This window comes from Chelonia mydas, chromosome 1 (genome assembly GCF_015237465.2).
Source record: "Chelonia mydas isolate rCheMyd1 chromosome 1, rCheMyd1.pri.v2, whole genome shotgun sequence".
Taxonomy (NCBI): Eukaryota; Metazoa; Chordata; order Testudines; family Cheloniidae; genus Chelonia; species Chelonia mydas.
In genome coordinates, this window is record NC_057849.1 from 74,189,741 (window position 1) to 74,261,829 (window position 72,089).

At 40.6% G+C, this 72,089-nt stretch overlaps 1 long non-coding RNA gene across 8 annotated transcripts; it reads left to right on the forward strand.

Annotated features, from left to right (window-relative positions):
* The first annotated feature begins 6,474 nt into the window (after positions 1 to 6,474).
* On the forward strand, positions 6,475 to 53,606 carry LOC122462045. 8 transcript variants are annotated; one of them, XR_006284378.1, is made up of 5 exons: positions 6,752 to 6,763; positions 12,067 to 12,069; positions 15,319 to 15,324; positions 23,948 to 24,096; positions 41,852 to 41,894. It is a non-coding gene; the product is annotated as an uncharacterized LOC122462045 (long non-coding RNA). The 8 variants fall into 8 exon arrangements; XR_006284376.1 differs by lacking the exons at positions 6,752 to 6,763; positions 12,067 to 12,069; positions 15,319 to 15,324; positions 41,852 to 41,894 and adding exons at positions 6,475 to 6,485; positions 37,291 to 37,298; positions 44,700 to 44,711; XR_006284374.1 differs by lacking the exons at positions 6,752 to 6,763; positions 12,067 to 12,069; positions 15,319 to 15,324; positions 41,852 to 41,894 and adding exons at positions 6,475 to 6,485; positions 53,549 to 53,606.
* Positions 53,607 to 72,089: the final 18,483 nt, after the last annotated feature.

Here is a 72,089-nt window from a genome sequence, read left to right on the forward strand (position 1 = left end):
TTTTTAGTTGATTAGGTATCCTAGGTCTGGTTATTTTTAATAGTTAACACTAGTTCACATCTTTATATCTGCAAAAACAGTACCACTTTGTTTTAAAAAAGTAATTATGCCACCACTAATCCTCAGGAAACCAGTCCTGACAAGAGATGACCCTGAAAACTGCCATTTAATTTCAAAAACTATTGTTATTACCAAGTGTTATTGAAAAGTGATTGTCACTCAGCCATAGTTTACTTGGAAACACACAGGCATAATTTATATAATCAATTTCAGCCTGGCTTCCATCCAGTTCACAGCACTGAGACGTCTTCTGTACAAGTTTGCAGTGACCTCATGTTGTCTGCTGACAGGGGTGACTTTCTGATTTCCCCATGCTGGACTAGTCTACGGAATTTGATGATCCTGACTGTGAAGTCTTATTATTTTGCCTATGTCATTGAATTTGGTTTATCACTCACTGTCCTTGTTCATTTTAAAATTTACTCCTAGGCACATTCATTGAAGTATGATTCATACTCATTACCTGATGTTTGATTGTCTACTGACATACAGACTGCAATGTCTTAAAATTACCAGGAGCTGAATATCAAAGATTTGTATGCCATTTCTGAAAGCTTCCATTTACCGATGTTGCTGAGTCATAAATCTGGGAACCAGACCTTTTTCCCCATAGTTCAAAGGCAAAAGTTTGTAACAAGAGGACACTCACCTCACGAGTGCCTCCTAGCAGCTGGTGTGGCACTGCAATCTTTTCCCCCACTCCTGATGCCCCATGAGGGCTTTCAATAATCGCTAGGTGGGTCTTCAGTGGCCAAGTCACACAGTCAAAGTGAACTTCTTCCACGATAGCAAATTGTTAAAGAAACTCTCTGCCCTTACCAGAGTCTACAGCCACTTCTCTGAGCCCTTTAAATTCAGACCTTTGCCTGGGCTTCTAAAAGAGCCTGGTCCCCTCCTTAGGGGCTGAGAGCACTTTGCCAGTAGAGGAACCTGGCCCCACTCACTACTCTGGGTTCCAACCCAGGGACCCCCAAAGCAGTAGCCACATACAGCTTCCTTTAATTACCTGCTGCTGAATTCCCAGGGCCTCTTCCCCCCGGTCTCTTTATCTTCACCCCATTACCTTAGGGTTAAAATTCTCAGGTCCTCTCCCTCCTGGGTCTAGTAAATGTAGCCAGACGTGCTCCTTTGAGAAAAACATCCTTCTTCAGCTCTCTGACCTGCTAAGGCTTTTATCTAAGCCTGCTGGGCTCTGTGGCTGCTTTTAGGAGGCCTTTCTAGGCAGGCCTGGAGGACCCACCTTCACTGCTCCTTCCTGGGGTAGGGTATAGTAGCACTGCAGGAACTCCAGGTAATCCCATCACATACTTCCCCCCTGAAAGGATTTGGGATGGTAGTTTAATCTGTGGGTAACATTCCCTCCTATCCAATCTTTGCCCTTCTTCTTCAGGGTCTACTCTACCAGGCATCTCTGCCTGGAGAGCTTGTCACACTCTTTACTCTCCTTAGTCAGGGTTCTCTCTATCCCAAGGGTACACCCTTCTTAAATGTCCCGTCTGGCCACAACCATAACATCTTTTTGGCCAGTTTCAGGTCTCCAACCTACTGGATCCCTCTCCAAAACAAGCAAGTATTCCAACTCCTTTCATCTATCATTTAGGCTGGACATTCTTTCCCCAGATCTAAAAATTTATCCACTGGCTTAAATAATTTACAGTTTGTCATTACTATGGGCTAAATCAGCACTGCTACAATCAATGCAGCAGGAATTGATTTAGTCAGTCTGGTGAAGATGTGATAAGTCGATGGGAGAGCACTCTCCTGCCGACTTTAGAACTCCACCTCCCAGAGATGTGGAAGCTATATCGACGGGAGAGCAACTCCCATCAACAGAGTGCAGTGTAGACACTGCTGTAAGTCAATCTAAAATAGTCTGTAAATATCTTACATAACTTAACTAGTGGAACTTAGATTAATTTACCTAATTAGTGTAGACCAGACCTTACTTTCCAAAAAGACTGGTTGTCTTGGGCTGCTCCTTGAGCTTACTTGCCTTTCTGTCAGATCCTTGTGTGTCTGACCAATATTTTCTTCACCAGGTAGACTTGTTTTAATTTTATTGGCCAACTTTGTACATTCAGCCTTCTTTGCACTCTTGGTTTGCACTCTTGGTTTGTTCCAGCTATTTGATCAGCTTCTTCATAACTTGGAAACACCTCTATACTATTCCCTGGATCTGGGTCTCATAAGCCTTCATCCTATTATCTGGTTCCTGCCAGAGACCCATTATCTGATTCTGTGGTTTGTAGGGGTGCTTGGTGCTCATCCAAGGGTTCTGATTATCAGCATTTCCATGAGATTCCAGATCGTGCAAAACAGATCCCCCCCTTTCTCTAACAGTTCCAGTCAGGGAACTGCACTGTCCCCAGAACATATCATTGAGCTGTTCTCCAGTGGAGTCATTTCAGCCCCCTAGCTCTGACTTACAGTTCCTGTAAAAATATATGCATATTCCCAAGTTCTCTTCCTGGGGTTGACACTAGATGCTGGGTCTTGCCCTCAGAAAAAGGGGCGTTTAAAACTCCTGACTGACCTTCCACTTTTAACTTAAGGTCCTCAGTCCTCTTTCCTTGGCAAATCCAAGCCTGCCAGTTCCTGTGAAGCCTGGGTTCATGATAGTAACAATCTTGTTTTCCAGAGCTTGAGGTTTTTTTTTCCCCAGGGCAACCCCTTTGTATGTGTCACATTTCTCCACAACCCAAACAGATTCTGCCAAATGGGGTCCCCACCATCCTCTGTTCTGCTTTCACAATAGCGTGGCCCCACTAATTTCTCTGGTGCTCATTGTAACCAGGCCAGCCTTACAATCAGGATTTGTATAAGGGCAAGCCCATCCTTCATGCCCCATTTGTCCATAGTACCTGCATCCCCAGGGTGGGCCTGTCTGATCCCATTTCCTTTTGGTGTTTGTGATAGCTAGGCTTATTTGGATGCTGTCGTGGATGCCGGGTGTGATGGGTTAGATCACAGAAATCCCCTGGGAGCTGCCGCCTGATGTGCCAAGACTACTTCTGCTCCTGCTTTCTGCCCTGTCAGCTTAAGACATCAGTGCCCTGCCTGGTTTGAGCCAGACCCACTAGCTTGCTGCAAACCCAGACCCAGGTCTGAACCATGTCCCCTAACAGCTGCAGGCTTAATTGAAAGCAACTTACTGAAGTGTTCCTGACTTTAACACTCAGATGCCCAACTCCCAATGGGGTTCAACCCCTAAATAAATCCGTTTTACCCTTTATAAAGCTTATACAGGGTAAAATCATAAATTGTTCGCCCTCTATAAAACTGATAGAGAGATATGCACAGCTGTTCCCCCCAAGTATTAATTAATTACTGGGTTAATTAATAAGTGGTTCAGACCTGGGTCTGGGTTTGCAGCAGGCTAGCGGGTCTGGATCAAACCAGGCAGGCCACTAAAGGAGGAGCAGAAGAAGTCTTGGCACATCAGGTGGCAGCTCCCAGGGGGTTTCTGTGATCCAACCCATCGCACCGGGCTCCCTGCAAAGCCTGAGACAGGTGCTCCTGGAGTCACTGCTGTTGCTATAGCTGAATCACCTCCAGCAATGCAGCCTGCTGTTTTTCGGTGGCTAACCAGGCCTCTTGCTACCCTTCAGTTGGTACATGCTGAGTTTCAGCAGAGCTGTGCTGCTGCTGGGCTAAAAGTTTTATCAATTATTCTAATGTCCCCTTGTTTCAGGGGCCAGTCCAAGAAACCCCTCTTCTTGAACTAAATTGTAATATGGGAGATGGAGACACTAACCTCTTGAGAGCCTCCTAGCAGCTGGGTGTGGCACTGCAATCTTTTCCCTCTCCTGGAACCCTCTGTAGTTTGCTGATCTCATTAGGTGGTTCAGCCCTCTAGCCTGTCACTCAGTCAAAATGGACCCCTTCCAGGATAGCACGGAGTTCAACAAAATGCCAAGGTCTTCAGCTCCATCTCTGGGACTTTTAAATCCCCCCTTCACCTGGCTTTTAAAAGAGCCTTGTCCACTTCTCAGGGGTTAGACCACATTACCACTGGGGGAACCCAGCCTTAGTCACTACTCCAGTTTCCAATCCTGGGACCCTATAAACAGCAGGCATGTACCACTACTTTAATTAGTTGCTGCTACATTCCTGGGCCTTTCTGTTCCTGGTCCTTTAGCTTTGAGTTAAAGTTCTCAGGTCCTCTCTCCTCCAGGCTAAGCAAACTCAGCTAGTCAAAGGCCTGTGGCCAAGCAGTGCCCTGCTCAGGCCTTGCAGCTTCCTTTATCTGAGCTTGCTGGGCTGTGCAGCTGATTACTATGCAGCTTCTCAAAGCCTGCCTGGAGAACTCACCTTCACTGCTTCTTTTTGGGGCAATGTATGGTAGGACCACAGGACCTCCAGCAGGGGGCCACAAAGGACCAAGTACACGCTGTCACAAAGACGTTTAGATCAAATCTGGAATTTTGGTTGGGGCCCTATTGGTAAAACTAATATTATATCTTCAAAACATGATACAGTTTAGAAGTAATTTGAGGAAGCACAGTACAATTTCTAGACTGGTTGCTTCGTATCTTAATACTTAATACATACATTCATCATCTTCCTCTGGCATTACAGAAGCCAGAAAATCAGCAACTTTGTTGATCTTCCTGCTGCATCCTCGGAATATTTTCAGCTTATTCTAATTTTCATAACTAGTTAATTACTACTATCAAGTATGATTGACTATATTGTTTCTATATTGAGAGAGCTCCATTAACTTTCAGTGAGACAACTGATCAATTTTAGGAGCCTGCTGCTTACATTCAGAGCCTTTCCTGCTGTGACCCAATTTATTTGCAGGACATTTTTTGTTATTGTACTCACCAGGATGTATTTTATGTTCCAGTTCCTCTTTATTTTTTATATATATTTAATGTTATTACAAAAGTAGTCTGACCTCCAGGATAACACAGGACATTGAATTTCCCCCAAAGGAGAAGCCACCACAACCTTAAGTAAATTGTTCCAGTGGCTAATTATCATCACTGTCACAAATTTATGCCTTATTTTCAGCTATTGGATCATTTTATACCTTTCCCTGCTAGATTGAAGAGCCCACTATTCAATATTTTTTCCCCATGCAGATGCTTATAGACTGGGGTTGGCAACCTTCAGCATGCGGCCCTCCAGGGTTATCCACAGGTGGGCCGTGAGACATTTTGTTTATGTTGACCGTTCGCAGGCACGGCCCCCTGCAGCTTCCAGTGGCTGCGGTTTGCTGTTCCTGGCCAATGGGAGTGCGGGAAGCAGCGGCCAGCACGTCCCTGTGGCCCGCAGCTTCCCGCAGGTCCAATTGGTCAGGAACAGAGAACCGCAGCCACTGGGAGCTGCGAGCAGCCATACCTGCGGATGCTCAGGTAAACAAAATGTCTCACGGCTTGCCCTGAACAAGCTGTGAACCAAGTTTGGGAACCCCTGTTATAGACTGTGATCAAGTCACCCCTTAACCTTCTCCTTCTTAAGCTAAATAGATTAAGCTCTTTGAGCCTATTGCAAAAAGGCAAAAGGTGAAAGCTGAAAATCAAAACACAGCTATCCAAGTCCATCTTTTACTTTTAGGCTTGTCAGATACACCAAAATTGATGGTAAAGGGCATGAAAAAAGCAACAAAGAAATAGCTGGAAATATTCACTGACGTACACAAAACTGTTCAGAGTTAAAAATAAAATTCTGAAGTGAACGTGAAGGATAAAGGCTATAAAACTATTGGAACAATTGCACTTACATGTATTCAAGATGTTTATTATCATTGTTACTGCTTTTAGCTGATATAGTCACATGATCTTTACATAGTGGTTACAAAAGATGCAGCACATTAAGTGGGGAAATATATTGAGTTGTAAAAGGATATAAATCACAGTTTTTTTAGTTTTTATAGAAAATTGTTTCCTTGGGTTAAACAAGCTAACCGTAGTAGTAAATCTGAATCAATTTTTCAACCCACAGCACGATATTTTCCTTCGTACTCTCTGGCCTCCGATTTTGCAAGCTGCTCCACACTGGAGCATGTTTGTAATCCCTTACCTTTAAAGAAATACCAAGTTTACTTATGTGTTCAGGTGGAGGAGAGGAGGCACTGAAATAAAAACATTTACATTTCCAATTTGACAATATCCTTCATAATATGACTCATATAAAACATGATTCTGTTAATTGGCCTTGATTTTCTTGAAAACATCCATTATTGCTATTAATAATTTGTTTTGCCATAGTGCCAAGAAGCCCTAGTGAGGACCCGATTTTGCTAGGTGTACAAATACAGAACAAATAGGCCCCTGCCCCAAACAGCTTACAATCTAAGTATAAGACAAAAGACATCAAATGAGTACAGACAAATGGGAGAAGACAAGAAAACAATGAGACAATATTACTCAGCACGATAGACAGTGGTATCAGCACAGCAGTGACCTAAATATTTTCAAGTATATTGTAGGCATCACGACAAAGGAGAGTTTTAAGGAAGATTTTGAAGGAGGATAAAGAGGGAACTTTGCAGATGTTTATGGGGAACTCCCATACATGAGGGACAGTATGGGAGAAAGCATAAAGGGGCTTGTTTGAAAATTTAACAAGTATAAAATGGAGGCTGACATCATGGGAAGATCAGAGCTGGAAGTCAATATCAATAGAGGATTTAAGAGTACATGCAGTGTGGAGATAAGCCACAAAAGGCCTTGAAAATGAAGACAAATCAGCTTATGTTTAATATACTAGAGAAAAGAGAGCCAATGGAGAAGAGAGTATAACATGGTTGGAGTGATGGCTTAGGAAAATTACGTTTGCAGCAGTATTCTGAATGGATATGAATGGAGCAAGATTGCATTTGTCAAGATCAGAGAACAGAACTTCGCAATAATCAAGACAGGAGACGATGAAAGTTTGGATTGCATGAGTTTAGCTCTGTGGATGGATAGGAAAGGTAACATCTTCGAGAGGTTATGAAGGAAGAATCATTGTAAGATTTAGCTCTAGACTGGATGTGAGCACTTAGAGGTCTGAGTCAAAGATGAGCCCAGTTCTTGAGTTACAGCATTTCAGTTGTTCACTGTGGCAAAGTACTTTGCTATATTTGAATGGTTTATAGGGATGATCCAAAGTCCATTGTGGTCAAAGGTAATTTAACTTCAGTGGACTTTGGGTCAGTCCCATAGAAATAAATTATAAAACACTTTATAATAATATAATACATGAGTTTATACAAATTTGATAACTGTGGCATGAAAGTTCCTCTTAAATAGGTGTAATTTCTGTTGACATACATAGACAAGTAGTTCTTTTTAAAATAATTTTGTTTTTGCTTTCCTTATCTAGAACTATGGTGCTAGAAATCAAATTACTGTCTTTGAGTTTCTGAGTTTGTTAAAAATAATGTAAACTAAACTGAATAATGAATGTAAGTCCCATATTCACTAAAAAGGCATTATCAGATTACTGCTTTCCCAATCCCACAGGCAATACATAATGTAAAGAAGTATACTGTGCTGGAACACTACAATCTTTATGAGAAATTCTTTAAATCTTCCCAAGGTTTGCAATGTTTTGTACAGATTTTTTTTTCCTTTGGTTTATTGAATGTTCAGATATGCTTCTTATAAAAACTATTTGTAAATTTCCAAATAGAAACTGATTGCTTGAGTACTGTCCAAGTATTGTGCTGATTCTATTTTACTGTGGATGAAGATTCCCTAAGAGCTTACATCTGATACTATTATTTGATTATATATTCTTAAAATGACTTTATATTGATAGTTAAATGAGATTACTGGTAACAAGTAACTGCTCATTTCTGCACTTGCAAGGAAACATTTACAGATACATTATGAAATGAAGTCTTGATAGATTTTTTCTGATAAATTTAAAACAAACTGAATTGTCTCTGGAAAAGGGGACAGAACATAAACTGAATAATTTTTAATATTTTTTTTTCATTTAGTAAACTGTGTTGATATAATTGCACTACTAGGGGGACCCTAAAGAGCACAGCATTTGATGTATTTGTTTTTCTGCCAGATCTTCATTAATTAATTGATTTACTTGTCACTTAATTTGTTATCCGTGCTTTTAAATTAAGCAATCTGTATGACATTCTTTGTATAACAATGAGTTTCATTAGTCTAACTCAGCGGTTCTCAAACTGTGGGTTGGGACCCCAAAGTGGGACATGACCCTATTTTAATGGGGTCGCCAGAGCTGGCTTAGACTTGCTGGGGCTCGGGGCTGAAGCCTGAGCCCCACTGCCCAGGGCCAAAGCTGAAGCCCGAGAGATTCAGCCCGGGGCAGCAGGGTTCAGGTTACAGGCCCCCTGGCTGGGGTTGAAGCCCTTCTACTTTGGCTTTATCCCCTACTCTGACCAGGGCAGTAGGCCTCAGGCTTTAACTCCCCCACTAGGGGCAGTGGGAATCAGGCTTCGGTCCCCTCTCCTCGGGCCATGTAGTGATTTTTGTTGTCAGAGGAGGTCGCAATATAATGAAGTTTGAGAACCCCTGGACTAACTACTACACTTGTAACTTTTGACTGATGTCCAAATGGCTACACAAGTTATGGAAAGGCACTTCTGCAATCAGAAATTGAAATACGTGCATACATAAACTGGAATGTTTTTAAAATTTAAAATGAGGGAAATCACAACTTTATTCATGTCTGCTAAACTCCTGTGTTTCATATTATTTCATTAAACATCCATCAGCTGTTGTGACAAAATTTCCAGATTTCATCTATACTTGGTCATGATTCTGCTCCCAAATAAATCAACAAGGCAAAGTTTTGCCATTTGGTGTCATCAGGAGTAAGATTCAAAAGCTTCTGCTTATAGTGATTACTCAAATGGGGTTAAAGGATTTAAAGGTACAAAACACAAAATGGCAGCTCACTGGTTAAATGTAACTGCTTTAAATTTGGAACCAAAAAGTCAACAAATCCTGTGTGTCACATAAATTAGGTTTTCATTCTGTCCTCTTCAAATTAGAGCCATTAACAGCAATAGACTGTCTGTCTGCTGTCAGTGCCAATATTATGAAACATGTTTACCTTATAATGTTTCTAGAGTGTTGGCCCAAAATAAAGTATGCTTTCATTTCTCTGAGTGCTTTTTGTGCTTTCAGTCTATTAATCTCTGGAGACTTTTTAGAAATGGTAAAGGGATGCTAACATTTAAATATTTATACTATTTAAATATAACTGCTTTCCTCAGCTCTACAGCTGCCTGAGCTGTTTGTCAGATCTACTTTCCATACCCTCTCTCATTTTCTTCAAAGATATACCCTTTTTTCTTAGCAATAGTAATTTTCTAACATTGGCCAACATTCATTATCAAAGGGAAACAATTAGAATTATGATCAATAGCCATTCATCACTATCTGCTCTTGGTGATTCAAAATCACACACTAATGGCCTGTCTACAGTTAGGTAGAAAAAATAACTTTTCTACCAATCAATTTATTACATAGGTAGAGTAAAAAAAAATGCTGCGCTGAAATAAATCTTTTTTTGTGTGTGTGGTTGAGCATGATGTTTAAGATCGGAAAGGGTATCTCAGATACAAATAAATGAAAAATGACTGGTGTCATTAAGCAACCGGGTAATATACCAAGAATTTCTATAATGAGCGTCCTCTCAATCAGAATTACTAGTGAAAAAAAAATCAGTAATCAAACTAGAAATAAACTTGCACACAGTAGATGAAAAATGATCTAAAAAGTTTTCTGTTTCCTCAGAGCAAATGTATTATGTGCAGACCCTATATTTATGTAGGCCCCAATTCAGCAAAGCATGGAAGTATATACTTAAAGTTAAGCACATTAATAGCCCCAATGAATTCACTCCTTTGTGAAAATGTGCATTGATTGTTCACAAGCTTAAAGTTAAACACACACCAAAGTGCTTTATTGTATCAAAGACTATATCTTGTAATGTGATGGTACATGCAATAAAATCATGACTATAGTAATGAATACACATGATGTTTAATGCTATTGTGAGATATATTATAAATAGTGTAGTATATTATTCGGAACAGAAATTTGTGGTGAGTATAATCAGTTTCTTCCTTACGACATGAATTAATTAGGGTCACATAAAATAAAACCTTCTGCTGTAATGTTTTGAAGGCTATGTTCCTTCAATGAAACTACTTTTGTGAGTAAGGATTACTTGCACAAGTCAGAGTTTTGAGCCACAGATGTGAGCAAGTGATAATATAGCAAACTCCCTTTAAATTCTTCTTGAAGATTGAGAAATTAATTGTCTGGCTCTCACTTCAGATGTTCTTTTGAAAAGTAATGGTCCTTCACCTAATAAAATTATGGTGTTTATTTTGCAGCTTTACCTCAAATGTACAGCTTGCATCTTTTTAAAATATAATCTTAAACAACTGAATAAATGTGATTGCAGGGGTGAAAAGGGTAGACAATAAAATACACATTGTATACTGAAAATAAGGAGGAAATTGATGTGTCAGATGTCAGACATAATCTTTGGGGAGGTGAGAAAAATGAAATAGGGTGTTAAAAGAAAACAAATGAACATAAAATACAAGATCCTCTACAAAAACAACCCCAGAGTACATAAACTCATCCGGTCAACTTCATAAATGGTACAAGAGACACAGCAGCAATTATATAAATAAGTAACTTTTAAAGTATACATGCATTTCAATCTTCATCTGGCTACACCAAAGGAAGGACAGGTGACACTTGCTATGGTTTTATTCAGGCCACAACTTTATTATTAGATGTCCGGGACTACCCGGCAGATAAAAGTGTACAATGCAGGTAACTTCATATTCATTCCTTAACTACCCAGGGGACTTCTGCCGGCCACCCCATTTTTTCCATCCAGATCATGCAGCCAACCCATTGCTGGGATGTTACCAGCCCCTTCCCCCCTGCACCGACCCCGAACAAGGGTTAAGGTGAGCTATAATAAAGGGGGATTGGTGCTTCCCCATTCCACCTCTTTTTAACCAACACCTTCTCTTTATTTCTTTTACCAAGCCATTTATCTGGTCACTCTATGCCTTCCCTGTGGAGTACCTCCACAGGCCATCTGCCCCACAATGACACAATGACCTCGTAGCCTAACACCCTTCCCTACTCATCATAACAAAGCCCTCCCTGAACCTACTGTGGTGAAGGCAAAAATAAAAAGCTACAACCACTCCCTGTAGGCCAATCTGGTGGTGAGGAAAAAATTACTTCCCAGTCCTCCTAAAAAGGAGTGGCTAGTGCAGAATGCACAGAAGGTCCAAACCAAATCTTGCATAATGACAGGTTTCAGAGTAGCAGCCGTGTTAGTCTGTATCCGGAAAAAGAAAAGGAGGACTTGTGGCACCTTAGAGATTAACACATTTATTTGAGCATAAGCTTTCTCAAATTAATTTGTTAGTCTCTGAGGTTCCACAAGTACTCCTTTTCTAACCAAATCTGGTATTTTGCCACCTCAGTGGGAGAGAGGGCGGATGCTGCCTCACTCTGCTACGTGGAAAAAGAGCTTCACATGCCCAGACTTGCCCCTTTTTAACTCCTCTTCCCTTCCAGTCCCAGGGTGTGTCTCAGTGTCACCATGCTGACCCACGCCCCCTTTTGCAGTAACTTCTGACCTCCGCCCCAACCTGCAAAGCACTGTTCCCTCTCCCAGACAATAGCCCGCCTGCTTACAGGTGTGGTGCAGCTATTTTTCTGAAGAAATTCCTGAGAATTTTATTGTCAAACATTAACATTGAAAGAAAATAGGATTTTGAAAGTCAAGGGGACTATTCACAAAGCATATTTGCTGAAGTCTTTGCAGGATTGGGGCTTTCGATTCTAAATTCTTAGGCTTATATCTATGTTTTCCTAAATGCAAACTTCTAGCTCCCTGCAGATACATTTTTATAGTGTTGTGGCTAACCTTCAAACAAATGTTTATAGTTATTTTATTTGTATGTATCTATTTATAACAAAGCACGTAGCCTGGACTCCAGGTATCTTGGCCAAAAAAATAAAAATAGTTCAAAAATAAAGCCAGTAAGTGCTCCTCACCCTTAAGCCAGAGAAAGAGATGTATCCTAATAAAATCAAGTCCAAGCTATGTCTGTGTTTACCACAGACATCAGCTTGGAGTGTGAACCTTCCTCTTCAAAAGCCAAGGTAAAGAAATGGGCCTTATAGCATATCCTGAAGGCCTTTAAATTCAGATTATTTCAGACAGAGTATGTTCCAAAATTGAGGGTCACTCACAAAGATGATCTTTAATCCTTGCAGGGACTCCAGTTCTATATCCCCGTGACTCAGGATGCTGATGCAGTTTTACACATGAAGGGGGAGGGATACCTCAGTGGTTTGAGCGTTGGCCTGCTAAACCCAGGGTTGTCAGTTCAATCCTTGAGGGACCAAAATTGGGGATTGGTCCTGCTTTGAGCAGGGGGTTGGACTAGATGACCTCCTGAGGTCCCTATATACTAAGAGGCAGGACTCAGATCATTTAGGCTTTAAAATAGGTCAGGATCTTAAACTTCACCAGGAAACCAATAAGCAGCCCTTGAGATTACATTTTTCTCCTAAGATACACTGCACAAGAAGGGGGGGGGGGGGGGGGATGATGCATCAGCTTGAGTTTTAAGGTTAATTTAAGGAAATGTTCCATGTAGTAAGTTTCAGAGTAGTAGCCGAGTTAGTCTGTATCAGCAAAAACCACAAGGAGTCCTTGTGGCACCTTAGAGACTAACAAATTTTGGCCTTATGCCCAAATAAATGTGTTAGTCTCTAAGGTGCCACAAGGACTCCATGTTGTAAGTGTTTCTGCAGTGTAATTGCCAGGAGACAAAAGCAGGATCATAGTAACAAAGTTCATATCCAATCTTATCTGGATTAAGCTTCAGCCAGTTACTTCTCATCCATGCTGCAGCATCCGCCAAACGTTGCAGCAGATGTTTGACAGGAATGGTCAAGTGATATGGAAATACACAGCTGCGTGTCACCAGCATATTTGAAACCAGGGCCTCCTCATTAACCCTCCCAATGGCTCCATGTAAACAATGAACAGGAGGGAAGATAAGATGGAGCCCTAGACTGCTATCTGTTAAGACCATTAGAGGTGAATAGAACAACTTAGAATGCTCAGAATGCTCACGGCAGCCCTATACTGGATAACTAAAGTTTACAGAGGAGTAAACAGCACCTCATAATCTGTGGAATTGAAGACAGATGACATCTAAAATATCAGCATATTTTTTTTTGTCCTACTAGTTATCCACCACACAGAAATTCATCATATTTTTATGATGCAGTCAGTTAACTCTAAACAGATCCTTTTTTAAAAATATATTTCATTAAGATGGCTCAGATCTACAGGTGTGCTAACCATCTTCTCTCTTTCTCTCTCATCACCCGTTGCAGTATATCTATAGACACCTGCATATCATCCATTGCTACTGGAGTTTCTGTCCTGTACCCAGAATGTCATGGTAAAAGGAAATCTGAGGCATCTAGATCGGGGTGGGCAAACTTTTTGTCCCGAGGGCCACATCAGGGTTCCAAAACTGTATGGAGGGCCGAATAGAGAAGGCTATGGCTCACCAAACAGCCTGGCCCACACCCCCTATCCGCCCCCTTCCACCTTCTGCCCCCGACTGCCCCTCTCAGAAAACACGACCCATCCAACCCCCCCCTGCTTCTTGTCCCCTGACTGCCCCCTGCGAAAATCCCCACCCCTAACCGCCCCCTGGGACTCCACCCCATATTCTCCCTGTCTTCCTGTCCTGTGACTGCCCTGACCCCTGTCCACACCCCTGCCCCCTGACAGGCCCCCTTGGACTCCCACTCCTATCCAACACCTCCTGTTCCCCATCCGCTGACCACCCTCCCCCCAGAACCTCTGCCCTATCTAACCACCCCCTGCTCCCTGTCCCCTGACTGTCCCCCAGAACCCCCTACCCCTTATCCAATCCCCCCGGCCTCGGCCCCCTTACCATGCTGCTCAGAGCAGCATGTCTGGCAGCCGCACCGCCCGGCTGGAGCCAGACACACTGCCACGCCACCCAGAGCGCTGCCCACACGACGGCGTGGCTGCAGGGGAAGGAGGACAGTGGGGGAGGGGATGGGGGCTAGCCTCCCGGCGAGGAGCTCAGGGGCCAGGCAGGTCATCCCATAGGCTGTAGTTTGCCCACCTCTGATCTAGATGCTCACATGCCTTTCCGATAGCCTCTAGTCTTAACCAAAATTGTAATATATTTAGACAGATTGTCAGCATCAAGTGTTAGTTTCTTGAGAAAAGCTGCACAGTAAGTTCCTCTAGAGAGCTTCCCCTCCTTTAAGAAACCATTCACAAATCCCATCGTTAAACAACCCAGTTTCTCCCTGCTGTCATTCACCAGCTAGGAATGACATTGATCCAAAAGACAGGTTGTGGGTGATGGCCTCCCAACACATCAAGTGATTCAGTGAGTATTATTGGCCGAAACTCAAAGCTTAAACCTTGTGTCTTCTCCAGATTCCTCCCTCTATCCAAAGAAAATGACAGGTTGGATGTAATTTGCTTCATTTTTATCTCCAAAGTAGTAAGAAATTTCCTCTTTATAGAAAGGACTGAAATCAGTTTCTGAGGAAGAAGACAAGTCACCAAAACTGCCCATCACTTGAAACAAATCTTATGATCTTGGTTTTGTATATATAGTGGTAGAAGCAAGGAACCTCTTTTTTTTCGTCCTACTAGTTATCCACCACACAGAAATTCATCATATTTTTATGATGCAGTCAGTTAACTCTAACCAGATCCTTTTTAAAAAATATATTTCATTAAGATGGCTCAGATCTACAGGTGTGCTAACCGTCTTCTCTCTTTCTCTCTCATCACCCGTTGCAGTATATCTGCATACCAAGGTGGCCTGTGAAGGTGAAACTGAAGAGGAGAATTATCGTGGTGACCGTGAAATCATGAGCGGAATCTATCCTTTGAGGATAAGATATTCATCAAGTCTATTGTAATATGCCATTTGCTCTTTTCTATCTTTAGCAGACATCTCCAAACATAAATGACTCTCTTGCTCACCAACCCAGATTAGCAGATGACAGCATCTTTCCTCTTATTTTTGAATTTCATGAGACTCTTGAAAAGCAGCTCTGCATGCTGCTTGAATTTCACCACTCCTGTGGAGATTTCATTCTTTCCCATTTGATCATGAACTGCTAAACTCCAGCATATTCCACAGAGTCCAATATGTCCCTTTCCTCGCTGTTATTGCCCTCAACTTTTAGAACTTCTAGGGCTACTTCTTTGCAGTTCTAGGTGCCCGACACCATGTAGTGTTTTGCTTTCTTGCATGGGTATACCCTGTATGCAGCGCTCTGCAACTAAGGATTTATTTTATTCAGACAGCGTCTCAAATAGAAAATAAACCTTACTCATTCTATGCTCAGATGCTGAAAAAAAATCGCCCCACAAGAACAATCTGTATTTCTCCAAGATTTAACTTTTCATAAAACTATCACTCCATATCTTACCTATCAGTCCCTTCCTTAAAGGAAACCTGTACAACACCTTTAAAAGACAAGCCTGGGAGCTTAAATTCATAACTTTGATAGGCACTAAAAATCATGGTATTAATAAAGTCACTAGATTTATGGTTTATTACAACAATCTGTAACCCGCTAACCCTCATTTTTTGTCCTATGACAGCAGGGGTGTTAACTGGCCATTTCACCTTGAATGGTCCCTTAAAATATGTGTTAACTACTTATACTAAGCAATCTGTTCCAGCCCATTTAACTGTGACACTCAGGGTACACCTACACTGCAATTAAACACCTGCAGCCTTCCCATATTAGCTGACTTAGGTTCACAGATCTTGGGCTACAGGGCTGCAAAAGTTACTATGTAGAGATTTGGGCTTGGGCTGGAACCCAGGCACTGGGGCCCTTCCCCATCATGGGATCCCAGAGCTTGGACTCTAGTCCAACCCTGAACATCTACACTGTAATTTTACAGCCACGCGAGCCTGAGTCAGCTGACATGGGCCAGCCATGGGTGTTAATTGCAGCATAGACAATGCTTAATTTGTGCCAGGGTTGAGTTCCGACACCTCTAGACTTAGCAGTTCATAGCTCCGGCACCTCTGGGCTTGCTGCATCAGTTATGAATGTAAAAAAATTGCTTGAGCCCCAGTACCTAATTGCTTGACCCTGACACCTCGTTCATTATAAATTAAGCAGTGAGCATAGCTGTACCCTCTGAGTACCTTTCCCAGACCTAAAGGGGAGCTCTGTGTAGTTTGAAAGCTTGTCTGTCTCACCAACAGAAGTTGGTCCAATAAAAGATATTACCTCACCCACCTTGTCTCTTTAATATCCTGGGACTGACACGGCTACAACTACACTGCAGACAACTGCCGATACTGTCAGCAAAATAGAACTTCTAGGACTATTTGTAATGTTGCCCTCTGGTGACTTCCAATAATACTACATATGGCATCTTCACTGATTGAGGATGTAGGACTCGGATTTATCTTGAACAATTGTGACTTGACAACCACAAAGCTGGGCCACTGGAACAATTTATAAAAGAAAATTTCCAATCTTTTAACTACATTTTTTAGAACGAAAGCTAAGCTGCCACATGATTTCAGTTATCAGTTATTGTACGTTAGATTGATCTAAAATCAGGCCTTGCATCTGTTGAGTGTAACTTCATCACCTATAAATATTTTTTTCAGTAGAACAGAAACACATTTTTTACTTAGTATGAGAAGATTGCTTGTTATATTATTAGAAAATGTAGAAACTAGCACCACCTACTGGTGGAAATGTAAAACTGAAATATATCATTTTAGTCTATGTAATATTATATTGGGTTATGATGGAAAAGAATAGCAAACAGTTATAGTTCTCATATTTGTTTTAATTAAAGTCAAGATGTTTGTAACTATAAAATATTTTAATTTGGGGGTATTTTGTTTGTTCTAGTTCATTGTCTCCGGCTTTGATCTTTATCTCTCCCTCTTGTCTTCCAGTTGCCATATTTTTTGCCTTCTCAGTGCAGATCTTCAGTCCAAATTTTCTGCTTTCCCAGGCTATCTTGTCAGTTATTCTCTCTATATCCATCTTGGTCAATGCTTTGAAGTCAATATCATCAGCGAATCTAAAGTTATTCACTATCCTGCCACATAACATGACTGTTCTCATTTAATCTTTCAGTGCTACAGCCTTTCCTGCTTTCAGCACCACGCTGAACAAATCTGGAGATAGCAGGCATTCTTGACTCTCCTATGGTCATCCTGACCCATTCCATCAGTTTGTCTACTCTTACTGCACTTATCAATTTACTGTAGATGTTTTCTGTCAACTTGATCAATTTCTCAAGGGTATCATACATTGTCAAGTCCTTCCAGAACCCCATCTACAAAATTTGAATTATAACAACTGAAAGACAAGAGAAAGAGGTAAAGGTCAAAGTTGGAGACAAAAAACTAGAACAAGTAGAGGTGGGGAGGAAGGGGAAATGAGGATCACCAGTACTGTAATCAGAAAACTGTGCAAGATCTGCTACAGACACTTTTACAGAAACTAAAATCAGTGTATATGAGACAACTGTCATGTCAATACTGCTGTACAGGTTGGAATGTTGGAATGTAAAGAAAGCAGACAATTAAAGACAATGGCTGCAGAAATGAACTGGCTGACGGGATTAATGAGAGTTTCAAAACATCAGAAAGTGAAAAATGAAGGGATAAGAAAATGGCAAGGGCAAGAAATAATGCTATTATAGAAGATTCAAGAGAGATAACTGCCAGGCTTTGGACATGTGTTAAGAATGGATCTAGAAAGGATCCCATACATGCTGATATATAACAGAGTACAAGGAACTAAAAGTAGGGGAAGACCAAAGATGCGTTGGATAGAAACAGTGAATAATGACATTGAACTAAAACATTTAAAGATGTACAAACCATGAAGCTTCTTCAGGACAGAAAGTGGTGGAAAGACTTCATTTGTCCCCATCGTTGCTGCTGAGCTGGCAGACTGGAATCAAAGAAGAAGAGACGATGTAGTTTGGAAAAAAAATATTGGCTCTAAGATTAGTCACTGTAGCAAAACAAAACACACACACACACACACACACACACACACACACACACACAGAGTAAAAATGGGAAACTGAATATAGCCAGACTTTAAATAAGCTCCAATTTTTTTAAAGAAATAGTACAGGAGTTGAACTATTTAGCTTATGATTCAATAGACTCACTTGCTTGGGCCAGTTGTGAATTCTGTACTCACACTTATGTAAGAAGTCCCATTGACTTCTGTCCAACTCCCAATTGTGTTTACCTGACATCAATCAATTGACCAGTCAGTAGGTTGAGAGCCACTGGGAAGTCTCAAGAGAATGAGAATGAATGAGACTAACAAGGCCTGAATTATGTACCTTGGCAACCATAGCAGTTCTCTTTAGATATTCTCGTATATCTAATGTTTTTCCGCTTTATTTATTAACTACTGGTAACTCATCTTAAATCATGAAGAAAACTTTTTGGCATTGTGATATTCCAGGGTGCACTCCAAATCAGTGAGGGGCTGCATCACCATTGCTTTGCAGGCTTGGGTACCTCACAATGCTTTGCTGCTGTAGCTCCCACCTGGGCTGCTCACACACAACCTTCCAACTCATACCATAGAATCATAGAATCATAGGATATCAGGGTTGGAAAGGATCTCAGGAGGTCATGTAGTCAAACTCCCTGCTCAAAGCAGGACCAATCCCCAACTAAATCATCCCAGCCAGGGCTTTGTCAAGCCTGACCCTCAGTATCTGTGTGTAACTGCAGCCTGTCAGTCACATTTGCATTACACTCTGGCTTTTATCAGCCTCAGTTACTTTTGCAGGACAATGCCAACATACTCTCAGACCCAGATTTACCCCCCCAAAATGTATGTTGTGTTCTGTCCAGCTCTTTCTTGGACAGTCCAGGGATATTAAGTCCATTGTCCCTTTAAGAGACGAGTACACAACATCTTACCACGTTAAACAGAGTTACCCAGACATTTAATTTAAACACACTGGATTAGTTTCAATGAAATAATAAAACAAGTCTATTTAAACTAGAGTGAGATAGATTTTAAGTGAGTACAAATAATGAGGCCAAAAAGTCAGAAATGGTTACAAGGAAAATAAAGGTAAAATGCATCCTAATGCCTAATTTAACAGACTCTACTGGATTTAAGGTAAAGTCTTGCCACATCCTTTCAACAGCATTACTGACAAAACTTTTCAGGTCAGGACTTCTCCCTCTAAGTCCATCAGCTGTTTCTTTTGTCTCCTTAGGTACAAAGAGGGAGATGGACAGGAAGAAAGATCTCCTGGGGTGTTTGCCCTGATTTTTATAGTTCAGCCCCCTTTCATAAGGTTCTATTCAGCTGAGCAGGAGACCTGGAGTCTAGTAGGAAAGATGCTTCATGCGGTTTTCTTTCACCTGTATGTGCTGACATGCAGATTTTCTTTGTCTCTTTTCTTTTCCCTCTCACTGCCTGAGGACTCTGTTCAGAGCTTACATTGTAAATTGAGGTAACCATACATCCCTTTGTTTAAGACATGCTCGAACAATTGTGCCTAATCAGGTCTATATGAATTTGAATATATGCCTTTAACTTTGCATAAAGGGAATTTCATAGCTTTACACATGTCACTACATACATTTCACCAATATATTATTGACCAGTGAGTTAAAGTTTTCAAATAATATCTTACAAGGCATATTTTTACAACAATTCTTACAATAGTGTATGGGGTGTGAATATAGAGGTGTATTTGGTCACAAACATGTCCCCAATAGTTGCAGAGGAAACACATCTGGAGGGTCTGAATTTGGGTCCTTACCCATTAAAAGCTTTCCAGTTCCCATTTAAAATAGGTGTGTTTGTAATTTTTAAGTCTTCCCATTTGTTCTGTTAGTAATCTGCAATATTACAGAGTTCATTTTTAAAATATTTGATTTCACCTTTAAAGAAGCATGACAACTTTTCAAACCAGCCTTCATGAACCCAGGAGTAACTCTTAAAGATGACAAATGGTACAAACCTAAATGAGGATCCCTTCCCCTACAGATTTTATTTGTCAGCTCAATAAGACCAAGAGACACTTATTTGACTCTAAAATGCCATTATACAATTCTCTGATTCTAACAGCTCATGCAGGCATAAGGAGTTCTAACAATTTATGTTTTTGTTATGATTATAATGTAACACACTGAATACATCATTTACAATTATATAAGCAATGTCAATGTTCTTCATTCTGACCAGCATACCCTGCTGGAACATCTTTCATATCTGATAACCTTAAATGATTGCCACCAAAGTGATCTATGCTGAAAAGCTTCTTTAAGTTACATTATTCCACTCATCCATCTGTTTATAACAGAAAGCTGCTGAACAACATGAGAAATATGTAGACCACAGTGAGCCACCAATTTGTGTAAGAATGGATGAGAATCAATTTTCTCAATGTCACGCATGGCTGCTGATTTCTTAAATTGAAATATTAACTTTCAGTTGTTTTTTTGACCTAAGTGTATTTAATCTTCAAGATTTGACTACATTCAGGTAGTTCCTATTTGGTCCCTATTTGCCATTGCCTTAAGCAGTGCAAATTGCAAATAAAATACTACTATTCAGAGTAGGTCTACATGGCAATTTGAAGTCTGACTGCAGCATGAATAGACAGACCCACACACTAACTTTGCGTGCAGCTAACCATAGTAATCTAGATGCAGAAGTAGGGCTTCAACGTTGGCTATACAAGAATACTGGGATTATCCTGGGTAGATACTCACCTTCCTGCATCTACACTGCTATTTTTAGCCAGTGCCGGTGTAGGTAAAGCTAGTTCAGGTATGTCTACTTATGCAGAAAAATACCTCAGACTACAGTGTAGACATTCACATAATTGGTAGCACGTTAGACTCACATTGCACATATATAAATAACTAACCCAGAGCATAAGGCAGTGGAGAATAAATCTCTTTGACTGAAAAATACCGGCATCCTTCTTCAGGTGTGCCAGTTGCCAACTCATCACTCAGCAATGTTCACTGCCGCTCTCAACTTGCCACATCAAATGCGGCCACTTCAACTTGTCATTTTAACTGGCTAATACAAGAAGAGCAAAGTCTAATGTGTAATCATTACACATTTCAGTATAACAATTTGAGCATGTTTCATGTTCTTGAATAATTGTAGTCTAAGCTAATAAATAGCTCCACTTTCCATTTCAGACTTTATTATAATTTTTGTTTGATTAAAACCAAGCATCCTTACAATGGTTAAATTGCCTAAGATATATAAATCCTTTTGAATCTCATTGTATTGTTCTTCATTTACTTGTTCTGTCTCCAATTTTACATTCACCTACATATGTGGAGATTTTATTCCCAGTGGCAGCATACAAATTATTGGCTGAAAATATATCTTATGAACAGAAATTTTAAAGTTGATCCTTACGGTATTCCCCCATTTCCAAAATTAAAAGTTTCCCTTCAGGCAAAGATTCTTATTCCAGTCTTCCATTTTACCTCCTATTTCATGACTTTTACCTTAGACATTACTCTGATAAGGTACTTTGTTAAATGCTTTTTGCAAATCTAAACATAATACCATCCACTGAATTGTCCTTATCTATTGTGGCAGTAATATCTTCAAAAAACTCCAGCAGGTTAGTTAAGCATGACCTCTCCTGCCTGAATCTATGCTGGCTATCCTTAATCAAACTGTGCTATTCTTGCCTTTCCCTACACATCACATACCTCACATGAGAGTTCCCATAATTCCCCCGCTCACCCCTCCAGCTTATAAATTCACTGATCTAGTTCCCTAGTCTGTCTCTTGACAATTTAGAAGGAAGCAGTGAAGTGATGTTTGACACTTCTCAGTCCTCAGGAATCTCTCCTGAATACAGTGATTTTTAAAGATGTTAATGAAAAGTTGAGCAACTACTCAACTTCCTTACTTGCTTTCTTTAACACTCTTTCAACTGAACTGTGAAACTAAACATGGAAACATTTAAAGACCTTTAAGGCAGTGGGAATATTCACTGAGAATATTTCCCATTCAAAGGTCAGATATGGTACCCAATTCTCAATCTATTCCATACCAGGCCCTCCTATAACCTGGGGTAGTGAAATGAGGTTGTAGAGTTAAGTACTCAAAAAGCAGGAAATTAAGGTTGTATGTGCCTGATTCATCTGATTCAGAAGAAATAAGAGACAATGTCTCTTCAGCCCCTTCAATAGCCACAGAAATGGCTAAGGCTCCTGAATTAGGGTGAACAAAAATCATCATAACCTTGCTGTGAAACCTGATAAAGGATATCAGACATTAGCCACAGTCAGAACAGTGTTGAGAGATGTCTTTTATGGAGTATGAAGATCCCTCGTGAATCAATAAGAAAATGCTTCCCTTTTCTGCAACACCTAGAATATTATGTCCTTTATGAGATTTTTTTTTTCATTAGTAACAAAAGATTTCTGGGCACAACATGTTAAATTGTATTCCTGGGCTCTGGGACACTCATATCCCTGCTAGTGCACAAGTCTACTAGCATGGTCTACCACCAGCAATTATTCCATTTCTCTGAAGCATGGCTCATGAATGTCAAAGTGAGAATCTGCAGGAGAGACCAACATGAATTCCACAACTCAGTGGGAGGGTGCCATTTTCTAAAGCTGCTTTTGAAGAATTACCATGTACTCATTCACTTAAAATTTTTTTTTGTTTGATTCTAGCTCTAGTGCTTCAAAGTACTCATTAGCATTATATTTGTTTGCTTTTGGTCCAGGTATTAAATGTCTGACAGAAGATGTCAGAAATGTGTGAGTGTTATTTTGTCACTGACAAGAAAAGACATTGCCTGGATCTCACACATTTGGAAAACCACTAAAATGTGTTTGTAGTGATGTTAAATGAAAAGATAACAAAAGGGGATTCAGATAAATATATTCATGGGAAACATTATGGGATCATTTGTGTCTGGCCCATGCACTGGTGTGCAAATAGGGACAGCAAGGATGCAAGGAACTTCACACACACACACAGGCATAATCATACCCCTGAATGCAAGTACTACCGGAATCTAACACTGCTCCTGGAACTAAACCCCACAGAGTGGGAAGGAAGAGATGGTGGCCAGGGAAAGATAGACATGATGTCAGGGTTCCCTCCCCACTATGAACTCTAGGGTAAAGACATGGGGACATGCATGAAAGACCCCCTAAGCTTATTTCTACTTAGGTTAGGTTAAAAACTTCCCCAAGGCACAAATCTCTATTTGTCCTTGACTGAGGTATGCTGCCACCACCAAGTGATTTAACAAAGAACCAGGGAAAAGGACCACTTGGAGTTCCTCTTCCCCCAGCAATCCCCTCAAGCCTTTACACCCCCTTTCCTGGGGAGGCTTGAGAATAACAGCCTAACCAATTTGTTAAAAAAATGATCAAAGACCCAAACCCCTGGGTCTTGGAACAATGGAAAAAATCAGTCAGGTTCTTAAAAGAAAGATTTTATTAAAAAGAAAAAAAGAAAAGTAAAAATCATCTCTGTAAAATCAGGATGGAAAATACTTTACAGGGTATTCAGATTCAAAACACAGAGGATTCCCCTCTGGGCAAATCTTAAAGTTACAGAAAACAGGTGCCACAAGTACTCCTTTTCTTGTTAGATTCCATATGTGTAATGACCCAGCCATCATGTGCCAGCAGTGCCCCTCTGCCATGTACATTGCCCAAACCAGACAGTCTCTACACAAAAGAATAAATGGACACAAATCTGACATCAGGAATCATAACATTCAAAAACCGGTAGGAGAACACTTCAATCTCTCTGGGCACTCAGTAACAGATTTAAGGGTGGCAATTTTGCAACAGGTTTCAGAGTAACAGCCGTGTTAGTCTGTATTTGCAAAAAGAAGGGGAGTACTTGTGGCACCTTGGAGACTAGCCAGTTTGTTTGAGCATGGGCTTTCGTGGGCTGCAGCTCACTTCATCGGATGCATACTGTGGAAAGTACAGAAGACGTTTTTAATATTACCAGCAGAAGAGTGGGGTGGGGGGAGAGAAAACCTTTTGTAGTGATAAATCACCCATTTTTTTCATGGTTTGTGTGTATAAAAACGTCTTCTGTACTTTCCACAGTATGCATCCGATGAAGTGAGCTGTAGCTCACGAAAGCTTATGCTCAAATAAATTGGTTAGTCTCTAAGGTGCCACAAGTACTCCTTTTCTTTTTGTGAATACAGACTAACACGGCTGTTACTCTGAAACGAGAAAACAGGAATAACTCCCTCTCTTAGCACAGGGAAAATTCACAAGCAAAAGAAAAAATAAACTAATCCACCTTGCCTGTTTTACCTATACTGGTTGCAATATTGGAGACTTGGATTAGGATGGGTTGGAGAAGACAGATTTCTGTCCGGCCCCTCTCAGTCCCAAGAGAGAATGGCCACAGAAACAAAGAACCCAAAACAAACCCTCCTCCCTCCCCCCACCGATTTGAAAGTATCTTTTGTCCCCATTGGTTCCTTTGGTCAGGTGCCAACCAGGTTATTTGAGCTTCTTAACCCCTTACAGGTAAGGAGGAATTTTAGGCTACCCTTATGGTTATGACACATGGGCAAGCCATCTCTTCCAGGATAGCATGACAACCACTTTCCCTGGGGCATCTGATGCTATTGAGCCTGATTGAAGTATAATATTTCTGGAGTTCCTATCTGCATCTCTGCACTTTCCCTTAGCATTGTCGGTAACTCTTTGCTACTATTGAGCACCTGCTGCTACATTGTGCCCTCAGGCACAATTCTGAGTAGTAGCTATAAACTACACCACTACAGGAACAGCTGTGGGAGGGATTTTGACTCATAAAACCACAATTCTTCCCCTGCCCCAGTCTTGCTTGGAAAAGCTGAATTGGAAAGTAATTTGCTGCATGATGGATGCACAAGCAGAAATATACTGCAACTTACTTCTCCCCAGCCATGTACACAGAGGGACATGGGTCAATGGCCCCACCCCACTCCCTGCCCTTCACAACCCACTTGCTTTCTGTGTGGAGCATCAAGGACATGTCCCCATGCTCCACAAAGGGCCCAGACCCAAGATCTGGATAGTCTGAAGAGCTGCAAAGAGGGAGGACTTTTTCCTCTGCACAGCTGCATTAGATTAAATACTGTCTAGCCCTATATCATATAATAAAATGAAATATTTTATCTAGTACACTGTTTAATAGTCCTTAAAGCCAGGATTATATAATAGGTAATATATTTTCTGAAAGTTTCATGTGTTTTAAAGTAAATCTGGGAGCTACCAGCATATCAGGTGTCCTGCATGCCCTAATCAACTCATGCCCTTATCAACTCAGTTCTTTCCTAACAATGAAAAAAGCCCAGATTGCACTCATCAGAAAAGTAATTATTCAAATAATTTTCTTTTAAATCCTGATCTTCATAAAAAGAGAGTTTTAATTGCTTGCGGGAACCCAGTACGATGGAAAATCAACAGCTCCCACTAACCTTGAGAAAGGACAAAGAGGCTGAAATGTTGATTTTCTGTGCTCACAGAGAAATATTAAATATTAATGGGCCAAATTCAGCACATGCATACAAGGGCTAAATTTGACCTTATTTATGAATCAGATTTGGCAACTCTTGCTCCTGTCATGCAGTGCCTTCTCTGCAGATAGTCCCACTGAATTCAGTGGAATTACTCACAGATTAAGGTGCTATCCAACGTGAGTAAGGGTGGCAAAACTAGGTCCCATTTGAGTAATTACCTCTGAGAGGAATTCACTTTGGGTAAACTGTTTCATTTAGCCATAACCCTGTGCTGAGGACAGTGTGAATTGCAATGTCCCAAATGGAGTATTTGGGAGACATTCAGAATGCCACCCAAAGATACCCAATGGTACGAGGGGAGAGAATACCTTGCCACTTCCTTTTGAGGGGCACAGCATGCAATGGCCAGCAAAACTGGCCTGTGCATATGGAGAGACTGCAGGGGGGAGGGGGCAAAAGCCGTGGCCCAGCCTATTCCCTGTCCCTTCCACCCCCTTTTTCATTAAATTCCTCCAGTAGGATAGCAAGTTACTAGCAACTCCTATTCTGTTCTGACTACAGAGCTGCTTAGATTTGCAGTTCCTACCTGGCCTGCACAATGTGGTGACAGGTGAGCTTCTTTTTTTTTTTATAGAATCATAGAATCATAGAATATCAGGGTTGGAAGGGACCCCAGAAGGTCATCTAGTCCAACCCCCTGCTCAAAGCAGGACCAAGTCCCAGTTAAATCATCCCAGCCAGGGCTTTGTCAAGCCTGACCTTAAAAACCTGTAAGGAAGGAGATTCTACCACCTCCCTAGGTAATGCATTCCAGTGTTTCACCACCCTCTTAGTGAAAAAGTTTTTCCTAATATCCAATCTAAACCTCCCCCATTGCAACTTGAGACCATTACTCCTCGTTCTGTCATCTGCTACCATTGAGAACAGTCTAGAGCCATCCTCTTTGGAACCCCCTTTCAGGTAGTTGAAAGCAGCTATCAAATCCCCCCTCATTCTTCTCTTCTGCAGACTAAACAATCCCAGCTCCCTCAGCCTCTCTTCATAAGTCATGTGCTCTAGACCCCTAATCATTTTTGTTGCCCTTCGCTGGACTCTTTCCAATTTATCCACATCCTTCTTGTAGTGTGGGGCCCAAAACTGGACACAGTACTCCAGATGAGGCCTCACCAATGTCGAATAGAGGGGAACGATCACGTCCCTCGATCTGCTCGCTATGCCCCTACTTATACATCCCAAAATGCCATTGGCCTTCTTGGCAACAAGGGCACACTGCTGACTCATATCCAGCTTCTCGTCCACTGTCACCCCTAGGTCCTTTTCCGCAGAACTGCTGCCTAGCCATTCGGTCCCTAGTCTGTAGCGGTGCATTGGGTTCTTCCGTCCTAAGTGCAGGACCCTGCACTTATCCTTATTGAACCTCATCAGATTTCTTTTGGCCCAATCCTCCAATTTGTCTAGGTCCTTCTGTATCCTATCCCTCCCTTCCAGCGTATCTACCACTCCTCCCAGTTTAGTATCATCCGCAAATTTGCTGAGAGTGCAATCCACACCATCCTCCAGATCATTTATGAAGATATTGAACAAAACCGGCCCCAGGACCGACCCCTGGGGCACTCCACTTGACACCGGCTGCCAACTAGACATGGAGCCATTGATCACTACCCGTTGAGCCCGACAATCTAGCCAGCTTTCTACCCACCTTATAGTGCATTCATCCAGCCCATACTTCCTTAACTTGCTGACAAGAATGCTGTGGGAGACCGTGTCAAAAGCTTTGCTAAAGTCAAGAAACAATACATCCACTGCTTTCCCTTCATCCACAGAACCAGTAATCTCATCATAAAAGGCGATTAGATTAGTCAGGCATGACCTTTCCTTGGTGAATCCATGCTGACTGTTCCTGATCACTTTCCTCTCCTCTAAGTGCTTCAGGATTGATTCTTTGAGGACCTGCTCCATGATTTTTCCAGGGACTGAGGTGAGGCTGACTGGCCTGTAGTTCCCAGGATCCTCCTTCTTCCCTTTTTTTTCCCTTTACCATGCTATGTGACTGTAAGCTGTGGATACAATTAAGCCCTCTATGCTTGTCATTGTACATGACATAAATATAAATCTACAGGTTCTCTAAAGGGTAAAGACAGAAACTATCTACAGAGGAAAGTGCAAAATATCGAAGGTTTGCCTTTCATTAAGTTGATTAGCAGCCCACTGTTTTCTCTAAGCAGCATTTTCTTTTGATGTACAGTGATTTGAATAAAATGTCTATAATATTAAATATTAGATTTCTGGGTGCAGGAAAGGCACTAGTGTCCTCCTGTACCTCCTAAAGGGAGCAAGAACTGTTAACAACACTTAGTTAAAACTATGCTAACTGCAAAACACTTCAGTCACTTTAAAAAGAAAGTTGTCCCAAGAATAAATCAATGGATCTTATATAGTAAGTTTATAAGAGATATGTTCAGCATGGATACAGACAAGAAACGGGATATTTATTCTTAGAGCTCTATAGACTGGCTTAATTTACATTCTGACTGACGATTTCTCATCATGTTCTTGCATTTCTCTTGCTGTGTTTATAATGAAACTTTAGAACTTTACTTTTGAATGTCAGGTGACATTTAGCAGCTTATTCAGGACAGAGTGGTGAACCACTGGAATGGTTTACATAGGGAGGTGGTGGAATCTCCATCCTTAGAAGTTTTTAAGGCCGGATTGACAAAGCCCTGGCTGGGATGATTTAGTTGGGGTTGGTCCTGCTTTGAGCAGGGAGTTGGACTAGATGACCTCCTGAGGTCTCTTCCAACCATAATCTTCTATGATTCTATGACAGCACTCTACTGAAATCCATGGAACTAGTTGCACAATAGGATACTATTCAATGTAACTAACGGGGGAGGGAGGGGGGGGAGGGAGGGTGTAGAATGTAGCCCTTAATTTTCAGTCATGTTCCTGTCACTAACTATTAAAAATAGCTTTTGTTCAGTCTACACAAACTCCTCCACTTGGCTATGCAATATTTGAGGTATCACAGCCTGTTGTAGGAATGGTTGCTATGTCACATCTAAAGGACTGTGATCTCTTTGCTGAGAGAGGCAGTAGATAATATGTGAGGAAGAAAAGCTTGTTGAAATGAAACGCTCTTTAATAATTGGAATTAGCTACCTATCTACAGATATGGCTTGAATATTACCTTGTAGATTTTTATATTCTTTTAGATCAGGGGTTCCCAAACTTGGTTTGCGGCTTGTTCAGGGTAAGCCCTTGGTGGGCCGCGAGATGCTTTGTTTACCTGAGCGTCCACAGGTATGGCCACTCACAGCTCCCAGTGGCTGCAGTTCGCTGTCCCTGGCCATTGAGAGCTGCAGGAAGAGGCACGGGCTGGCCCACCGCTTCCTGCAGCTCCCATTGTCCAGAAACAGTAAACCAAGGCCACTGGGAGCTGCGAGCGGCCATACCTGCGGATGGATAGGTAAACAAAGCATCTCGCAGCCCATCAGGGGCTTACCTTGAACAAGCCGTGAACCAAGTTGAGAACCCCTGTCTTAGGTCTTTGAAAGTAAAGCTTTCTACTTCCCTTTTCACTTCCCCCTGCAAAGAACACTCAGTATAAGGCTTGACCAGTTGTTAGGGTGCTAGTCGGGGGAGAGCTGTGTTCAATTCCCTGCTCCACCAGAGACTTCTTATATGACTTTAGCTAAATTGCTCACTCTGTGTCTCAGTTCCTCCATCTGTAAAAAAAGGGATAATAGCCTTTCCTTGCCTCAAAGAGAAGTTATGAGGATAAATACCTAAGTAACTTGAAGTGCTTAGTACTACCAGAGATGGGTGCCACTATAATAGATAGCAGGATCCAGCCCTACAGGTATTGCGTGCATTCCAGAGTTGCTAAGGGCCCTGAGTTTGGTCTAAATTCTGACACTGTTTTTCACATTGTGGAGTAACATGCTCTCCAAACCAGCTCATTTAATACAATGAGACTACTACAGGAGTATAGAACTGCTCATCGTGAGTAAGTGTGGCAGAATCTGGTCCTTAAAGGGTGTTGAAGGTGCTTAGCAACTCTCAGAAGTGCTCAGCAGTTTGCAGGGTTAGGCCCAAAGAGAAAAGGTAAACCTTACAGGGACACAAAAATGAGAACGTTGAACATTTTTAGCAAGCATACAAGTAAAAATAATTCAGTATAAAATGAGTTTCATTAAAAAACTGTGTAAAAAAATACAGCATTTTTAGAAACTGTAACTGCTAAAGCAGTGTTTCCCAAACTTAGGACGCCGCTTGTTCAGGGACAGGCCCTGGGGGGCCGGGCCAGTGTGTTTACCTGCCGCGTCCGCAGGTTTGGCCAATTGTGGCTCCCACTTGTCTCGGTTTGCTGCTGCAGGCCAATGGGGGCTGCGGGAAGCAGCGGCCAGTACGTCCCTCGGCCCATGCCACTTCCCACAGCCCCCATTGGCCTGCAGCAGCGAACCGCAGCCAGTGGGAGCCGCGATCGGCCAAACCTGCAGATGCGGCTGGTAAACACACCGGCCCGGCCCTCCAGGGCTTTCCCTGAACAAGCGGCCTCCCAAGTTTGGGAAACACTGTGCTAAAGGAATCAGACACAGAATGCTTTTCTGATAAATCATGAGGTGAATAAGCATAATGGAGTTGAAAAAATGGTAAATCCTTTTCAATTAAAACACATTTATCTAACTTTTTGAAATCCATCACAGTTATGCCACAAAGTAGGTAATACATTGCCATTTTGGCAGACTGACAAATAATCACTTAACTGGTGCCAGTCTCTCTTTGTTTCTCTCCTAAGAAAACAGTACTTTACTGCGTACATGAATCAGCATGAGTCTTACAGGATTTATGCTCAACAGTATATTCAGCATCAAATAAATGCAATTAAAGTGGTGAAAAACTATGCCACAACTATTGCAAGAGTCTCAAAAGAGAGAGAAAAAATAAGTGGGGATATGGCTCACAGAGAATTTTGTAGCAGCAAAGGCTTGATAATAGCATTTTGTCATCCTCCATTTACCCTTTGTGTACTTCTCCCATCTCCACTCTTTCTTCCATCCCTTATGCCTGGAACATCATCTCAGAAGTAGTCCAAAAACCCAATACTTTATCCTCCTTCACATCTTCCTAGACACTCTTTTCTACCAAAAACTGCCAATTTATAATGCTTAGGTCCTAAACTAGCTGTGCTGACCTATATAAATGTGTTTTTACTGAAAACTAAATACATATGCTATTATTGAGGCTCTCTGCTCTATGCCTTACCATTCACTTCAGTTGAACTACCTTACTACAAAATAAGGTAGTTAATGTGAATAAGGGATCTGGCCAAAGAAATGTCACCATGGTACCCATGTGGCTTAATTAACTAAGACTATCCCAGTTTGGGGGGGCTGTTCCAATGTCCCAGACTGGCTTACTTAAAAAAAACCCAAAAATCTATTTTTCTGACATGAGGGACATACTGTTACTCTGGTTATGCTCTGTGTACATACTGCTGCTATTGCTTCTGGGCTGAGTGAGGGATGGCACGGCTTTGATATTGTTCCCCTAGCTCTTTAGCAGCTTTGTAGGGCCTTCTTCCACTTCAGGCCTTCTCCCTATCTGGCCTCCCACCACCACCACCACACCCTGACCTCCTTTCCCTAATAGTTCTCATTCTTTCCACTCCAAAATCCCCACATTATCAGCTCACCAGCTCTTCCATCTAATCTCTTCACATTGGCTCCCTGCTGTGGCTGCAACTCCCCCGTGTTCCTAGTTGTTCCCCTTCCAAGACACCCTCTCCTGCAATCCCATACAGAGATCACCAGCAGCTCTCATCCATTCAGCCCTTCCCCTCTCAAACAAGTAAATTTCCATTCTGCCCCCACAACTCCCCTTCCTATAACCTCCCACTTCCAACCTGAAGTAGCTTTCCTCCTCTTGCCCTCTCCCATCTGGTGACTTCTCTGATTTCTCCCTCAAGCTCCAGTGGCTTCAAGCTTAGATTCCACGAACTTCCAGATTTCTCCACAGGCCTGGGGACAATGAATGCTGGTGGGAGGCGAGCGAATTTATGTTTATGTATTTTTGGGGCTGGGGAGTGTGTGTCAGAGTTTGAGTGAATGGCTGGATGAGGGTCTGCGAGTGAAGGATAGTGAATAACTGAATAAATCAGTGGGTGAGAGAATGTGGGGGGACGAATGGAAAGAGAATGATACCATAAATGGATAACTATGTGAAAGAGGTAATAAGTGAATGGAAGAATGTGAGTTAGAGAGAGTCAGGGCACTATCCTTAGGGATTGTGTGTCTGGAAGCGAGGGGAGGAGGGTGACACAGAGCAAAGAATTGGTGGTATATATACAAGAATTTATTTTTCTCGGACCTTGACCTGATTTGTTGTTGATGATTTTTTTCCATTTATTTTTATTGAGGCTTTAAAATAATTACAAGTGCACATTCTCTCAAAAGACAAATTGCACGACTCAAATAATAAATCACATGTAAGAAAGTAAAGTATATCAAATCCCACTAGAAAAGTCCACAAAAATCAACACTATTAGAGGCAGTTATGTTTAGAAAAAAATATTGAGCCTCTTTTAACTAGCATTTATCGAAGAGTGTATAACTTGGAATCCTGGCATTAAAAAACAGAAATATATATCTTTGTTTTCAGTTTTATAACATTTGTAATGTGCCCCAAGCATAGGAGTGACACTGGTTAAAATAGAAATAAATTCATCAGATTAATAACCTCACCATATCAGTCATTTTTTGCTCTTATTTTGGAGAAGGAAGACAAGTAGGGTGTAGGTGAGGGTATGTCTAGATATTAAATAAGAAGTCTATTACATTTTAAATGTGTTATTCCCCCCAGCCAGGGTCTGATTTTTTCCCCTGATAATTAGCTTCTCCTTCTCCTTTCAGTCTTGACAGGTTACACCACATGAAGCAAATTTATAAATATATATTTTAATACAATGTACAATCTCTCTGGTCCCTTCATGGAAAATCTAGAGCTATGTTGCCTAAATCCTGAGAAGGTACTTTTTTGTGAGTTAGCTCTTCCGATTTTGGACAGGGTCTCATCCACTATCCTTTGAATGAAAAGCTTAAGAACATTACTCCATAAGCCCTGGTCTACACTAGGAGTTGAGGTTGAATTTAGCAGCATTAAATCGATTTAACCCTGCACCCGTCCACACGATGAAGCCCTTTTTTCCAACTTAAAGGGCTCTTTAAATTGATTTCTTTACTCCACCCCCGACAAGGGGATTAGTGCTGAAATCGGCCTTGCCGGGTCAAATTTGGGGTACTGTGGACACAATTCGACATTTTGGCCTCCGGGAGCTATCCCAGAGTACTCCATTGTGACTGCTCTGGACAGCACTCTCAACTCAGATGCACTGGCCTGGTAGACAGGAAAAGGCCCGCGAACTTTTGAAACTAATTTCCTGTTTGGCCAGCGTGGCAAGCTGCAGGTGAGTGCAGAGCTCATCAGCAGAGGTGACCATGCAGAGCTCATCAGCAGAGGTGACCATGATGGAGTCCCAGAATCGCAAAAGAGCTCCAGCATGGACCGAATGGGAGGTACGGGATCTGATCGCTGTATGGGGAGACGAATCCGTGCTATCAGAACCCTATTCCAGTTTTCGAAATGCCAAAACATTTATCAAAATCTCCCAGGGCATGAAGGTCAGAGGCCATAACAGGGACCCGAAGCAGTGCCATGTGAAACTTAAGGAGCTGAGGCAAGCCTACCAGAAAACCAGAGAGGCAAACGGCTGCTCCGGGTCAGAGCCCCAAACATGCGGTTTCTATGATGAGCTGCATGCCATTTTAGTGGGTTCAGCCACCACTACCCCAACTGTATGCTTTGACTCCATCAATGGAGAGGGAGGCAACATGGAAGAAGGTTTTGGGGACGAGGAAGATGATGATGATGAGGTTGTAGATAGCTCACAGCAAGCAAGCGGAGAAACCATTTTTCCTGACAGCCAGGAACTGTTTCTAACCCTGGACCTGGAGCCAGTACCCCTCGAACCCACCCAAGGCTACCTCCCGGACCCTCCAGGTGGAGAAGGGACCTCTGGTAAGTGTACCTTTTAAAATAGTATACATGGTTTAAAAGCAAGCATGTTTAATGATTAATTTGGCCTGGCATTCGCGGCCAGTACAGCTACTGGAAAAGTCTGTTAACGTGCCTGGGGATGGAGCGGAAATCCTCCAGGGACATCTCCATAAAGCTCTCCTGGATGTACTCCCAAAGCCTTTGCAAAAGGTTTCTGGGGAGGGCAGCCTTATTCCATCCACCATGGTAGGACACTCTACCACACCAGGCCAGTAGCACATAGTCGGGAATCATTGCAGAACAAAGCATTGCAGCGTATGTTTGCTGGCATTCAAACAACATCCGTTCTTTATCTCTCTGTGTTATCCTCAGGAGAGTGATATCATTCATGGTCACCTGGTTGAACTAGGGTGCTTTTCTTAAGGGGACATTCAGAGGTGCCCGTTCCTGCTGGGCTGTTTGCTTGTGGCTGAACAGAAATGTTCCCCACTGTTAGCCATGCGGTGGGAACAGAGGGGAGGGGTTAGCCACGCGGTGGGGGGAGTCAAAATGTGACCTTGTAACGAAAGCACATGTGCTATGTATGTAATGTTAACAGCAAGGTTTACCGTGAAAGAATGTACCCATTGTTCTATAAAATGTGTCTTTTTAAATACCACTGTCCCTTTTTTTTTCTCCACTAGCTGCATGTGTTTCAAGGATCACAGGATCTTCTCCTTCCCAGAGGTTAGCGAAGATTAGAAGGTGAAAAAAACACTCGCGATGAAATGTTCTCTGACCTCATGCTGTCCTCCCATGCTGACAGAGCACAGACGAATGCGTGGAGGCAGACAATGTCAGAGTGCAGGAAAGCACAAAATGAACACGAGGAGAGGTGGCGGGGTAAAGAGAGTAAGTGGTGGGCTGAAGAGGATAGAGCAGCAGCGTGATTAGAGGAGGCAGGATTCAATGCTGAGGCTGCTGGAGGATCAAACTAATATGCTCCAGTGTATGGTTGAGCTGCAGAAAAGGCAGCTGGAGCGCAGACTGCCTCTACAGCCCCTTGTAACCAACCACCCTCCTCCCCAAGTTCCATAGCCTCCTCACCCAGATGCCCAAGAACACGGTAGGGAGGGGGCCTCTGGCCACCCAGCCACTCCACCCCAGAGAATTGCCAAAGCAACAGAAGGCTGGCATTCAATAAATTTTAAAGTTTTAAAGTGCTGTGTGGCCTTGTCCTTCCCTCCTCCACCACCCCTCCTGGGCTACCTTGACAGTTATCCCCCTATTTGTGTGATGAATTAATGATGAACGCATGAATGTGAAGCAACAATGACTTTACTGCCTCTGCAAGCGGTGATCGAAGTGGGGACAGGACGGTGGTTAGTTTAAAGGGAAGCAGAGTGAACCAAGGGACGGGGATTTCATCAAGGAGAAACAAACAGAACTTTCACACCGTAGCCTGGCCAATCATGAAACTGGTTTTCAAAGCTTCTGTGATGCGCACCGCGCCCTCCTGTGCTCTTCTAACTGCCCTGGCGTAACTAGCGGCCAGGCAATTTGCCTCAACCTCCCACCCCACCATAAACGTCTCCCCCTTACTCTCACAGATATTGTGGAGCACACAGCAAGCAGTAATAACAATGGGAATATCGGTTTCGCTGAGGTCTAAGTGAGTCAGTAAACTGTGCCAGCATGGTTTTAAACGTCCAAATGCACATTCTACCATCATTCTGCACTTGCTCAGCCTGTAGTTGAACAGCTCCTGACTACTGTCCAGGCTGCCTGTGTATGGCTTCATGCGCCATGGCATTAAGGGGTAGGCTGGGTCCCAAAGGATAACTATGGGCATTTCAACATTCCCAATGGTATTTTCTGGTCTGGGAAGAAAGTCCCTTCCTGCAGCTTTTTAAACAGACCAGAGTTCCTGAAGATGCAAGTGTCATGTACCTTTTCTGGCCATCCCACGTTGATGTTGGTGAAACGTCCCTTGTGATCCACCAGTGCTTGCAGCACTATTGAAAAGTACCCTTTGCGGTTTATGTACTCACCGGCTTGGTGCTCCAGTGCCAAGATAGGGATATGGATTCCGTCTATGGCCCGACCACAGTTAGGGAATCCCATTGCAGCAAAGCCATCCACGATGACCTGCACATTTCCCAGGGTCACTACCCTTGATATCAGCAGATCTTTGAGTGTGTTGGCTACTTGCATCACAGCAGCCCCCACAGTAGATTTGCCCACTCCAAATTGATTCCCAACTGACCGGTAGCTGTCTGGCATTGCAAGCTTCCCCAGGGCTATTGCCACTCGCTTCTCAACTGTGAGGGCTGTTCTCATCTTGGTATTCTGGCACTTCAGGGCAGGGGAAAGCAAGTCACAAAGTTCCATGAAAGTGCCCTTACGCATGCGAAAGTTTCGCAGCCACTGGGAATCGTCCCAGACCTGCAACGCTGTGCGGTCCCACAAGTCTGTGCTTGTTTCCCGGGCTCAGAATTGGCATTCCATGGCATGAACCTGCCCCATTAGCACCATGATGCCCACATTGCCAGGGTCTGTGCTTTGAGAGAAATCTGTGTCCATGTTCTCATCACTCTCGTCACCGCACTGACATCGCCTACTCACCAGGTTTCGCTTTGGCAGGTTCTGGTGCTGCTTATACTGCTGGATAATGTGTGTGGTGTTTAATGTGCTCCTAATTGCCAAAGTGATCTGAGTGGGCTCCATGCTTGCTGTGGTATGGTGTCTGCACGAAAAAAGGTGCGGAACGATTGTCTGGGGTTAGCAGGCCAATGTTCAACCCGCTGAGCAATCCCTCCCCTCAGCATTCTAGGCAGGACTGAATCTCCATTAAACTTTTCAAGGTGCCCGACAGACCTCACTGAAATGATTGTCAGCCGCTGATTTCACAGAGGGAGGGAGGGAAGGAGGGAGGAGCAAATGAATACAAAACAAATCTGGTCTATTTCTTGTTTTGATCCACTCCATCTATCTTTTACATCTTTGGCAGGCAGCAGACAGTGCAGTAGGACTGCAAGCCATCCACATCTCCTGGCTGCTCGCCAGAAGACGGCACAATACAACTTGCAGGAGGACTAAAGAGAATGGCCTGGTTGAGTCACTCCTATTTCAGTCCCTGTGACCATGTCTGCCCAAGCGCTCCTGACCGACCTTACCAAGGTGGCCAAGAGCACCTAGGACATGATGACAATGGTTATCAGGCCTATTGCACCATCTGCTGCCACAAGGCAATGAGCTGCTGCTGTATAGCAATGCAGTACCGTGTCTGCCAGCACCCAGGAGACATACAGTGACAGTGAGCTGAGCGGGCTCCATGCTTGCCATGGTATGGCGTCTGTACAGGTAACCCAGGAGAAAAGGCGTGAAACGATTATCAGCTGTTGCTTTCACGGAGGGAGGGAGGGCCTGACAATATGTACAGAACCACCCATGCCAATGTTTTTGCCCCATTAGGCATTGGGATCTCAACCCAGAATTCCAATGGGTGGCGGAGACTGCGGGAACTGTGGGATAGCTACCCACAATGCAACACTCTGGAAGTCAATGCTAGCCTTGGTACTGTGGAAGCACTCCACCGAGTTAATGCACTTAATGCACTTAGAGCATTTTGTGTGGGGACACACACAATCAACTATATAAAAACGATTTCTAAAAAAAGACTTCTATAAATTCGACCTAATTTCGTAGTGTAGACATATGCTCCTTTCATTTTGACAATCTGTTGACTTTGTCTATATACTGACTACTGTTGAAATAGCAAAGTAATGTTCCTTTGTATCTTTTAAAAGTGCTGTTACATTCAGTTAGAAATTTTAAATCACTGTATCAGTTACTAATTATTTATCATATCTCGCTGTGGCAAGAGAATTTGCCAAAAGACCTTTTGCTTATGGTACTCCTTCAGAACTGAACATACACTTGAAAATGCAGGGCTGATCCTAAGCATGGTGAGTCCGTGTGTGAAGTGAGATGAGTTTGGCCCCAGACCAAATCTATAGACTATACATAAAAATTCCTACCATATTGAAAGAGATTACCATTTCAGCTACATTCCTTATCTAGATAAATGGGTAAGTTTTCATTGAAAATTGTGACGTTTTTCCAAATAGTATGCATTTTTAAGGATACGCACTCTACATTTTTGGGGGTTGGAAGGATTTCACAGCTGGTAAGTGTGGGAGGGTGGCGGGTATGTGCCAAATTATCATTATTTAAAAAGTGAGGATGGAGTATCAATCTTATTGGATCCTTTATTGATATCAGTGACCATAACAAGAAAGAATGGCCATGTATGTGCTACCCTACATGAAAATATTTTAGATACAGGGCCTGATTTTGCTCCCTTTGAAGTAAATGGGAAAACTCTCATTTAACTTCCTTTGGAGAAGATTAGATTCATATAGCAGTTTGCATATACATATATGACAGAAAGGGTGGTGATGGCTATAATATGAATTGTATTTATCATGCAATGTTGACTGCCTCACCTACACTGTGTCCACGAATCCATCTGAAGCAAAACTACTTCTAATATTCACAGTCCCCTGAGCAGCTTCACACACCTGTCATTTCTTTCTTTAAATCAACCTGACACAGACCCACTCCTTCCTCTCCCCACAAATGTGGGATATTTACAAATACTGTAACTGTTTTAGCATCATTTTTTCTTCATATGACTTAGCTGAGAAGCCTAAAAAGCAGTAGCAGAGCAGCAGAGAAATGTGTAATCCAATTTTGAGCCAAGAAAACAATTTTACATAGATAAGGTTATTGGCACTTTTTCTATTTATTTTACATTAAGAATAAGATTGGACGCTGAGTGAGAAAGTCGCTTTAAATATCTACATCTTGATATAGAATATTTTCAGGAATATATCTGCTCGTGGTTACACTATGTTAAGTCTTCTCTATTTCAACCTAGAAGAGGCTGGATCCTAGCCCCAACTCTTGCTGCTTTGAACCACTTCAGTGCAAAGAAAACAGAAAGCAAGAAGAACCCAGTAGCCTGAGGAATCCTGCTGCACTGAAGAAATCCTCCCAGGGAGCACAGCCGCCATAGTGGTTCTTGTGCCACGTCCTCCATGCCTTCAGCATAGAGGATCTCTCTTCTAGGTTGAAGAGTGCATGGCAGTGGCATCCATGTTCTCTTCAATTCTGGGATTCCATTATGTTCTCTTGAGGCCACCAACACTGGGAATAGGTTCAAACAGCCCAGAGACTGTCCTAAATGATGCCAAGGACTAATCCCTAGCCAGTTCCACATTTAGGGAGCCAAAAAATCACTTTTGTTTCCCTATGCCAATCTTGCATTCCATGTAGTTCGGCCAGACCTAATAATCTAAGCCAGTGTTTCCCAAACTTGGGACGCCGCTTGTTCAGGGAAAGTCCCTGGCAAGCCGGGCCGGTTTGTTTACTGGCTGCGTCTGCAAGTTCGGCCGATCGCGGCTCCCACTTGCCGCGGTTCGCCGCTGCAGGCCAATGGGGGCTGAGGGAAGCGGTGTGGGCCAAGGGGAGTCAACATTTACTGATAGTTTCCAATAAAGATTTAATCCTTCCAAGTCTAATTATCATCCGCAGATCTACTCACATTCAATGACAAGTTTCCCTCTTTACAGATCATCATATTAATTGATCTTTGACATGAACCTTGATCTTTGAATGTCTAAAGTATTAACCTATCTTGTTTTGCCTACTCCTTGGACCTGGCATCAAAAGGCATGTAAGTAATGTTTACAGTAAGGTTAATTTAAATGTCTTGACTGTTTATGGGTTTAAAATTTCAACTTCATTGCTCTATTTTTATGTATCTAGTTTCCACTAAACATGAAAGATAAGTATTTGTTTAATTCACTTTCCAATTAAAGTCAATTTTAGTTGTATATGTTTACCTTGTTCAATGCTTACTGTTTGTTTCTAAATGTGATATTTATAGAATTATATATATGAACAAAATTGCAGAATAAATATTTTGCTTCTTCCTAGCAAGATATCTTCATTTTCTTTTCTCCACCTACTATACTTGGTTTTATGGCCATACATATTATTTTTCTGTGATTTATTTTTAATTATTATTAATACTACAAAGTAACTCAAGGGTTGACTGAAGAAGCTTGAATAAGATCAAATTATCAGAAAAAAAATAATTTGAAATGAGTGAAAATTGTGTCTATACATTGTTACACCCTTTCAAGTATGAACAATTTTTATCTTATTTGATTCATCTCATTATTTGATTCATTATTACTTGACTAAAATCTAAACATTTATTTAACTAAAATGGATATTCTCATCCAACTTTTGTGTACATTAGAAGACTATTTTTGAGCCAAGTCTGTGTTTGCAAGATACATAGCTTGAGAACAGTATTTTTCTCATTCATTTGCCATGTGAGCAAATAGTCCACTCAAGACCCTGAAGATTCTCTTAATTCTAATGCTGCTATCTACTTTCCCCAGCAAACAAGTTGCTTTGCAGTTATTTCAATGGATGATGATAAAATAAGCAGATGCTTTTCTCTATTCCATATTTAAATGTATAGCCAAAATTATTATCATAACCCTCCCAACCCCATACTTTTCTTGGTACTCAGTCTCAATGGCATATACCATAGAAGATGCCCAGCAACATTACTTGCCCAAAAGGTTTAGCTGAATGGAATTCTCAAGGGACAGGACAATTATTTCCCCTCTAACAGTGATGGAACTTCCCTGGATCTGACTATGAGTTATGTTCTTAAAAGACCCTTATTCATCAGATCACTTAATTACATGCTTTAGAGTAAGGAAGTGAGTGGTCCTATCTACTTCCATGGGAAAATTCTTGTGCCGTGTTGGATCAGAACCAACGAGCAATAAATGGGTAAAAACTAAGAGCAAGAGATAAAGCCAATGAAGTCAATGGAGCGACTCCCCTTGACTTAAATGGACTTTGAAGCAGACTATAAGTGAATATACGTTACACTGATTCTACACCCATTTGAGTTCTTCATTTTTTAGTAATTATGATGAGTTCAGGGTTAAGAATAAATTAGGAGCTGAAATTTGGACCTTGCTGTGAGCTTGCCTACATATCTGGCAGGTTTAAGTGACATAATTTATGTGAGTTTATATAATTTTACATAATGTAAATAGCTAGAGACAGGCAGAAATTTAATCTGTGAAATGCAAACATCATAAATCATCGATGTTTTTTTCCCCTCTGATAGACAGTGGCCTGGGAAGATTCATTGAATGTAATTGTCAACATGTAAATGCATGTTGATATTAATATATATATATATATATATATATATATATATATATATATATATATATATATATATATATATATATATATATATATATCTTTAAAATAATTATCTACACATAAATTTAATAAGCTGGCTACTGACAAAATTCTGAAATATTCATATTAGAACAAAACTTCAATGACTAAACTTTCACAAATTTAATATAGGCTGTCTGGCTCTGGTCCCATGCTGCCCTTCTATGCAAACTTAGGGAATATTTAGTACTGCAACTGCAATATTTTGTTGGGCAGAAAGAACAGACGAAAAGCCTTGCTTGGCCTCACAGTAGCTGAATATATAGTTTAATACCTGAACAGTAATTCATGTCTAGCTTCCATCTAACGTTATTGACTTGAAACCACTGTGTAGTATACGTTTTTTTGCTCACCATATCAAATAAATTACCACTCTAAACTCAGCTAAGTGTAAAGAGAAGAATTGCATGCATAGCAAACAACTAAAGATCAGGCAAAAAAGAGTGCAGCCAAAGCAGCAAAACAGCAAAACTCACCTATTGCTTTTGAATGCAGAATCAGCAGCACCAGTCACACTGTTATTCATAAAATTAAAGAAAATTGGGAACCAGAAAGCCTACACTCAACTCTTGTCTGTTTAACAGTAGTGAAGATTATAAATTTCATGATAAATTTCATAAATTTTGCTTTGGCTTCATACAAAACTATATTGATTCCTGCATGTTAAAACATACAATTAGTATATGAGTTATTTCAGAGTAGCAGCCGTGTTAATCTGTATCCACAAAGAGAAAAGGAGTACTTGTGGCACCTTAGAGATGAACAAATTTATCTGAGCATAAGCTTTCGTGAGCTACAGCTCACTTCATTGGATGCATGCTGTGGAAAATACAGTGGGGAGATTTTATATATACAGAGAACATGAAACAGTGGGTGTTACCATTGTGTGAGTGATCAGGTAAGGTGAGGTATTACCAGCAGGAGAGAAAAAAACCTTTTTGTAGTGATACTCAAGGTGGGCCACTTCCAGTAGTTGACAAGAACGTGTGAGGAACAGTAGCGGGGGGAAAATAAACATGGAAATAGTTTTATTTTGTGTAATGACACATTCACTCCCAGTCTTTATTCAAGCCTAATTTAATGGTGTCCAGTTTGCAAATTAATTCCAATTCAGCAGTCTCTCACATCAGCCACACAATCAGAGGCTCATTCACCTGCACATCTACCAATGTAATATATGCCATCATGTGCCAGCAATGCTTCTCTGCCATGTACATTGGCCAAACTGGAAAGTCTCTATGTAAAAGAATAAATGGACACAAATCAGATGTCAAGAATTATGACATTCAAAAAACAGTCAGAGAACACTTCAATCTCTCTGGTCACTTGATTACAGACCTAAAAGTGAAAAGAAAAGGAGTACTTGTAGCACCTTAGGGACTAACCAATTTATTTGAGCATAATCTTTCATGAGCTACAGCTCACTTGAGCTGTAGCTCACGAAAGCTTATGCTCAAATAAATTGGTTAGTCTCTAAGGTGCCACAAGTACTTCTTTTCTTTTTGCGAATACAGACTAACATGGCTGTTACTCTGAGACCTAAAAGTGGCAATTTTTCAACAAAAAACTTCAGAAACAGACTCCAACGAGAGACTGCTGAATTGGAAATAATTTGCAAACTGGACACCATTAAATTAGGCTTGAATAAAGACTGGGAGTGGATGTGTCATTACACAAAGTAAAACTATTTCCCATGTTTATTCCCCCCTCCCCCATACTGTTTCTCACACGTTCTTGTCAACTGCTGGAAATGGCCCACCTTGATTATCACTACACAAGTTTTTTTTCTCTCCTGCTGGTAATAGCTCACCTTGCCTGATCACTCTCGTTACAGTGTGTATGGTAACACCCATTGTTTCACGTTCTCTGTGTATATAAAATCTCCCCACTGTATTTTCCACTGCATGCATCCGATGAAGCGAGCTGTAGCTCACGAAAGCTTGTGCTCAAATAAATTTGTTAGTCTTTAAGGTGCCACAAGTACTCCTTTCTTTATATGAGTTATGTATCTGCTTGAATTCACAACCATTAGACAACACAGACATACCATTGTCAGAAGTGTTTCAGCTTAAGCATCACCATTGCTTTCAGCATTACATTGCAACATGTATAATTAAAACAAAACATATTTTAATGTCTGGAGCATAGGTTTACACAGTCATATTTTTCTGTAACCTACCTGTCATGTAAGTCATAATATTTAATTCCCCAAACTACTGCAAAGCTGCACTAGATATTTGTCCTCTATACACTGCTTCAAAACATTTTTCAGCTGGCATTGGCATACCAATTGAATATATTCTTTTTGGAGGCAGCTGTGAAAGCAGTATAGGAAAAGCTTTACTTTAAAAGCAGAAATTTAACAGAGTATTTTATCAGACTAATTTCCCCTCTTTCTTTACTCAAACCAATGAGCCCATTGACCAACTGAGTCAGCAGCCAGTTTAACGGGTAAATTCTGTGATCCAGAAGCAGTCCTTTAGATCCAGTCTTTACTATATGTTGAAATGACTTATTCCAAGGCCACAGTGATTTCTATGGTTAGAATGGTAATTTGTTTCAGCACAGAATGACTAGCAACTATTGTATAGTGTATGAGCAATGAAGGAAATAATAGAGAAACAGTCACACGGTCCATTTACTGCATGAGGTTCCATAAAGTCCATCTGATTATGTAAAAGTGGTTATTAGAAAAGGGCCTCAAACGACAGTCACAAGAGAGCTACAAATCCTCAAGCCATCTATTACCAAGTCAATTTATAGGAATTGTGGTTTCATGAGTATTGGACACTTCATTGGCATTGACTTCTAGACAACACTAAATGACAGTTTTACAGGCTAGATAGAAACTCTACACTAGAAGTGCCAACCGTGTGTACTTTTATTTGAGAAATATTAAAAGTAAAAGGGGAATATAGTTAGTGATAACAACCAACCCCCCCATGGGCTCTGCAGAATAGAAATATAAAGCCTCTGCAAATTTCATGGGGTATTATGAAGTTCTGAAAACAGGTATGTTTTCTTGTAAGAACTGAATGCAGTAATTTATCAGCATAAAGCTTTAAGTTTTTGTAGATCCATGGCTTATCTCAAAAGAATATAACAAAAAAAAGGTATTCATGTCACTGGGCAATTTTAGAACAAGTACTTTGTGTCAGACTAAGACACAAAGGACTGAATTCTTTAAAGTTTGTTTGTTCATTAATTCATTCAATTTCAAGATCCCTTATCCTTACTGTGATCCACAGGATATCGAAGATCACAGAGAAGTCCCAGTGGTGCAGAAAGAAATCCTCTGGTGCTGGAAGGCTTTGAGGAAGTTCCTGTTATTAAGCAGCATGGATAGTTGATATCAGAGGGTGGGAGAGAGAGAGAGAGAGAGAGAGAGATGTCAGCGCTCATGCTTCACTTTTACAGTATGTTAAGACTTTACTTCTTTCTCAAGATGACACACTGTGAATTAAATTTTCAAAAATGTACACCAAAGTTGTGTTTGGAAAGCAAAAACTGCAAGCACATTGCAGATTAAAACAAAATTGAAAGTTCTGTGCACAGTGGCCCATTTTGTGTGGGCAATTTGATCATGGTTTTGAAAATTTAGCTCCTGAAGTTATTTGACTTGCATACAGTCAAATACATATCAGATTTCCATACCGTCTTCTAGTGCTTTTGAGTATTTAACAGTAGAGTTACACACAGGGGGACCATTGACCTGCACTGGTGTTAGCATGACTTAGTTGAGAGAATATAAAGAATACCTACCAGGAATCTTTCCTTAGTCATACTTTGCTGCATGGTTATTTTCCCATCCTTTAACATCTACCTTAAAGACATGCATACCTGGTGCATGTTACTGAACAGTTTGGAAACAGTGAACATATAGGAATGATGGGAGCAGGAGGCGGCAGATATTTTGGTACTTAAAATAAGGCTAAGTGTTAGTTTGGTTGTGGTGATACATAGACATTTTTGGGAAGGGGAAGAGAGGAGGCTGTATTTGTTTTCCATGAAACAGATCACTTATCCATACTTTAATTAGAAAATGCCAGCCTATGGAATTATACCATCTTCCTGAGCATCAGTATTCCTGGTGACTATGATACTAGAAGAAGCCAGTAGTTCAAAAAACATTTAACTGCTTGTCCACTTAATCTCCTTTTACCTAACTTTGTAGCCTAGCCTTAAAGTTTAAGAATGAACAAAACAAAATGAACTCCAGTCTCTCTCAATATCTACATTCATGCTGCTTCAGAATGGGCTTGAAATCTTTAAATAATTGATTTTGTTTTTGTATTACAGCAACCATCATCATTAAAGACATAAAAGCCTTGGCAATGATCAGTTAGATTATTGTCTCTGAAAGAAGTCTGTAAATCTTCTCCAAAAGATGAAACATTAATATGCAGCATCTTTTGATAGACAGTCGTTTAAAAAGTCATCTTTTCAATACTTTCAGTACATGAAATAAAGCTTAGTCCATTTATTTTTGTTAAAGTATTAACAGAGTGCTATAGGTGTAGAATAACTTTTTAATATATTGTGGTGCTGAATAGAACCTCCCTCAAAATCTCAGCTTAGCTAAAGTTGGGTAGGGCATCATCTTAATAGGTTACCTAGCACCTCCCTCCCTCCCTTAGCTCTTGAAGTTATTTGACTACTTACTTGCATACAGTCAAATACATATCATTGTATGTACCTGATTGGTTACTGACTATCTGCTCCCTATTGGAGGCAAGAATGTTACTTCAGAACCAAAATAAGAGACAGGTGACCAGCGACCTGATTTCCTTTGGAAGGGAATGGTGTCACTCCAAAACAAAAACTGGAAATTGGCTGCAGACCTCTGGGTCTGGGACAATCTGCTGGCAGAGGTGGGAGCTAGAGAGAAGCCCTAGGTATAACAAGATCCAACGTCAGGAAGATGAAGCTAGACAAATTCAGACTGGAATAAGGAGTAAATGTTTAGCAGTAAGGGTAACTAATCATTGGAACAACCTACCGAGGGCTATGATGGCGTCTACCTCACTAGTGATTTTTAAATCAAGACTTAAATCAAAACTGAGTGCTTTTCTAAAGGATATGCTCTAGTTCAGGGGTTCCCAAACTGTGATACGCTTACCCATGGGAGTATACAAGACCATCCCTTGGGGATATGCGGGAGAAATTGTGTAATGGTGGATTTAATTAATTAATTATTTTATTTATTGCATTTTCATAATAGGCTACTCAGACAAAGCTTTAAAACTCAGTGGGAATTTGTTATATAAAATACAGTAATTAATTTACTTCAAGATGTACCAATGAGAACACAGAGACACTGACATATAGAGCCCTCACTCCAATCATTGTACAGCGCGTATTCAGTTGCCCAGCAACTGTCCAGCCTAACTGAGCTCAGCACTTAAGGGTGATATTTTTCAGTTGTCTGTGTCGCACTATAACTATATCTGTATGTAACAGTCAAATATGGACAGATGGCTAAAAACAGGTAGCGTTAAGAAGAACACACAAAGTATCAGTCATGATGAGAAGGGGAGGGGAAGGCAGGTAGATCTTGAAGTGGGTTAGCAATAAGCAAAGTTTGGGAACCTCTGCTCTAATTCAAACAGAAATTAATTCAGGGAAGTCCTCTGTTTTGCAGGAGGTTTGATTAGATGTCAGTGGTCCCTTCTGGCATTATCTATTAATCCAAGCTACTGCAGCTGTGCTGCAAGAGAAGGAGCAGAGAACAGCGCAGTTAGGAGCAGCAGTGGAGGTGTTGTCCCAAAAGGGTAGAAAGCTGCATAACTGGGAGCTACAGCTGAAGTACCAGCCTATGAAGAAGTGGGATGCAGCCAGGAACCCGAGATCAACCCAGCAACAAAAGGACCAGAGCCAGCTTATTCAGCAGGAAAAAGGATTCATCACCCTGAGCTCACATCGCACCTCAGAATCAGAGACTGCAACAAGGGAGCTGGAACACACCTTAGACCAGAACTGAGGCACTGGGGGTTAGGAAGTACGGACTCCTAACTGAGTTAGAGAACGTTAATATGTATATTCAGACATTGGGGATGGGCAGGGACAGGGAACATTGTACTAGTGCTTAGGGAAGCATTTGTGTAACTCCCATTGGGGTCTCCCACCCCTGATACTGACTAAGGACTTGCTTCTACTTAGGTAAAGATACTTATTGCTGAGAGCAGTGTCCGTTCCTGAGGTTAACTCCTGCCTCTCCAAGGAGGGCTGGTGCTTAATGAAAGGCAAGAGATAGACTGGAATGTTAAAATTGGCGTTTCCTCAGTAGCAGACCAGAGAGTCACAATTTCACCTTTTCTGTATAGGTGGGAGAGAAGAGGTAAGGATGAATTACTTCTCCCCTTTAGTGGATCAGGTTACCCTCCCACCACCCCTGCTGTGCCCCTGGCAGGCTACTCCTGCCCACTTCCACCTACAGGGGCAGTACTGGACAAGCAGTCTTTGTTCCCCTCCCTGTGGCCAGAGTTTCAATATGACTAGAGACTCAAAGCAGGACTGAGCAGAAAACGAAGAGGCACTTATTCCCCTGAACAGCCATAGTGACACAATCTCTAGTCCATAGTGACTTCTCCCAATCAAAGCACTTGGGGTGCTAGACAAACTTCTACAACACAATTCATTCAGAAACTTCCCCCTGCCTCCCCCTTGATATTTGGTAATGGAAGCTTGTGATTATATTGAACTGGTAAGCAGAGCGCAACCTTAAGCGTGCTCCTCATATTTATGCCAAAGATTTTGAGTTATAGCCATTAACACTAATTTGAGCTTCAGAATTGTTATAGATGGTTTTAAATTATTTTATACATTTCTATCGTGAAATCAATTTGTCCTACATCCAACATTTAAAACTCTCATCAATGTACCTGGTCAAAAACCTTTTCAGCACCAAGTGATCAATGTTTTCTTCCTTTTCTGACTCTATTTCTGTAACATTATTTAAAAAGCCTTCTAAAATTGTCAGAACCCATTCTATTTGTGATCAAACCTCTCTAACCTTCATCTATTATATTCTGCGTTAATTATTACAAACTTTTTGCAATTTTTAAAACAATATTTTAAAATCAATAATCAGTAGTAGATTTGACTGTATGCAGCAAATTGTGTTTCTTCTATGGCTTACTTTGGGATCATTAAACTCCATGTATTGGACAGATTATTGTATAGTATAAAAGAATGACTTACATAGCAGTAATGATTTTTGAAAAATTCTGAATAACCTCTAAAGCAGTCCAAAGTTAAATGAAGCTCAGTACTTCTGAATTTTCAACAAGCAGTGGCATAGAGGAAGAAAAGACCTCTTTGTAATGATGTCCCCTATAAACCAGTTTAAATGTACATTATCCAGAACTTTGTAGGCTTCTAGGATATGGAAGCAAGAGGCCAGAGACTACAATGGTCCACAGGACATGATATACAGTTTTGTATAACCAGTATAAAGATGCTGTTTTACCTCATTTTTAGAAAAAGATATCACTGAAAGGGTTACTATATATATGAATGACTCTGGAAAGAGGACAGAACTGTGAGGGATGCTATATTTAAAACCCATGGGTAGTTATATACAATTGTTCCTAGCACAAACTGGTTCCTGTTTTCTGGATGTGACTTGAACCAGATACACCAGCTAGAATCCAAAACAATTAGTGATCGTCAACTGTATCAAAAGCGGCAGACGGTTTCAGTGTTGTATAACCAAAATTTCCACAAACTGACAACAAACAAAAACCACTATGTGAGATCTTTCATGTGTCTCTAACTACAAGGCTTTAGCCCAGGGTGATACTCACCTTGGTTGTAAGTGACATCCAAATGAACCTGAAATTCAATACCTTTCACTTTCTTAATCACTTCCTAAAAAGGGGTAGGTCCTAAATAGGGGAGTAGTTGGCAAAGATTCCAGTGTCAAAATATGATTTCTTAAAGAAGAGGCAGATGCCCATGTTTGAAAACACTCAGTAACTTCCCCTCTCATGGTTAATAAAGCTGGTTGGAATTTTTTGACAAACCACATTTTTGGTCAAAATGCTGATTCATTGAAACCTGCTGTGGGAAAGGGTCAGTTTTGATGAATTTCTTGTTTCAAATTTTTTTGGAAATAAAGGTTCCAAAATTGTCAAAATATCCCATTTTGACACTCTCACAATAAAATAATTCTTTTTTTCCCTTTTGAAGCTACTTGTCATTTCAAAATTCAAGCTAATTATAAAAAGAAAAGGAGTACTTGTGGCACCTTAGAGACTAACCAATTTATTTGAGCATAAGCTCACAAAAGCTTATGCTCAAATAAATTGGTTAGTCTCTAAGGTGCCACAAATACTCCTTTTCTTTTTGCGAATACAGACTAACATGGCTGTTACTCTGAAAGCTAATTATACCTCTCTTTGCTAGATTGAAGAACCAGTTAAATATTTGTTCCCTGTGTAAATACTTACAGACTGTAATCTAGTCACCCTTTAAGATTCCCTTTTGAAAAACTCAATAGATTAAGCTTCTTAAATCTATAAAACATGTTTTCTAAGCCTTTAATCATTCTTGTGGCTCTTCTCTGCACCCTCTCAAATTTTTCAGCATCATTTTTGAATTGTGGGCATGAGAACCAGACACAGTATTTCAGCAATGGTCACACTAGTGCCAAATACAGAGGTAAAATAGCCTCTCTCCTCCTTGAGTTTCTTCTTTTCATGCATCCAAGGATCATAGTAGTCCTTTTGGCCACAATGTCACACTGGAAGCTCATGTTCAGCTGATTTTCCAACATGACCCCACAAATATTTTTCAGAGTCTGCTTCCCAGGATAGAGTTCCTGATCCTGTAAGTATGGTCTACGTTCTTTCTTTCTAGATATGTACATTTACATTTAGCCATATTAAAATGCATATTGTTTGCTTGTATCCTGTTTACAAGTAATCCAGATTTCTATCAGTGACTTGTCATCTTCATTGTTTACCCCTCTCCCAGTTTTATTTCATTTGCAAACTTTATCAGTAAGGATCAGATTATCAATACAAATGTTAAATAGCAGGGCCAAGAACCAATCTCTGTGGGATCCCACTAAAAATACACCCATTAAATAAGAATTCCCCATTTACAATTACATTTTGAGACCTATCAGTTAGCCAGCTTTTAATCCAATGTTCCATGTTCATTTTATATCTTTCTAGGTTTTTAATCAAGATGTCATGTGGTGCCAAATCAAATACCTTACAGAATGCTAAATATACTAAATCAACACTATTACCAGTATCAACCAAATTTGTAATCTCATGAAAAAAATATCAAGTTCATTTGACAGAATCTATTTTCCATAAACCCATGTTGACTGGCATTCATTATATTACCTTTAATTTTTTATTAACCAAGTTCCATATCAGTGCTCCATTATCCCTCCTGGGTCAAAGCAAAACTGGCAGGATTACAATTACCCTGGACATCCTGTTTATCCTTTACAAATATTATACAACATTCGCTTTCTTCAAGTCTTCTGGAACTTCCAGAGTGTTCCAAGATGTATTGAAAATCAACATCAACAGTCCAGTGAGCGCCTCATCCAGCTCTTTTAGAACTCTTAGATGCAAATTATCCAGACCTGCTGATCTAAAAATGTCTAAGTTTTAGTTGCTGCGGTTTAACTTCCTCCTGAAATACTAGTGGAATGGAAAGAGCGTTGTTATATGATACGACTACATCACCTGTTTTTCCCCCCAAATACAGAACAGAAATATTTATTGAACACTTCTGCCTTTGCTGCATTACTATGGATAATTCAATCATTTTCATCTAGTAATGGACCGATACCATTCAAAAAGGTTAAAAATCTAAATGACACATATGAATTGATCCAAACCTAATTTATTACTTGGATTGTTGGTTCATGAACATTTTGGAGATTTTAAAATTTCATCCTGATTTGGGATGCATTTTTTTTTTCAAAATTTTGACATTCCTCCCACTCAGATCTAGTAGATAGTTCCCCAATAAAACACCACTCCCACATTACTTACTTTAAACAGCCAAGTGACAAGATTCAGAACTGCAGTCAGTGGTACCAAGGGAATCCAGAAAACCAGACATTCATGTCAGAAACCACAGAAAACCTAAGCAAAGGCAAACAGTCCATTGAGACCCTGAAGTTCTGATAATTCAAAGCCCAGAGAGACCAGCCCAGAGTCTCTCAATCTTATTGGTGATGAATTCAACAAATTTATCAGAGCAACACACTGAAGGAACTAATAACATGGAAAGGCAGTCTGGATTAATCAGATTAAGTGTTACAGTTAAGAGTACAGATTGACAACTCTTTGTAATGTCTAAGACTGAAGACACATCTTTTCTATTTGATCACACATAATGCTTATACAGAAGGAGATTAAATTATATGTGACATCACCTATAATTTCTAATTTACAATCTATCTAGTCCAACTTCTAGATATCTTCTATCAACCACAGTGATCTAGCTCTGGGCAATTGGCACTGGAAAGAACCAATACACAGCGAGAAGCCAAGGAATCATGAGTCATTTTAAACTGCAGTTTGTGTGATGGGCGACATCCTGTCTAGAAATGGAGCCCAGATAAAATTCATCACTTTTCAGTAGACTACAGGAATGGTAGTATTGACAAGACCCCTCAGTCTCTGGAACCAGAGAGAAATAAATCAGAATTGGCACTAATATGGTAGAGGAATAACCCCGTTTCTGAAACATGTAATGCGATGGTCAAACTACCTACTAGGCATGACCAACCACAAGAAATATTCAGCCAATGTTAAGCCTAAAATCAGCACTTTTGTGAAACCCATGGGTATAACTCAGATTTCATTGTTCTCAGGAAGTCAGATGACTGTCCATTCAAGCTTGTGTCTGCAGGCACATGGAAATCCCCAAAGAAAATAATAGAGTCCAACAGTATTCCTGGAACAAGTTCAGATAAGACATCCTAAAATGTCATAAATAACCCATTGGTTTGTAAACAGTAAACAAATATTTTGGAAATTAAAACTAGTGACTGATTAAGATCATATTCCCTGACAGGTTACCCCATCAGCATAAGTTAACTCCTTATGTTCAATTTGAAGAAGAAAAAAATCCCTGAGCTGTAGCAGGGACATTTCATTTTAATTAATGCTTAGTAATTGTAGCACATTTCTTTGCTCTGTTTGGTAGCGTTATAAGCTATCCTGCAGGACAGAAAATAAAGAGGGTAAAGGTTAAATGTCATGAAAGTAAAAATAGAAATAATTTTAGTGTTGCCAGGCATATTGAAAGGGTTGCTCAACAATATAGTGAGTAAAATTTCATTTTTAAGGTTAATATTAAGGACCAGAAAATAAAAGTTGAGAAAAAATAACTTTCATCCACCTAGAAATTCAGATTAGTGAATATTGTTATTGCGGGAATGCTGCTATAAGCTGAGTTGAACACATGACTTTATGAGTTAAAAGGGTGAACTGCAGAGGACACCAACTTAGGCCAAGGTTTTCAAAAATGGTTAGCACCCTTCAGGGACAGATACACTGATTATTAAGGAAAATGCAGTAAGGTAACATTGAAATAGCAATTCAATAAAGAAGAGAACTCTAACAGCAGGCAGTGTGATTGGCGGGTGGAGGTGGAAAGTGACACACCTTTTATCAAGTTTCAGAGTAGTAGCCGTGTTAGTCTGTATCTGCAAAAAGAAAAGAAGGACTTGTGGCACCTTAGAGACTAACAAATTTATTTGAGCATAAGCTTTCGTGAGTTACAGCTCACTTCATCGGATGCATTCACAAAACCTTTTATCAAGTCCACGTTATCTTATCAAAAACATCTGGTCACAATGACATGTTCTCTTCTTGTCACACACTGATACCTTTGTAATATTTCAACAGCAGCACTGGATGCAGTTCGTTTTGCCTTTTATGAGGTTCTGGTTTTTTTATTTCTAACTCCTGGCCCAAATACAATTTGGGGTTTCATATGTCCTTGACCAAGAGTCATGAAAAGAATTGTTACACTACTAAATCTGCTCAGTGAGATGTCTGTTATTATGATCAGATGTCAGCAAAGAAATCTTGCATGGCAGGATGATGCAATAGGTAGGATCTGCCACAGACAGACAGCTTCACATATTCCAGTCACACATAATTCTAACTTTACTGAGAACAAAATATGCCCCCCTCATGTGCACACACACTTTGACTCAGCAAAAGCCATGACAGGTTCCTATCCCCTCTGACCTTCTTGTTAACTCCAGACAATTCTACCTTAAAAACTTTATCATCATACACTCCTCCCCAGTGAAATACTCTGAGTAAAAGACAAAAAAAATGCAAACGGTCTCTCTTTCTGTGGGTGACTTCCTCACAGAAAGTTTACAGTCCATTATGGAAAAATGTCTTGTTCCTGAGTCACCAAATTCCTCGTGAAAAAAGAAAAGGAGTACTTGTGGCACCTTAGAGACTAACAAATTTATCTGAGCACAAGCTTTCGTGAGCTACAGCTAACTTCATCAGATGAATGCAGTGGAAAATACAGTGGGGAGATTTATATACACAGAGAACATGAAACAATGGGTGTTACCATAAACACTGTAACAAGAGTGATCAGGTAAGGTGAGCTATTACCAGCAGGAGAGCTTTTGTAGTGATAATCAAGGTGGGCTATTTCCAGCAGTTGACAAGAACATGTGAGGAACGGAGGGGGGCAGGGGATAAACATGAGGAAATAGTTTTATTTTGTGTAATGCCACATCCACTCCCAGTCTTTATTCAAGCCTAAGTTAATTGTATCCAGTTAGCAAAATAATTCCAATTCAGCAGTCTCTTGTTGGAGTCTGTTTTTGAAGTTTTTTTGTTGAAGAATTGCTACTTTTAGGTCTGTAATCGAGAGACCAAAGAGATTGAAGTGTTCTCCGACTGGTTTTTGAATGTTATAATTCTTGATGTCTGATTTGTGTCCATTTATTCTTTTATGTAGAGACTGTCTAGTTTGGCCAATGTACATGGCAGAGTGATTCGTAGTGATTATCTTGTCACATGTCAAATCTCAAAGCCTTTGTGTGGCCTTGATGGGATACAACCCTTCATCTTCAGGAGAAAGGTGGCAATACTTTTACAGACAGCCCAAAGCAACTCCTCAGAGAGAATATGATAGTCATTGCTTCTACAGAGCAGTGTGTCCAGCCCAACCAAAAATAGCCAGAGCCTGCACCTCCTCTGATTCAAGCGTATAGGAGTGTCGGACAGTCACTGTTGGATAGGACATGTATCACCCTAGACCTAAAACAATGCAGTGTTCCATTAAAAATTAATTCCAGCTTTGTAGTACCTTCTGTTACTGGGATCTCTTTGGAACAAGACAAAAGAATATTCAGATCTGCCATAGCCATACCATAGATGTTCAATAATCAATCACATCACATCAGTAATCAATTCCCCACATCTACTGGCATCTGCTTATAAGATGTAAATGTGCCCTCAAGACTCATGACAAAAAAATAAGTTATGTCAGATGTGTTTGTCCTGTTGATATTCCAGTAGATCAGATGTGTCAGTCCTGTCATACCTTTGACCCCAAATTGAGGAGGAAAGGCCATAAAAACAGTTGCAATAAAGTTATCACCAAATAGAAATAGCAGCCCTGGTATCCATTAAGCAAAAGCAGACTTTTGATTCACATTGAGCCATAAAACAAGCAGTTGGAGTACTACTACTTATGTAGATTGCCTCATCTTTGTTCTGCTTTGGGTGGGTCTCTATCCTTTGAGACTAGTCCAGAGCATTTTGTGCTGGCTTCTAGGCATTACTTCTAGCCTTGTGTCCCATTCATCCACCTTTGTAACACAGGTCCTTTTCTACCCTATTGGCAGTCCCCAAAATGGCTAAGGAGCTGACATGGAGATAAAGAGTCTAAGAGACAGGCACATGCCCTGCCCCAGCACAATATTCAGCTTGCCATTAATCTTGCAAACTTCCTGTTACCTCTCACACTTCCTACAAATGTTTGTTTTTCCTAAGCAAACAGTGGGCTCCACACTGTAAGCACTAAACAGTATTTTCTGGAGCAAACGGTTATCAATAAATTCCCCTCTTCCATACTGTCCAGATAGAAATATATGCAAACAGCTATGGAAATAATCACCTTTTGAAAATAAAACATATCCCTGCACCGAAGGCAATGCCAGCTTAATGAAACAGTTATTGCAAACACAAAGCATGTATATGCTTTAACTACCCGAATGGAGTTATATCCACACATACAACAAATAAAGTGTTTTGAAAATAAAAAAAATCAATTAAACAATTTATCAAGAAGAAGCATCACTTTTTTAATTTAAATAGTCTTTTCCGTCATCTTCAAGTGACATCTCTGCTACAGAATTTGTCAACCACCACGTTCTATCTTTTGAGACAGATTTGTAAAACTTCCACTCTCCTTTGGATACTGGTCCATTTGACAGCATTTCTGACATAACTGGCTCTCTGTCTTCTTCTTCCTGGTTTGCTGTGACCCTGCCTACTAGTAGGAGTGCTGGAAGCAAAGTGCTCTGTGATTAGTGAGCTGTGTCCATAAAAAAAGTATCATGCTTTTACCTTGGGTCCCAAGTAATTGTGCTCTTTTTAAATTCATCCCTCTCATCAACCCTTCATTCATAGTTTTGGTTACCCAGCTAATTTTCAAGATTCTCCTAAAACACCAAAATTGAAGTGCTCTGAGTATTGTGCCTACATATATATAGATATAGGTCAGCCAGCAGACCTACAATGATTTGTTCATCCTTTTGGTATACAATAGATTCCAATAAGGAGATACGACAATACCTTGACTCAAGCACTTATGCAAAGTCATTCTTGCAGATCAAGTGCAAACATCCGTATGGATGTTATAAGTAACAATCATACTTATAAAGAGGGATTGTGAAGTAGTTTAGTGCCAGCATCTTATTTACTGCTGCTGTGCACCTACCCTTCCACATGGGAAGGGAAGGGCAATGGGCTGGTATTTCCACATCATTGAGCAGCCACTGAATCGCAAACCCAATCTGGATAGTGAGTCAGAGTAGGATTGCCAGCCACCTCATATTTTTCATGGCTTTCCTCATTTCTGGAACAACTCCCTTGTCCCAGAGTGACCCTAATTAATAGGAAGCTCCTTTCATCCCTGGCCTCCACTTTTGAAAAAGTAACAAATTAATAAGTTATGGCTTTAACAGAGCTGGTTCAATGGTATTCATCATGTTCAAAATCCAATAAATTTTGCCCTTTATTTTTGTTTGTTTGCTTCACAGATCCTTGCAAACTAGTCCAAGTTCAATGAATTATGTGAATGTATTCAGGTGGACAAATTAACAATTATTAGCCTATAGATCAGCCTATAGTGTTCAGGATCCAAAATTAGTCAGTGAAATCACACTGTTTTTTTCCTGGTCCGGTTTGAATGACCTGTTAAAAACAAGAAGCATTCCATAAAACAACTCACTGGGGTCTTTGATTTTCAGCAGGAGAGGAGAGCTGCCAGGAAATAAGCAAGACCCAAGTAAGTGTCAATCAGGACAATTTCATTCACTACTGCTGTGCACAAGAAAAAGCATAATTTTGTTTAGCTACTTGTTATATGTGAACTCCATAATTTCAAAATATTTGCTGACTGAGGGACAGAAAAAGAAATATACTTTAATTAATTAATTCTCCACTCAAATCATGACAGGGTCACTCTTCACACATTCCTAATTCACCTGCAAGTAGATTTTCATTCATATCCTTGTCTTCTGGGATGCCATCTTTAAGCATTACTAACTCCTTCCTCAACTATATGTTACTCATATCTCCTGTTTTCAACCATAGTGCTCCTGCTACACTGAAGCATTTCTGCACACACAGCAGTAGGAAGCAGCATTTGCCCTATAGTAAATTCTATTAAGTAAGCTCTCTTCAATTGACATTTTTTGCAATTTATTTAAATATTGACACATTATTGAAGAGATCAGTTCTGACCATCTCCTACCACAACAATGGCAGAAAGCAAAATAATTTAAAAATCTAAAGGAGACAGTAAGCAATATAAACCTAGTTAACCTACTCATTGAATGATGGGCAGCCACAGTATTGCATCTGAAAAATGCTGATCATAAATGGCTATATAACAGAGAAAATGGCATTTATTAAATCAGTGGTGCACCACTGAAGTAGCTCAGTGCTTGATTGGACAGTCTTTGGCACTCGGAGAGTTAACATGCAGTCTGAAACTGTTATAACTTTTCAAATAAAAATTAAAAGTTGGTCAGACTTTGACGACCTTTTCAAAGTAATTCTTGTTCAACCAACTTTTGTTCTAACCATTAGACTCATTATCTGACACAAATCTTGAAAAGCTTCCAGGTAGCTCTCGAATACTAATTTAAAGTAAAGCTAAAATCCATTGGATCAAGCCAGTGACAAATTCAGCACGGATTGTCAGCTGCGATATTTCTAGAGTAAGATGAGTTCAAGGTCTTGCAAACTATTAGAACTAAAGTATAACACAAAAAATAATAAATTAAGACCCATTAACGCTATGGTATGATTATATAAAAGCAATCATAGCATAACACAAAGATATGCTATTATTAATTAGAACACAGCATAGATTTTCATGAACTTGTACATAATAGCAAATTAGACCGCCTGTGTGTATTTTATTTCATTTTATTAGGATGAGTTTTATTCTATGTTAAAGGTTAATGGCACTTATTACTGCCTTCACCACCTGAGTTTATTGAAAGCCTTAGGACATACAATTCAGCAAAAACTGGTTTTAGAGGAAAGAAGCTTCAACAATGTTAAATGGTAACAAAGGAAAAACATACAGAACAAATGGTCTTTTTCAATAACAAAATGTCAGTGCAAATAGAGGCAACAGCTAGAAACTGTAACACCCACAGAGCACACTGCATTCACAAATAACCTCCACAAACATACATGGCCAAGTCTTACCAATTCTCTAGGGTCTTGTGATAATTGGTATTTTTCTTAAAGCCCCTGCTTCTGGAGTCAAGTGAGCATATTGAAATCTCAGGTTTAATTTTAAAAAAGTAGTTCTCTAGCTCTGACAGATGTAGAAGAAACCATGTAATTGTGACCCAACAGCACCCCAAAGGCTCAGAAAGTGGAAGGCAAATAAAAACATTTTTTAAAAACACAAACTCATGATTTTTGGGGTCCTGACTCATGATTGTTTAACGTTTGGGGTTAGCAGTAGTGCAGGTCTGTCAAGCACTTTGTATTGTGTGGCACATGCTGGTCCACTGTTTCTCTGACTCAGACATTGAGCCATAGAAACTACATTTTGTAACAGGACTCCTTTTCCTCTTAAAAGAGCAAGCAGAGGCCTCAAAGGGAGGGAGCCAAGTGGCCTAGGAAAAGACAAAAAGCACGATGGGATCCAATGGCTGGGAGGTGAAGCTACACAAAAATCAGATTCGAGATCAAATGCAGTTTTTTAAAAGTGAGAGTAATTAACCATTTCAACAATTTATCTAGGGATGTGATGGATTATTTGTCACTTGAATGCTTTAAATGAAGACTGGGTGTCCTTCACATAGTTATGCTCCAGCTTAACTGGAAGTTATGGGCTTCTTGCCCAAACATAAATCCCATGGGTTGTGTTATCCAGGTGTCAGACAAACTAGATGATCAGAATTCTTCCTTGTGGCCTTAAAATCTATAGATCCTTCCTATTTTCAAAGAGAGAAGGAGTAAAGAGGGAGGAATGTATGTGTAGAGCCAGTACAGTTTCCACAGAAGGCAAGCTGGGATCAGGGCAGTGTCTAAGTTGCTGCTCTTTTCCCAAGTTGGGAAGGAGGAAAGGAGCAGCAGCGTGTGGATCACTCCTTTCCCCTCCCATCTTGTGAAATATGTAGCTGTTCTAGAGCTGGGAAAATAACAGATTTTTATGGTTTGCTGGCAGTCTGGTCGGGGTGGTGGGGGGGAGGAACCTGAACCCAAACTGAAAATTCTGAAATTCTTTGGCAAATCAGCTAAGATTTTATCACGGATATTTTTAGTAAAAGTCACCGACAGGTCACGGGCAATAAAGAAACATTCACGACCTGTCGGTGACTTTTACTAAAAATATCCATGACAAAATGGGGGGCTCAGCTGTGCGATCCTCACACCACCTGCCTCAGAGTTCCTGGGGTTTCCAGGCAACCAGAAGCTGCACAGTACCGCCACTGCCCACAGTGGCTTGGAGCTCCTGGGGGTCCCAGTCACCCGCGGTGACTTGGATCTCCAGGAGGGGCCCTGCTCTCTCAGGCAGTGGGGCTCCCTGCAGCTTCTGGCAGCTGTGCGAGGCAGGGGGACCCTGCAGTTCACAGCCCCTGTGGGCTGAAGTCACAGAGGTCTCTGGAAGTCATGGATTCCATGATTTCTGCAACCCCCGGGATAAAAAGAGAGAGAATGAATCTATAGACTGATGGATAAGGCACTCCCCTGCCCCTGCATGCTGAGACAACCACTCCTCCCCGCAAGAATATCCCACAGTAAATAAACTATTCGCCAAAATATTTCACCCACTTCAAAACTATTCTACTCTCATTCCTCTCCCCCATTTTCTCTCCTCAGCTAGTGGCTCTTGGGACACTTAGGGACTCTTATGAGGAGGAGTAGTGGAGGAGGATAGAAGCAGAGGGCGCAACTGCAGCTGGGAATTCAAAGGCTTTCTGCACAACAGGAAGGTGGTGGAAACCACAACAAAGCAACTCAGTAAAGGTAAGGGTGCTTTATACTTCATCATCCTTCACAATGGTGCATTTTCATGATCCTCATGTGGAGGAAAGGAAGAGGCAAGCCTTCCCATTGAAGATACAATCTAGCTCTAATTAGCAGAAGATTTATGAACTCTGGATTATCATTAGCCTCCAGAGTAGCTGACCCTTTCCCCAGACTCTATTCTGAACTTCTCATTATCCCTATTTTATGGTTTAAAGATAACTCTTCTGAGGAATCAGATTACACACTGAACAATAAAAAGTGATCCAATTAAAGTCACTAAATAAGACTTAATGATTTATATCAAATTGTCATTAATTAGAAAACAAAAAAGGAATGTAACTGTGCGGGACCGACTCATGCAAATACAACTTTAACAGCTGAGTACTTCAGGAAATGAGCTTTTTTAAAAAAAACTATTCTAACAAAAATAGAGCAGCTTATAATAGTTCTGAGCATAAAACATTCTTATATTTTACCAGTGTCTTCATATTCAATAGTCTAACTAAACCAGGCAAAACAACTGTATGCAAATGCTTTTGTTCTATTAAATAAATAGAGATTATTTTGTATAGAATTTGACACACAAGATTTAACTTAAGCTATGGTAGAAATTTAACAATTTACAAATCAGTAAATTGTTACCCTGTCACTGGAGCTTATTAAACCAATTCAGAAAAACAAAGTGTCCACAATTCTTAACAACTTCTTCCAAGTTAATTAACAGAAAAAATATGTTGCTATCACCAAATCAGTGTCCTTCCAAAATATTCTGTGCAGATGTTATTTGCCTGTTAGCCAGACAACTTAATGTTAAGTAAACTTAACATTCTGTTTCCCCGAAATACTAAACAATAAAGACTGTAGCTCTTTCACTCTTCTTTGTTTCAAATTATTGCATGGGCAGGGTCAAAGTTAAACAGTTATTTTCCTTTTTAGAGTCCTTGATGGAATTGTGCAGATGGCAATTAAGGGTCAGATGGCAAACAGAGTCTGATCTTTTATTTGTGTACCTAACAAACAAATCACAGAGAACTACATTGTCTCTAATTCCCTCTGGCCTTACAAATACAATGCTTTTCAAACACATCTAGATGCAATGCAAGCCAATGGGTTCAGCAGGTCTGACTCATACAGAGGAGGAAGACTCTACACAGCTAGCTCCTCACTCCGGATCCGTGTGTTTAAGTGACTTCCCTTTCATGTTTATCTCTTCACCTAGATGTACTAAAGCATCATATCCTGCATCTTTGAGGCTCTGGATGGGGTGGAACAAATTGCTGATGATTCTAGGTGAAAGTGATTAATAATATATTAAAAAGAAAAGGAGTACTTGTGGCACCTTAGAGACTAACCAATTTATTTGAGCATAAGCTTTCGTGAGCTACAGCTCACTTCATCGGCTTCATCGGCGATGAAGTGAGCTGTAGCTCACGAAAGCTCATGCTCAAATAAATTGGTTAGTCTCTAAGGTGCCACAAGTACTCCTTTTCTTTTTGCAAATACAGACTAACACGGCTGTTACTCTGAAACCTAATAATACATTAAGAGACTGAAATGTTCTTTGGTGTGCCAAGGAAAAGAATACGATATTGAACAAAATGGGATGTAGGTGGTGTATCTGCCCTCAAGCTTTTTTGGAATTTGAAATAAGTACATGATTTTTTCCCTACTAGATTAGATTTTTGTATAATTGATATGCTGCTTTAGTACAATTATTTTATTAATATATCATTGTGATCTTATGCGGCCAGATGATTTTAGTAGTCAGAGAAAGCAACAAAGCGTGTAGAGACAATAGGTCCAAATTCTCCAGTGCAAAATGAGTGTAAGTACCACTGTTCCTAATTGGTAGGGTTTAACACCCACTTTGCACAGGTGTAAGTGTTCAAACAAGGTTCACACGATGGAGAACCACAGCCATGATTCTAACCATTGTTAAGCTATGGTCTGAGGTTGAAGTTTCTATTATTACAACCTCAATTTTAATCACTGCCCTCGCTTTCATAGAATCATAGAAGATTAGGGTTGGAAGAGACCTCAGGTAGTCATCTAGTCCAACCCCCTGCTCAAAGCAGGACCAACCCCAACTAAATCATCCCAGCCAGGGCTTTTTAACCAATACATGAATGACTGTAGCTGCAGGTTTCAGAGTAACAGCCATGTTAGTCTGTATTCGCAAAAAGAAAAGGAGTACTTGTGGCACCTTAGCGACTAACCAATTTATTTGAGCATAAGCTTTTGTGAGCTACAGCTCACTTCATCGGATGCATACTGTGGAAAGTATAGAAGATGTTTTTATACACACAAAGCATGAAAAAATGGGTGTTTACCACTACAAAATGTTTTCTCTCCCCCCACCCCACTCTCCTGCTGGTAATAGCTTATCTAAAGTGATCACTCTCCTTACAATGTGTATGATAATCAAGTTGGGCCATTTCCAGCACAAATCCAGATTTTCTCCCCCCCACACACACACAAACCCACTCTCCTGTTGGTAATAGCTTATCTAAAGTGATCACTCACCTTACAATGTGTATGATAATCACATCATGTAGCTGCAGTTTCACATACATACTTTTAGCTCAAAGAAGAATTTTTCTGGAAAAGTTTTGGGCAATTTAAGAAAGGCATTGGCAGATATGACAGGCTAAATAGAGCCACATGTTTTACTTCTTAGATTTTTTTTTGCCAACACAGGGACTAGGAAAAGGTAGAGTAGGAGCCCACTTCTCTGACTTTATGCCAGCTGAGAGCTCCTCCTACTGGAGGAATTCTCAGCTATTTTATCGTATTCAGGTTTTTATGTCACATTCTTCATTGTAGTAATGTATCTCATGAACCTTGTAACCAATACCTGTAATCCCTCATAACGCAAGCATGACCGCAGATGTCCAGTACCTGCCCTCTTAACTTATGTATATTTAATTTTAAACATTAAGTTTAATAAAATTTTTAAATCTGAGCACCTTCCAGAAGTGCAGTGAGAAACATTACTAGCATGTGTTCTCTCTTTCAGACATGGCTTTTATCTAGACCCTTTGCACCTCCTGTGCAAACAGAATGGATCAGAGGAGCGAATCTGGCCCATCTTATTCTGTGAGTAGCACCACTGAATTAATAGAGTGCTCAGCAGGAGTCAGGGTGGCAGAACTATTAAGAGCAGCTCCTGCACATGTATGAATTTACCAGGCCTGAGGAGCACTTTATAAAGTCCACATTGCTGCAGCAGTGCCATGCTTACAAAGTCATGGTTAAACAGTATACTTCACAGCTTTAATGAGGCACGAAGACTTATACTTTTCACATGTCCCCAGGGCAGATTTCCAGTGGGAGGGGAGCAGCAGGCAAGGAAACACATGAAGGCAAAGATACAGACTGGTGGCTGGAAGGGAAGCACCAGACATATTGGGATGTGGGGAAAACTTGGGAACAGATATCTTCACTGGGATCCATGCACAATTTGCAAGTCTGTCTAGAATTTCCTAATATATGTGTTTTGTTGTTGGTTGGCTTTTTTGTGTGTGTGTTTAAACAAATTAATTTCCAGGGTAATGTTTAAGTTCTTCGCAAAGAGCTATCATTTACTTCAGAGCTTTTTTTCTTAAGTAAGTTGTAGTTATTCACAAGGTAAGCTCCATTTCAATAGTGTTTTTTCCTCTTTGTTTTGTTTTTGTGGAATTAGAATTTAACTTGATATTATCACTCTGGTAGAGGGGATTCTAGGTTCTATTTTTAAACTACTAATCAAATATAAAACATGTTGTATTCCCAATTGTATCAATTTAACCAAAGATATGTGTGGAGATAACATGTAATAAGGACACTGACCTTAATAATCTAAATTGACTAAAAATGATAGAACTGTTCTGCCTGAGGCACAGAAAGAGTCTTGTATTAATGTGAGTGTTACGACTTTTTTTTTCCAGAAGGGAAAAGGCAAATGGGGAATATGAATGATGAACATACGAATCAGATTTCAAGAAGTAATTCGTAGTTTAAGAAATGAAAACGCAGCAAACTCTTTTCTAGGTGCAAATTTTCAGAAATATAGTCATTCTTACTGCTGACTGTCTACTTCTTAATTATGTTCTCATCACTGGAAGAAGAGGATGGATAACTACTCAACTAACTGGTTTAAAAAGTCAGACAAATCTTCTAGTTTTCAAACCCTAATGTAGACCTCAACTTACAAACCTCTACCATACATAAATCTACATAGGACTACAAGTAGCTGAAACTCTTGCCAGATTTTAGTTTTTGATATATTGCTGCTGACAACTTTTCTCAGATGCAAACAACAAGATTTTATTGTCTATAAGCACGGCTCAGTAAAAAACATTTCCTGAGCCAAGGAATAATTTTATTTTTAAAGCTTTAACTGATAGTTTCAGTACTAGTGGCAGGAATCTCAGAGCAGTTTGTGGTATACTCAGCAAGATGTCTTGTTTATCAGAGTTATAGGAGATGTTTATTGCTTCATACACTGTGAGGTCTTCTGGGATTCTTACTGAAATATATACCATTAAATCACCTTCAGCCAATTGCTGCATTCACAACTGTGGGGCATTTGCCAGAAGTGGAGACGTAGGTTGAATGTAATTTTAAACCATTGTGTTTTGACTCTGAATGTTTCCAACTAACATTAAAAAAAAAAAGAAAAGAAAAAAATATAGTAAATTCTGAACTTCAAATTAAACAGTCAGTTTCCTAGTAATAAGTGATTTTTAAAATATGTAAACAGAAATTATTTCAAATCTATGCAGAATAAAATGAAGATTTGTATATAATGTTTATGGGTTTTATTAAATGACAAGCCGGGGGCAAAAATATGGTTCATTCTAAAATACACTTTCCTGATATGTTCTAGACATAATTGCATTTGGATTGGAATAAACTCAGAGATATATGTCTTCAGGGACTGAAGGCACAGATCATAGTAAGTGATAGCGCAAAACCCACACCGTGCCAAGGGAGGCACTGTGTCTCAGACTACCTCTTGGAGATCCAGGGGCATAGATAATGCATGCCTATTGCAGGTGGTGCAATTAACATCCTTCGCTCCTACACAACTGGACAGTGCAGAGGGAGACAGAGCCATGGCTCCACCTCCTGCCTGCCCCCTTTTTTTGTCCCCTGGGAAATAGAAACAAAGTATATCTAGTAGTTTCTGTCTTGCCCTAATGTGGGCAGTGCAAGGGGAACAGGGTAGGCAAGAGGATCCCCACTCACGCACATCTTGAACTATCCACAAAAAGGCCAGACAGAATTGTAGTCTCGCCACTTGAGTGAGCACAGGAAGAGCTGATTTCTCCTTGTGTTGCTCTTCACCAAAGCAAAGATAGCTTGTGTTCAACAATCCATTCATAATTATTCAAAATGAATGTAGCACACTGAGATCCTGCTATAAGAGGCAGCCTGCCATAGTCTATTCATAGAATCATAGAATATCATGGTTGGAGGGAACCTCAGAAGGTCATCTAGTCCAACCCCTGCTCAAAGCAGGACCAATCCCCGATTTTGCCCCAGATCCCTAAATGGCCCCCTCAAGGATTGAACTCACAACCCTGGATTTAGCAGGGCAATGCTCAAACCACTGAGCTATCCCTCCCCCCAAAGACTGCTCAAGGGTGACCTTCGGTTTCTACAGTCACACCCCATATGCAAGCACAACTGTGGGTGTTCCAAGCACTCCTTATGTGTGGGTGGCGGGTAACCCAAATGGGGAACAGATAGTTTCGGAGAAGCAGAGTTGTCTGGCTGCATAAGGTAAGGAGGAGAGTATGCTGCATCCTATGAGGGGGTGTAGCTGTGAGACAGCAGTCCTCCTGCATGCTGAGATACTCCAAGAAGCATTCAGCATCCCAGAATAGGATGCTTCCCATTGCTCTCCTTTGGAATAAGGGAGGCTCCAAACTGGTTGGGCTATGTCTAGTTTGTACAATCTGACCCTCAAGATCTGAGTCTCCCATCCTTATTCATGTTATTTATTTCTATTACATTTGCCTAGAGATCCCAGTCAGGGCCAGCAGGTCCCCTTCCTTTCTTTGGACTCAAAAAGAAGAAAACGCTGCAATATAAACATATGTGGGCTACATGTGCAATACAAGAAATCATGGGACAGGCACACCCAGTGAGTTAAATCTTAAAAAAGGCCGCTTGACAGACTCATTGTTAAATGTTGATATTTTACATTAAGAGCACAATAAAATATCATGGGCAAAAGTGGCTGAGACAGACAAGGTTATAATACTCAAATTAACTGAGGAAAGTTGTCACACATGGCATCTAAAATGGTACAGAGAAGTGCTAGAATTCCACTGTAATCCTGTGATTGGGGATTTAAAAAACAAATGCACTCAAGTTCACTTAATGTAGGAATTGCCCTCTAGAAAGGCTCAAGAGATCCTAAGAACTATAACAGAAAGGAACAACGGAATCATCAATAAGAGAGCAACTTAAACCATATTCTTGATAAGATGGGACCAAACACAAATCAATACCTTCTTCTGAGGTGGAAGAAAAGACCTGAGGACCTAGAAGACTGTCATAAGACAATAATAGATTAATTAAATTAACCAAACTTCAATACCTCAAAGTAATGATTTAGAAAAGTCTTCACAGTGACTTTCCTTCTTTCTGATTCCTAGAGAGTACAGAACAGCAATTACCTAAACCTTTCTTCAGTATTTTTACTTAATATAAATTTACAGACATATTATGTAAGTACAGTATTACATATTACATAATCCTATTGGAAATAGATTGACTTTAAGGCAGCGGTGGGCAACCTGCGGCGCGCAGGCCGCACGCGGCCTGTCAGGGTAATCCGCTGGTGGGCCACGAGACAGTTTGTTTACATTGACCATCCACAGGCACAGCTGCTCGCAGTTCCCAGTGTCTGCAGTTCACCATTCCTGGCCAATGAGAGATGATGGAAGCAGTGGCCAGGCATGTCCCTGCAGCCCGCACGTCTCTGCAGCCTGAGCTGCTTCCCTCAGCTCCCATTGGCCGGGAATGGTGAACCACGGCCATTGGGAGCTGTGGGCAACCGTTCCTGTGGATGGTCAATGTAAGCAAATTGTCTCACGCCCCACCAGCAAATTACCCTGACGGACCGAGTGTGGCCCATGGGACACAGATTGCCCACCACTGCTTTAAGTCCTACCCAAATTGCTCATACTGTGAATTGTATAACCTACACTGTCAGGGAGAATTCTCCAAATGGACCGATTGAAAAGAAAGGTACGGAGAGTTTGCTGTATTACAAAACCAAAATCATCCAGATTATAACACTGGATAGAAAAAAAAAAACAACAGTTTGAAATGAAGAGGAAATTATGCAGTATAATGATAAATTTGGCACTGACAACCAGTGAGACTTGTTGATACGTAATATAGTAACACAATATTTTTTAAAAGTCCATAAAAGCAGTAAAATTGATAAAGTGACAGTGCAGCAAGATACACTGAAAACAGCCTCCATTACATCTGCTTTATCTTATCTTGATTAAGAGATTTCCAAGAGGAACTATAACTATCTACTGTATAGGTAGCTTTAAACACCAAGGAGAAAGAGGAATTATTTATGGCAATAAAAGAGCATACCTTGAAGTAATATGATGAAATTAAGACATATGCACACCAGTACCCAACAGACATGGAAAATGTTAGGCCTTCTCCTTTTGGGACTACACATACAATGTCTGAGGCTGGCTGGATTCCCAGAAAATGTAAGTTATTGTAAGATCTCTAGGCTGAGCCCAGACTAGAGTTTATATTTATTTTCTTTTGTCTAAGTCACACAAAGTAATTGCCTGTTTGTGCGTGGTCCAAGCTGTGAAGAGCACAGTCAGATCCTTGTCTGGCTCATTTGGCTGCTTCAGGTGCCATGGTTCAGGAGAGGGAATTTAAGAATTCTGTCCCCTTGCTGTGTCAAGCAATGTCCCATCACAAATAATATCAGTTGGGGGTGAATATTCAAATATGAAAGTTTAAAATTCTCTGTGAGGGAACATATGTGCAATTCAAACTCAAATGTTAACAGGAGAAAAATATGAAAGGGGCATGAGCATAGGTAAATCAAATTCACATTTACCTTTCAGCAAGTACCTGTGCAAAAAGTTCTGTGGCATTCACTCTGCTCTAATGTACATTCTCTTCCAGCTACTTACTTTATTCCATGTTTCCATCTGTGAAAAATAGTTATTTACTTCTTCACTGTTCACTAATATTAATGGATGGCAAAGATTTGTAAAGCCAATACTTCACCTTCCTTAAAACTCAATTCTTTTGGTATGCTTACTCATCTACTACAGGCTGACTAAAGCTAGGCAGCTGGCAAGCTGACATATAGGTTTGATATATGATAACTTGCCTGCTTTACTCTTACATAATCTTCCCCACGTCCATGTGTTTGTCTCATCCGTCTGTTGCATTTTGTTATAACCTAAACACGGAGCAATTTGGGCAAAGACATGTTTTTTTGCTGTGTGTCTTCACAGCACCTAGTACACTAGCGCCTGAACCTTGACTGGTGCTCTTAGGCGCTACTGCAATACAAATAAATAATAATGAAACACTCCAAAGCTTTGGATGATTCAACTATGCACCTAATACCGGCCCATTACCTGAAACTTATCTTGTCAGTCCTCTGTGTCTGCAAATTTGGGCTGGAAGTTTAATGAGAACTGAGTCACTCGCTGAGTTTTGTCATTTTTCACTTCCACACCCAGCCCTGGAACCTGAGGGTATAAGGCAGGCAAAAATGAAAAGAATGGAGAAAAGTTAAACTATTGCATACCTCAATAGCAAATCAATAGAATTTATTTTGAGTTTTAGGCAAAGTTTGGTGTGTGTGTGGGGTGGGGGGTGGCATTTTTGGAGATGAAATGTTTGTGTGGTTTTCTGCTTTTAATGTGCAATAATAGCTTTTCTCTCACCAACAGAAGTTGGTCCAATAAAATATATTACCACACCCACCTTCTCTTTCTTATAGCTCAAGAGGTCTGTTCCTTGAAAATGGGAAATAGCTTCTGAGCTATTTCTCAAGTTTAGAAAAAAAAAATGTCATTTTTGAGGCATGGGAGAGTAGAATGCCAATTAACAGTAAATTACATGTTGGTTTGCCCTTGATAGCTCAATTCTTAATTTCAGTGGTTATTCCTAGACCACACACAGCATTTGCTCAGCCATATGACATCTTACTTCTTTTACAAAGTTAAAGTTACATTCTTTTTACAAGGTCAAATTTCTAGGGAGCTGTACTGATCAAATTGGTTTGGCATCAAGCACAAGAAACTATCATGCTGTGTTAAACTGCATTACTAAAATTCATACAACATTTGTAATGTAGCTGATTCCCAGTGGTTGAAGTTGTCCTTGATCATTAAGCTTTGCTATTTATAACTGCTAAATGAAGGTGAATAAAAGCAAAGTTACCTATACAAGATTTGATTTATTTTTTAAAAAGGGGAGAAAAACTGATTCCTCCTTACAGCACATCCCTCGGCCCATGCTGCTGGCTGCCGCTTCCTGCAGCTTCCATTGGCCTGGAATGGCAAACCATGGCGAGTGGGAGCTGAGATCTGCCAAACCTGTGGACGCTGCAGGTAAACAAACCGGCCTGGCCCGCCAGCAGATTTCCGTGATGGGCCAAGTGCCGAAGGTTGCCGATCCCTGGTATACACACACCTGTGTGTGCCTTGCTTTTAAAGCCAGTTTCAGTGTTCTCATTTGCCGTCATCCTCTATTTCAGAGTTGGTTACCTTGCAGTGGTGGTTTATTTATAGTATATAATTTGTGAAGGGCTCTGGGATCCGTTATATGTGTAAAACATTACATACAGGGACCTAAGGTTCATCACATGGTGTGACTGATCCCCATTTACCCCAGGAGTAAAACTGCTAAGATCTCACCTAAACCTATGTTTGCATCATGTCACTGTTGCAAGTCTCCAGGCATTGTTTGTTTTAACTTTTGAAAACATGCCTGAGAAATCAAAGAATTCCAGAAATCCACAACAAACTAAAATATTTTTTACATCATGTATACTTTAAATGTACAGCAAATCATAATTTATAATCTTGGTCATGAATCATCTGGAATAAAAAAGAAAATATACTGTCTTGCGCTTAGTAGTATTTTAATTAAAATTATAGTAGCCTAATAAGCAAAAATAATAAACATGGGTGCTTTCATATTATCATTAATCTATGTCTCCTGTTAGAATATACATTGCTCGACAGAGTAATATTCCATCAAAACAAATGTGAGACCATTAGCAATAGTAATTTGCTCATAGTCCTGATTGAATAAATAGTCTAGACTTTAAGAGGAGTTTTTGCCTCATCTTCCATTTGCAGCAGAAATGCATGTTCATAGAGTGATAAATCTTTGACTATAAACAAAATACATACAATATTCTGAGTAGGAAAAAAGGGAAATCTGATATGCATCTCAAGAGTCTATCTTTCATATTCAGTGTTAATGGTCATTTTTGGCTGCTGAACATTTTAATCATTTTTTTCCCTTTCATTTTCAGTGATAATTTTAGCTTTAAGTACAAACCCCAATATTCAAAGCCAAAATACTTTAGCAATCTCATCACTGAAAAGCCATTATTTCAGTGATTAAAATTAACAGCAAAAATATTGCTTCTTCTTGCTATAAGTGTCATGTGGTATTCCATTTTTTCACCTATGTGTATAAGTGCATCTGTAATCATTAATGCTAGACCATTAATCTATGAATCTAAGGCCATATCTACACCACAAAATTAAGTTTCCTAAATTACAACAACGTACAGCCTCTGCAGTAATTAAGTTGATTTTGCGTGTCCACACTATGCTCCTTGTGTCGGTAGTGGGTGTCCTCAGTAGCCACGCTTGCATTGATGAGATAGCAATGCATTCAGGTTTGCTAGCCCACTGTGCAACTTGCCACCATGTAGTGCAGGGTGTCTTGGAAAGGGTTTGCAGTGACTCATGTGGGCAAATGAGTGGCACAGGGGTGACATGGGTTCAACATCCCATGATGCAGTTTTGACTCCATCCTATTATTCCATGGGCATCCTATTACATTTCATGACTCTTTTCAAAAGCTCTGCAAACCCGCACGTCCACCATCTCTGCGAGAAGCATGGATCCTGCACAATGTGCCTCTTCCTGCAGTACTTCCACAGCCACGAGACAGAATATGACAATTCCTTGCAGACTGCCATGCTGTGCGCCATGGAAAGAATTCAAGATTGTTTTTGGCATTCACAGAGCAGCAGCACATGGTGGACTGCTGGTTGTGTACCTGAGTACCTGAGAAACAAGCACTAAGTGGTGTGATCACATTGTTATATAGGCATGGGAGGACAAGCAATGGCTGCAGAACTTTCAGATGCAGAAGGTCACATTCCTGCAACTGTAGGCAGAGCTTACCCCAATCTTCCAGCACTGTGACACCAAAGTGAGAGCTGAACTCATGGTGGAGAAGCAAGTGGTAATCACTGTGTGAAAGCTTGCAATGCCACACTGCTATTGATCAGTCAGGAATTAATTTAGAGTTGGAACATCCAACATGGGGGTTGTTCTGATGCAAGTGTGCAGAGCCATTAATCCCAGTTGAATGTGTGTGTTGGCCACTTGAAAGGCTGCTGGTGCTGTCTACTCACAAGATTAGACCTCAGTGAAAAAAATATCCCTGTGGTCACAGCTGCCTGCTGTGCGCTTCATAATATCTGTGCAGTGAAGGGGGAAAGGTTTCTGCAGGGGTGGAATGGCTGTCTGTTGATTTTTAGCAGACAGATACTAGGACTATAAGAAGAGTTCAGGAGGGGGGATTTGGCTCAGGGAGTCTTTGAAGGACCATTTTAACAATGTGTGTTGCTGTAGTATGCTATGCCTGATGTTTTTCTTTTTCTTTTTTCTTTTTGCACTCCGTTATGAACATTGTAATGAGAGCTATGTGTGTGGTAATATAACATTGCAAATGCACTATTGCTATTATCTGTGAATGCCATCAGCCCCAGACAATGTATCTTGTGAACTAATAAAGATTTAATTAAGTTTCCATAAATAGATTTTATTCCAAACTCATACAAACAGACATATTTAATGAAAGTTTATAAATATGGGGAAATGAACCATGGGGGGGAAAGAGCAGTCAGTTCATAAACACATACACCAACCGTGTCTCACAGGTCAGAGTATGTGCAGCTATGATGGTCTCTACTCTCCCCCGAGGTGGAGTGGTAGGGGTATAGCACTGGCCCTGGGCACCAGGTGGTCTGAGGGGTGGACACGTAGGGAGGTGCTGGAATGCAGTTCTCTATAGGCTTCATGGGGA